Source organism: Artemia franciscana, unplaced genomic scaffold, assembly GCF_032884065.1.
Source record: "Artemia franciscana unplaced genomic scaffold, ASM3288406v1 Scaffold_284, whole genome shotgun sequence".
Classification (NCBI taxonomy): Eukaryota; Metazoa; Arthropoda; class Branchiopoda; order Anostraca; family Artemiidae; genus Artemia; species Artemia franciscana.
In genome coordinates, this window is record NW_027063596.1 from 243035 (window position 1) to 293799 (window position 50765).

At 35.7% G+C, this 50765-nt stretch overlaps 1 protein-coding gene across 5 annotated transcripts; it reads right to left on the minus strand.

Annotated features, from left to right (window-relative positions):
• Positions 1-9959: 9959 nt before the first annotated feature.
• On the minus strand, positions 9960-48285 carry LOC136043031 (zinc finger and SCAN domain-containing protein 2-like). 5 transcript variants are annotated; one of them, XM_065727928.1, is made up of 6 exons: positions 48165-48285; positions 31667-31806; positions 23142-23207; positions 16314-16481; positions 13199-13462; positions 9960-10848 (listed from the first exon to the last, which is right to left on the minus strand). In XM_065727928.1, the coding sequence occupies exons 2-6, from the start codon at positions 31704-31706 to the stop codon at positions 10088-10090; spliced, it is 1299 nt and encodes a 432-aa protein (XP_065584000.1). In that variant the 5' UTR covers positions 31707-31806; positions 48165-48285; the 3' UTR covers positions 9960-10087. The 5 variants fall into 5 exon arrangements, with proteins under 5 accessions (XP_065584000.1, XP_065584002.1, XP_065583998.1 ...); XM_065727930.1 differs by having other exon boundaries at positions 13199-13267; positions 31667-31863; positions 48165-48262; XM_065727926.1 differs by having other exon boundaries at positions 31667-31863; positions 48165-48262.
• Between the last annotated feature and the right edge of the window lie 2480 nt (positions 48286-50765).

The following is a 50765-nucleotide window of genomic DNA, read 5'->3' on the forward strand; positions in this document are numbered from 1 at the left end:
TCTGGATCTTTGTTCTAACATCCCAGACGGCACTCTCACGAAAAATAAAAAAAAAAATTTGGTAAGTGTAATACGAAACCACCGCATCGAATCTACATGAAGGATAGAAATTTTTTTAGAACTTGGAGGTTTAGGAGGGGATGGAAAATTGAAAGAAAGATACTCACATTTACCAACGTTAAGCGAAAGGCCGATTTTAGTAAGATGTAAACCATCTGCGACAGTCCGAGTTTAGACCGGCTAATTAGAAGAATATCGTTAGCATAAGCAAGGTATGAAATATCAGTTAACCCAACAAAACAAACAGAAGAAATATTCTTAAGAATACTAGAAATAGAAGATTTAAAAATACTTGCAGATAATACTCCGCCCTGTCGTACATCCCGATGAACAGGGACAATAAAAGAAGAAAGGGCACCTGATACCAAAACTTAAGAAGAAAAATAAGTGAAAGGTTAATGCCGTGACTATAAAGAGAATAATGAGCCTGACTCTGTAAAATACTATCGAAAGCCTTAGAAAAATCAAGGGCACAAATGTGAAGACCATAACCTCTAGCTGCAGCATCATTAAGAAGGTAAGCCAGAGCGCGGTGAGCGTGCTGGCAAAAGATGCCACATCAAAAACTGAGCTGGTTCTCCCAAAAATAAGCATCCAAATTGATAGAAGGAAGTAGGATATATTCAAAGATTTTACTAAGATTACAAGAAACCGTGATTGACCTGAAAGAAGAACAGTCCAATGGATTCTTACTTCGTTCAAGAACGGAAGTGACAAAAAGCAATCAGGAACGGGAGAACAACAAATACACATTTGGAAAAGCAACTGTAAATGGAAAAACAAAGACAGACAGTTTACTTTAAGATGATAAACACTAATTCCGTCCACATCAACAGAGCTTTATTTCAATTTCTTAACAGATGCAATTACAGCACCAACAGAAATGGGTAGAACTTGTGCCTGAGTCAAGGAAGACGGGAGAACCGAATCAAGCAATTTTGAGTAAAATGCGTGCACTGCATAATTCACTTTGGAAAATATACCTGAATAGTGGTCAGACCACGCAGCCGGTGAGACGGGGCAATTAAGATTTGCTGAATTATCTAATTTAGATGAATTAATCACTTTGTCCTTTTCATTCCTGTTGGTAGGACAATCTAACCCTTTATATCGGCTTGATCGGAGACGTTTTTTAAACAAAGGCTTAGATTTTTGTTTTGTTTCACAAACATTTGCGGATAGTCGTTGACCATTATTAATCCATATCCGCAGCCACAATTTGGCTTTATTTTTCTAGATTTTCAGTTCAGGGTCAAGCGACCATATTGGTTTTCTTTTACTTTTTCTCACTCGCTCCTTAGGGACGGCCACCTTCTCAGCCCGTTTAAAACACCACACAATTATGTTTTAGTACTAATTCAGTTCATAATTAGTTTTTGTAGAGCGAACACTTAGCTGGAGTAAATGAAAGGGTACATGTAAAGAACCAAAGAGCATAAACAGGGTTGAAATATATAGTTACATATTAGCATTTTTCCAGTTACTCCGAACAAATCACTTAGAGAAAGGGGAATTTGTCTGGTCTGTACTATTTGTCCTAATCAAAAAGTTCAATGACAGTAGAAGGTGATCAATATCCTTCTCATCTTAGTAGACGTGCACTGTTGAAAATACAATAAACGGGGAAGAAATTACATGGTCAATATCCGAAAGGCTACCAGTATTATGCCCGTTCGAAAAAGATAGATCCTTTACAATTATTCTATAATCAGGAAGACTATCAAGAAGGTTCATAGAACGCATAAAATCAAGCTTTCACCAATAATAACAAAATTTGCTACCTTCCTTGGTTATTTTATGGCGCAGAGTTTTAAAACTTGCAAATGCTTCGAAGAATTTGGAGAATTCTCCGAATTCTTGGAATTCATATTCCGAATATTCGGAGAAGTCATATTCTTCTCATCATGAGGAATATATGTATTAATTAAAAGTTTTTCCGAGCCTTATAGCTAGAAAATGCTAGCCAGAAAAATAACATGACGGGGACGAAAAGCTCAGCTTTTGTTTTATAGTGCATGGTAAGCCCCCAGAAGGCCTTCCAAAAGCGGAAATAGCATTTGTTGTGAAAGCAAAGTGATTAGCACTGCTGCGCAGGAAACTAACACTCGTTCCTGTCGAAAGATATTCCTGAAAGCATACAATGTCAAGCTTACAGTATAGTTCATCAATAGTAAGATCCTTGTTTTTTATCCCATAAATACTAAAAGACACAACTGATACTGATACAGACATTAATTACTTTTTGGCAAATTGTGACTTGCAATTGCTTTCAGTTTAGAACATGTAAAGCTAAACGAAGCATTATTGTCTCCACAGTTTACAAACTTAGATGACAAATTGCAAGGCGAGTCTCTTTCTAAGACATGAGGACCAGCACATTTTGCTGTTATACTGGAATAAGACGACTGGAGATGTTGAGGGGACCCGCAAATATTACAAAAACAGGGAATCGCCTTGAACTCGTAAACGAGTAGGTTTTCTTATCCTACTTTAAGACCGTATCTGAATGCTTAAGTTCTTGACATTGCATCAGAGAATTCAAGTTTTACCGCAGTGGATCTCCCTAGCCTAGAGGCATCATAACACCAGGGCAGGGTATCAAGTGAGATAATTTGAAATCGCTAGGAATTTCCTACAAAAGGCCGTAAAGCTTCTTAGTTTACACTTTCGCAGAAGAGCCTGTTATCGCTCCAGTTACTGACAAATAGAAATCTTCGGCAACTGACTTATCTATATTGATAATCAGTTTGTCATGTACAGGACGTATACTAGTGACTGGTTTATGACCATTTATCTGATCTATCACAACTATTCGTTTTATTGGTTCTGAGAGAGCAGGGGGAAGGTTCGACACAACAATAGTAGCATACGAGTCGGGAAATGCAGGCTTTTGCAGTTGAGGGTAATTCAATTCATAAGCATTCAGCTTTGTCGCAACGACCTTGAGTGGTTTTTCAACACCTTTGTAGAAAGCCTAAAGTAAGCCACAGCGGGCAGAATGGGAACCTTGGTTGGAGATTTGATAAATTAAATCGGAGCCAATACCTCCTTAGGGTCCAACTTTTTAATAAGGTTAAGAATATCTTTTACATTATTTGTAAGGTTTTCGCGCCAATGCGCCACGGACAAATATCATTAGGCGCAACCTTCACCCAAAATTCATTTTTGTATTAGGCAATAATACCGCATTAAAAAAAATCTATTACATGTTGAATAATAATATCGTCTTGAATTCCTTCTTCCCAGTTATTTTGCAAAACCTTCATTACAGGGCACTACACACATTCGCAATTATCCTTAGCTTGTTTTCAGTAAAGTGTAAATGGTCCAATAAGCTTATAAAGGTGTAATGGTGTATTTGCAATTGAAAGCAGGGTTGCCAACCTGACTCTATGGTTAGGCTTAAATTACCACTTACTTGAAACCAGTTTGAATTGCAATGAAATCAGAGTCCAGAGACGGTCAGTTCAGCGAGAAACTCGTATATTATCCAAATAGCAAGTTGATAGCTTGAATCTAGGCCAGGTAAATTTAATCCAAAACAAAATATTGCGAAATAACAGTCATTGAATTCTAGCAAGCTTCACAGGATTTAATGCAAAATAAAATATTGGGAAATAACATTCCTAAAATAAATTAAGTTCAAAGATGTTATCACTTTGAAGACTGAAGTGAGACTCCAATCACTGATAGTGAGTCATAGTGAGACTATGACTCACTGATTTTTTAGCATTTTCTTGCTTTGCTTGTTCCTAGTTGCTAGTCCCCGTTCTCCCATTCTTAGAAATGCTGGAAATAGGTAATATACAAAGTTTTGTTTTAAATGCAAGTGGTAATCCTTTTGCCAGTCACTAGCCATTAGTCGATCTTCGTAGCTGCTTTAAAAAATTTAAGCATGTTTTTAGTATGCTGGTAACTGGTGAATAGCCTTTCGCAACTCAAAAACAAAACAGAAACCAGGATACCAATGGCAAATAGTCACACATTAAAGGTAACTGGCAACTGGTTTTGAAACACAGCAACATATTTTGCTTTGTTTTAATGTCGTCATTTGCATGAGACTTAGATTTCATGTGGCTTTTTCTAACACATGGAGCATTCTCTCTTGACAAAACCTATCAATGTGAATGAGACTTTTTAAACAAGACATAGCAGTAATTATCACTGTAACAACGTGTGAATGAATGCTAAAAAGAAATCTGAATGTTTTTCTGATTCACATTTCTTCTCTTGCTGCTATGCTATTCCAGGTGAATATTTTGCTATGATACAGAAAATCAGTTGCCCCCCCTCAAACCCTTCCCCAGACAATCTTAAAACTAAAAAAGAGAGACTTAAAACTAAAAATTAAATAAAGGAAAATGCTACAACTACTACTAACCAGAGCAATAAGCTGCCTGAGGCCAGCACACCTATGCATGCATCTTATCAATCCTAACCTATTCCTCAAGATACTAAAAATTGATAAGGTTGGTAGAACATTCTTTTGATTTACCTCATAAAACTGAACTACATAGACAAGAGATTCAGTTGTCGTAAATGAAGGTAGAATAAACCGGGGTAAGCTGGTGGAGGTCGAATACTTTTGGTACGAGTCCCTCATCAAAAATTAAAAAAAAACTCGAATTCCTCCTAGTCCCCCCTCCACACAGAAATAAGTCATTTGAAAGATATTGCATTAAGTTCAATTTTAGTAGTACGGATACACAATTCTAACTCAACATCTCGAACTCTTCCTGACACCATATTTGTAGATGCTTATTGTAACTATATAACTAGGGTACCCACTTAATATAATAACTAAAAATGATCTTTATAAATTTATAATTCTAACTCAATGTCTCCAACTCTTCCAGATCCAGTTCTTTAGAAGATTATAGTAACTAGGGTAAACATGATTTTTTAGGGGGGTGGGTCTGCATTTTTATTTCCACAGGACTATATCCTAGTCTTACAGGAGATCTAAAGCAATATATTTAATTTCTTAATTTGTATTCTTACCCCATATTTAAATTTGGAAGTTTGTTTCTCTCTCTTTAGCAGTCTTTGAACGTTTCAAATGGATTTAGAACTTACATTTAACTTTCACCATGGATTCTTTGACCCCCTAACGAAGTTAAAACTGGTAGTGAATTTGAGTCCCACGTCCGATCCTATACAGTTCAGCTTTATACCCAGAGCTTTTCAAAAATAAATTCGCTAACCTCACATTGCTGAGTAAACTTTATTTTCTTATGTGCAAATCTCGAGGGATTAAGTTGAAACTTTCTGAGTGTCAAGGCTGGGGCTTATTTTAGAGTTTGTGGAAGAAATAAAATGGAGAAAAAATTCTTGACTTTCCTCATATCCTTGAAAGTTTTCCCTTTCAGACAAATTTCAGATACACGGCCCTCTTTTTGTTTGAAAATAAAAATCATTTTAGCTAAATAACATACATTTTTAACAATATTTGCCAAAAAAATGTATTCCATTTTATTAACAGAATATCTACTCCTTGATAAACTTTCCTTGGAGCCATATTCTAAAACTTATAAAACTTAGGAACCATTATTTTCCTTTCGATTGACAAAAAATTACAAACACCGGTGTTTCTATTAAACCGATAAAATATAACAACATATAAACGATAAATTATAATAACAAAAAGACAGATAAAGAGGATCAAAATTGAAGACATTCAATCAATTCACCGAGGATAAATAGTTCAACTGGTGAAAAACAAAGGAGAGTGAAGACTTATCAAACAGTTCGTGGTAACGAACTGTAGTAAGGAGCGACCCGGCTCAATAGTAACCAAAACTCTAAAAAATGGAATTTTGATGCCAATAGTTACATCAAAAGAATCGCACTTTAATGCTGATTTTAAATATAAAATTTTCATCAAGATTAGTCTTACCCGTCAAAAGTTACGAGCCTGAGAAAATTTGCCTCATTTTAGAAAATAGGGGGAAATACCCCCTAAAAGTCATGCGATCTTAACGAAAATCACACCATCAGATTCAGCGTATCAGAGAACCTTATTGTCGAAGTTTCAAGCCCTTATCGAAAAAATGTGGAATTTCGCATTTTTTGCCAGAAGACAAATCACGGATGCGTGTTTATTTGTTGTTTTTTTTTCCCAGGGGTGATCGTATCGACTCAGTGGTCCTAGAATGTCGCGAAAGGGCTCATTCTAACGGAAATTAAAAGTTCTAGTGTACTTTTTAAGTGACCAAAAAAATTGGAGGGCACCTGGGCCCCCTCCCACGCTCATTTTTCCCCAAAGTCACCGGATCAAAATTCTGAGATAGCCATTTTATTCAACATAGTCAAAAAACCTAATAACTATGTCTTTGGGGACAACTTACTCCCCCGCAGTCCCCGTGGGAGGGGCTGCAAGTTACAAACTTTGACCTGTGTTTACATACAGTAATGTTTACTGGGAAGTGTACAGACGTTTTCAGGGGGATTTTTTTGGTTTGGGGGGACAGTTGAGGGGGGGGGTTAAGTGGGAGGATCTTTCCATGGAGGAACTTCTCATGGGGGAAGAGACTTTCAATGGAGGGGGCGCAGGATTTTCTAGCATTATTTAAAAAAACTAATATGAAAAGTTTTTTCAACTGAAAGTGAGGAGCAGCATTAATACTTAAAACGAAGAGAAATTATTACGCATATGAGGGGTTTACCTCCTCATAATACCTCACTCTTTACGCTAAATTATTTTTAGTAATTTCAACTATTTATTCTACGGCCTATGTGATTCAGAGGTCATTCTTAAGGAATTGGGACAAAATTTAAGCTTTAGTGTAAAGAGCGAGGTATCGACGAAGGGTGAGCCCCCTCATATACGCAATAAAACATACGAATATAGAAGTTTGCTACGTAAGTTAATTCGTAAGTTACGTATATTTTTTACTCATTAAAACGTTAGTAAAAAATTAAAAGGTATAATTGCCTTTTTATGTAATCAAAAAATTGGAGGGCAGCTAAGCCTCCTCTCTCGCTCCTTTTTTCTCAAAATCTTCCAATTATAACTATGAAAAACCCATTTAGCCCAAAAAAATTAATATGCAAATTTCGTTTTAATTATTTACGCGCGGAGAGCCAATATACAAAAATGCATTAATTTAAAAACGTCCAGAAATTAAACAAAAAAAAAGTTTTTTTAAATGAAAGTAAGGAGCGACATTAAAACTTAAAACGAACAGAAATTACTCCGTATATGAAAGGGGCTTTTCGTCCTCAACGCCTCACTTTTTACGCTAAAGTTTTTTTAAATTTTTAAGAAGTCGAGTTAAGAGAAAGAGTCAAACTTTAGCGCAAAGAGCGAGGCGTTGAGGACGAAAATCCCCTTTCATATACGGAGTAATTTCTGTTCGTTTTAAGTTTTAATGTCGCTCCTTACTTTCATTTAAAAAAACTTATTTTTTTTGTTTAATATAAAACAAAAAGTGGACAAAAAAGTATCAAGAGGAGAGTTTTTTGAGGGGAAGCATTTTATAAGAACTACCGAAAACTACACGTTTATAGTAGCCTAGTTTTTTCAGCTGAAAGTAAGGAGCAATATCAAAACTTGAAACGAACAGTAATTAATTCGTACATGAGAGGGTCGTCCCCTCCTCAATACCTCACTCTTTACACTAATGCTATTTTAGGACTTAAAAATTTTATTTTTCTAATTAAACGACCCTTGTGTTTCAGGAGACTGTCTTAAAGAATTGGGACACAAAGCCAAACATTAGCGTTAGAAGCAAGGTATTGAAGACCGCAAACTCCCTCATCTATATAATAGTTTTCGTTTTAGTTTTGATATTGCTTCTTACTTTCGGTTGAAAAACCGGTTTTTATTAATATGAAATTTCTGAAAGCTTCAAATGATGCCGGGAAATCTCCACCCCCCTTCACGGGCAATTCTTCCCCCAAGGAAGATCCCTTAATGGAGTTATTTCCACATAAAATAACACCCATCCCCCTTCCACCAGGAAAATTCTTCCCAGAAAATTTCATTCTACCTTAAATTCTCCTCGGAAAATCTCTTGCGGACAATTCTGGCTGAGATTGTTTTTAAAATCACACCGAAAATCCCCCACTCAGTGGAAATTTTTTCCCGCAGCAACACCCCCACCTCCATTAGACAGCTGCTCACACAGAAAAATCCTTCTGGAGAATTCCTCCAATGGAAAATTTCCCCTTCTCTAAAAAATCCCAACCCGGTAAAAATTCCCCCCTGACAATTCCTCCTAACATCTTCACATGTAAAATTGAGTCGGCAAGGAAAAAGCAAGACAAATAAAAAGAATTTCGTAAAGAAATTCTGGCAATGTCTCACATTTTTAAATTTTTCTTTGAAAGTTTATCCCCTGCCCCTCCCCCCATCAAAAATTATCCTCATTGGAAATATCAAAAGCAAGAAATTCCCCCCCCCCAAAAAAAAATATTGTTTACTTCCCAAAAACAACAAGAGCTAAGAGCTCATATGGCACTTGTGACGAGGTAAGAAGAGCTAAGAACCAAGAGCTCATATGGTATGAGCTCTAACAAAATTCTAAGAATCAATAGATTGATTTAAAAGGAAAATCAGAGGCTTAATGCCGGTCAGGATTTAAAACAAGAGCTCTGAGTCACGATGTCCTTCTAAATATCAAAATTCATTAAGATCCAATCACCCACTCGTAAGTTACGAATACCTAATTTTTTCTAATTTTTCCTCTCCCTTTAGCCCCCCAGATAGTCGAATCTGGGAAAACGACTTTATCAAGTCAATTTGTGCAGATCCCTGACACGCCTACCAATTTTCATCGTCCTAGCACGTCCAGAAGCACCAAACTCACCAAATCACTGAACCCCTCTCCCCTACACCCCCAAAGAGAGCAAATCCAGTACGGTTACGTCAATCACTTATCAACGACATTTGCTTATTCTATACAGCAAGCTTCATCCCGATTCCTTCATTCCAAGAGTTTTCCAAGATTTCCCCCTCCAACTCCCCCCAATGTCAAAAGATCTGGTTGGGATTCGAAATAAGAGCTCTGACACAAGAATTCCTTCTAAAAATCAAATTTCATTAAGATTCAATCACCTAATCGTAAGATAAAAATACCTCAATTTTCACGGTTTCCAAGAATTCCGGTTTCCCCCTACAACTTCTTCCAATGTCACAGGATCTGGTCGAAATTCAAAATTTGAACTTTAAAGGACAAGATCCTTCTAAATATTAAATTTCATTAAGATCTGATCACCCTTTCGTAAGTTACAAATATCTCAATTTTCAAAATCCCCTCCCCCCCAACTCCTCCAGAGGGCAGATTTGGTCCGATTATGTCAGTCACATATCTTAGACAGGTTTTTATTCTTCCCATCCAGTTTCATCCTGATCTCTCCGCTTTGAATATTTTCTAAGAGTTCTGCCCCCCCCCCCAAACTACCCAAAAGAGAGCAGATCCGGTCCGGTTATGTCAGTCATGTATCTTAAATAGGTTTTTATTCTTCTCATCCAGTTTCATCCTGATCTCACCGCTTTAAGTATTTTCTAAGATTTCTGGTTCCCCCAAACTGCCTTCCCCCCAATTACGCTGGATCCGGTTGAGATTTAAAATAAGAGATCTGAGTTACGACGTCCTTCTAAATATCAAATTTCACTGAGATCCGATCAAACGTTTCTAAGTTAAAAATACCTCATTTTTTTAAATTTTTCAGATTTTTTTCTCAAGATACTAAAAATTGATAGGTTGGTTGAACACCCTTTTGATTTACCTCATAAAACTGAACCACATAGATAAGAGGTTCGACTGTCGTAAATGGAGGCAAAATAAACCAAGATAAGTTGGTCGAGGTCATACATTTTGGACAAGAACCCCTCACCCAAAATACAAAAAAAAAAATCGAAATCCTCCTAACTCCCCAAACACAGAAATGAGTCATTCGAAAGATATTGCATATATTCAATTTCAACAGTAAGGATACACAATTTTAACTCAATATCTCCAACTCTTCCTGAGAACATTTTTGTAGACGATTATTGTAACTAATGTAAGAAATTCATCTTTATTCACATGAAACGTTTCTCTCCATTATGAATTCTTTTTCTGTGTCTAGATAAACTAGAGCTAGAACTGAATTTCTTTTCACATATTTCACATTCAAATGACGGTTTTTCTCCAGCATGCATTCTTTGGTGCTTAAATAAACCGCTTCTAAAAGTAAAACTTTTTTCACATACCTGACACTCGAAAAGTTTTTCACCAGAATGCGTTGTTTGGTGTATTAATAAATTGCCTCTAAATTTGAAGCTCTTTCCACATACCTTACACGCGAATGGTTTCCCTCCAGTATGGATTCTACGGTGATGTGATTGACTATGCTCTAGGTTGAATGTTTTCGTACATACATCAGACTCGAATGGTTTCGCTCCAGTATGCAATCTTTGGTGCTTGGATAAACTGCCACTATCGGTGAAGCTTTCGTTACATACTTGACACAAGAAAGGTTTCTTTTCCGTATGAGTTCTTTGGTGCTCAGATAAAGCAGAACTAGAAATGAAGTTTGTTTCACATACTTGAGACTCGATTGCTTTTCCCCCAAGGTGTGTTCGTTTGTTCTGAGATATATTAAGTAAATTCAGGTTTTCTTGAGCACCGTTTTCATCAAAAAGGTCATAGTCATAGTTCAGTTGGAGGTCACTTTGTGCTTCATGTTCACAATTTGCATTTATTTCTTGTTTTAGATACAGAGATGTTAAAGAGGGCATACTAAAAATTCCATTTCCTTCTCTGGAAAGATTTTTGTTACACAATGATATCACAGCCGGATCTAGGATAAAAAAAATCTGATTTTGAAAGAGAAAGATGGGTTTATTAATATAAATAACAAAACAAAACATGCAAATGGCCCGAAGCAGAGCGTGCTTGGGGTTACAACCCCAATACACATACAAATATAAACAATACAAAAAAGGAGAAGAAAATAAAAAAGAAAAGAAAATGAAAAGAAAATGAAAAGAAAAAAGAAAAGAAAAAGAAAAAAATTCAATTACCCTGCATTTCAATCGATACGGGATTACACTTAAAAAAAAACATAACAAAAAGAAACTAAAACCACTTGACCAGTATCGCCTAAAGCAAAACCAACATCTTGGCTCCACTTGAGGTCTCAACTCAACTATCAAAAACATAAATATTAAGACAAATTAGCTTTAATTCCCACCGAAATTCACGAAAATTATCCATGTTTCTCAAAGTCGTAGGTAAACAATTCCGTGCATGGGGTCCTAGATGCCGCATAGAAAATTGAGATTTACGGGTAATAGCAAGCTGGCGACGAATTATGTTGGACCGACTTGTAAAATGTGTATATGAATATAACTTCCTAATTCAAACATACTTTTAAAACATATTGGTAAACAATTTTGAAAATATTTATATATAAACAGGCTTCGATAAAAAGTAAAAAGTCCTGCTAAAGGCAAGATTTTGCAATCTATATACCTCTTTTGTACTGAGTCTTTAAGACCTACACCGCATAACACTCGAAGCGCTTTATTCTGCAAAACTCGAGTATGATGGAGATGAAAAAGAAATGTACTACCCCAAAACATTACAACAATATAGCAGATAAGGATGAATTAAGGAATAATACAGTGTTCTTAAATTATCTCTTGGGAAAATGTACTTCAACTTTCTTAAAATGCCAACATTCCTAGCGAGTTTAAGACTAATATAATCTATATGTTCTCTAAAACTGAGGCATTCATCAATTAAAACTCCTAAGTTGTAAAAAATAAATATTTTGTGCAATTTATTCTTAAGATACTCCTATCAGCAAAATTAAGTCTGTCTATCCAAGGGTAATAATTTGAGCTCCTACCATACAATAAAAAGCAAGACTTACTATAATCCATATTTAACTTATTAGGCTTCATCCTTTTGTACAAACTCCAGACAAGAACTAATACTAATAGATTGAATTCCTGTTTTTGCAGCCACAGTTATATGAGTGTCATCCGCAAAGCTTGGGATAATTACTTTTTCCCCGTCACATCCAATGTCAAGTTACAATAAATACCAGAGGAGCAACTACCCCTAAACATGACTAGAAAAGTTTAGCTTTTTGGACAGGAATACTACGAGTGAAAAATAACTTAATAGAAGTGCTTTTTGAGATAAATTGCCATTATTAAAATTAGACTACATTGTGTTAACAACGTGATTTACAGAAGACTTTCTTAATTGTAAAGAATGACTGCTACGAACTACTTCAATTCCCATTTTGACATTCAAATTTAATATCCATAAAATAATTATTTGAGAACAATATTCATCACTGAAAAGAAGAGCCCCTAAAATATTTATTAATAGGATTCGGATTGAAATATAAATATTATTTAAAGGGTCATTATTTTTACGGTTTCAAAACAAACTCTTCGACATAACCTAGGTTATAGAGAGGTTGCCTATGGACGTCCGTATGGCAAAAACGATCCCGAGAAACAAGAAGACTAAAAATACGATATACAAATATTAAATGAGAATTTTTTTTTACTATTTAAACTTGCTGAAAACAAAGCTCCTGGTAGCAAGCGTGTTTTGTTGGCTTAATTACTTTTAATTAGTCCGGGTTGTTCTTTACTTAAATTCCGCTAGAACGAACGGTTTGATTAGTCTTTGATCTGGCCTGACCTAAAAAGAAAGGAATGTATCGTGTACCTTATATATTTTATATATTTATATATCTTCTATATTTATTCGTATTGCAAGAAAGTGTAAATAAGGGTTTTCAGCTTGACATAACATCTGCTTTTCGCACAAGGATTCATCTTTGAAGCACAATTTTATGACATTCAAGGTAAAAGCGCTATTTGACCTGTAGTAACAGAATCAGTAGAAAAAGTGCTAATACAAACAGTCTTATTATCACAAAACCCCAACCGAAAACCAATAAATGGTCAGAAGACAAAACCTATACACTTGTTCATACATGCCAATCCAATCAGAACCCAGATAACGATGTTCGTTTTCTTTGGTAAAGATAAAGGGAGAGCGTAATTAAAGATGAAAGGGGGCTCATGTGGTCATTTAATGTTATCCAAACTCTTAGAAATAAAATTTCCTGCTTTGGATGTGCAAATACACAAAAACAAACATCAGGATATTTAAAAACATACCTTTGTCCTTGCTAGTATCCAACTCTAGTTTGAGAGGGTCAAAATCAGGATCGAGCTTCGCAGATGTCTCTGGGGAAGAAAGTACATCATTGGAATTGCCAAAAACTCTATTCAAGAATCTCACAATCCCCTGGCTTGAACAAGCGCTTTCTTCAGATATCGTTGAAGAAAGAGTACAAGGGTTCCCTTCACGTTTAGACAATAAAATTGGTGGCGTACATCTATGAACATTTTCATTATCGCTTAGGGGTCTATCTTCGACTTCTGCAAAATTAAACTTATAGGGCATACTAGGCGGGTGTTGAACTAACTGACCGGCGCAGTAGTCTTCCTAGTCCTACTACTTCTCCAATAAGTATTTTTGGGACACATCAACACCGCATATTTCTTTATGACAAAGTTTTAGTGCATTGCAATGGGAGCATAGAAGACCTGATTTTTCGATGCTTTCTTCAAACAACTCAATTTGTTAACTGATAATTTATCTTTAATGAAGTAAAATAATAAAAATCCGTAAGGGAGAACTTCTTTTTCCTGTATAAAAATGAAAACTCATAAATGGGAACTTCTAAAACTTCTTCTTTCGTAAGGGAGTAGGGAAGTAAAGTAAATACTTTCTTCAGATGATTAAAAAGCATTTGTAGATTTATTAAATCATGCCAACTAACAATAATTAGATAAGTTAGTTAATTATATATTTATTATTAGACGGATATTTAGGAAATTAAAACTTAAAAAAAAAACTTTCAACTGCTAAGCACCAGGTCATCAATTACCAGCTATTTGCTTTCTTGTAAGCTGTCGGTTACAGAATTTTATCATAGTTCAAAGACACTTAGAAAAGAGTTTCAACGATTTGTTCCTTTCGGAAATCTAAACATTGAATAGGGAAATCGTGCTTTTCTGAAAGGAACCATGCTTGGCTAAGAAATCCAGATTCCCAACAGTTCTCGTGGAATTGTTCGACTGCCGTTTAATCTAGTTATCTGAAAAACTAATTCACTTGAAATGATGGAACTTCGAGCCAAGAAAACCCTCCAGGAAGAATTTTCGTAGGCGTTATTAAAAAAGTTGTACGTTTGATCAAAAAGAGTCAAACGATACGCTAAATTGCTCTTTGCATTCTGCCCAGTCCTGCTAGAGTTTTTTTTTAAGCACAAATATAACAACGTAAGCAGTTTCCTTCTTCATTGGCTTATATAGCCCTCCTCTTTTAGAGGCCCGTCGTCATCGGCTTCATTTCCAACGAAATTTACTTATACGGATGCCCAATTTAGAACGATGAAACCTACTTTTTCCATAGTTTTTTTTAATAATTAATTGAACAAAGGAGACTTTTTAACAATTAATTGAACAAAGGAGACTTTTTAACAATTAATTGAACAAAGGAGAGTGGAAGTCAACCCTCACGCAGATACCCCTTTGTTCCATAAGAATGAAGAAAGTCTTACAAAGCGCAAGTTTACATAGATTCGTAAAGTCCTTGGCTGTTGTTTTGTCGCACAATCTACACGAAACACCTTATTTTTCCACGAAACTGGTCAAGTCGTCCTAATTTAACCACCCAGTACAAACAAACTGAAAACCTCGTTTTGCGTGCTCTTTTGAAAGCTCCAGGATAAAAGAGACCGATAGCAGCCAACCTTCAACACAATGGATTCTAGAGTCCATACTTTTTCCTGTTTATTGATGAACAAAGTTCAGACTTGACAATGTTTTCATTGAACTTTGCAAGAATTTGAGGGACGTAATAGTTGAAGAAAGGGATCCTCTATGAATTTTCTTGCTAGAGTGGCCTAGGGAACATTGAAGGAAGAGAGCATCAATAACTTGCAAAAAAAAAATCAGCTGTTACAAGGATTTTGGCAGTAATTGGCCATTGCTGCAATTAATGCTTATTCCAGCAGAAACAGAATGACTTAAATTTTCCATAGTTATGCCAATGTCAAATTTATCCTAAAGTCTTACAAAGCGCAAGTTCATATAGATTCGTAAAGTACTTGGCTGTTGATTTGTCAAATAATCGACCCGAACGCCTGATCTTTCCGTAAAACCGGTCTAGGCCGTCCAAATTTAACCACAGAGTACAAACAAACTAAAAACTTCATGTTGTCAGCTCTTTTGAAAGCTCCAGGATAGCAGAGACTAATAGCAGCCAACCTTCAACACAATGAATTTTAGAGTCCATAGCTGGATTGATTGTGATGGAAAGATCTCGACCGAGATTAAACATAGAATCGGACAAGCTACAGGTGCCTTCAATAGATTGAAGCCTATTTGGAAAAGTAATAAATATTAAATGTGACTGAAGCTTCGACTCTTCAACAGCAATGTACTCTCAATTCTCCTTACGGAAGCCAGACGGTAGAAGAAAGAGAGGCCGCCCCAAAAACACATTGAGACGAACATATGACCGAGATCTGAGGACGGCCGGCACCTCACTAATACCTGAATGGGAAGACGTCATCGCTGCAGCACCAATGCGTGACGAACAGAGAAGCTTTGTCGACGCCTTATGCGCCACCGGCTCTGGAGGAACTAAGGTAAGGTAATTGTTCCTGTTTATTGATGAACAAAGTTTAGACTCGTCAATTTTTCATTGAGCTTAGCAAGAATTTGAAAGACGTAATAGTTGAAGAAAGGGGTCAATTTGAAAAAACAAAACTTGCTTTTAGTCCTCACTTTCGCTTTGACAATGATTTGAAGGGATTACCGATTTTTGATATTGAATTACACGCATAATAATATTCCCTATACCTAGATGCGCTGTTACTGTACAAGTCAAATTTCCCAAGCATTATCTTTCCGATTCTGCTCTGTCCGATAAAAAACCTAACGTTGTGCTCCTAAGAAATTTGTTTTCATTATTTTTCTTCCTGTTGCTTGACAACTATCAGCATCTTATTCATTAATAAAAAATTGAAAGATAAATTTATTTATAACTCTTTTTCTTCTGATCGTATGAAGCTATTTTCCCTCAAAATTTTCGATTTTCAAAAAGCAATCAGAAATACAGAGCAACTCGCAGGAATAAACAGTATCTTAATCTTTTTTTTCTTTTTGATTGTGGCATACTTTACAAGATGTTAAGGTTATATATAGAAATGAGTCTAACCATTCGTCAAAGCTTCTAGGAGTTCAGAGTTGTCATCATCTTTCGGTTGAATGATTCGGCAAACTTCTTGTAGAAGCTGCAGCCAACTGAAGGGGGTTTGTGGGTGTGATAGAAGTTGACGCGCCAACGCAATGAATTGGATTTGCATCATTTTGAAAGCACAATGATCTGAAAATGAATTTGCAAAACAGTCACTTTCCCAAACGTTATGAAACAGCGAATGTCGTTACTTGCCATTATAAATGGGCTAATAACGATTTGTCATTTATGGAATGAAGTTTGATCAGAAACGTGGCAATATAGATGATAATAATTATATATATATATATATATATATATATATATATATATATATATATATATATATATATATATATATATATATATATATATATTGGCCAGGACTAGTTGGAAACCCTATATAGGCCAGTGTATTCTCCTGATGAGCCCTTATGTTGAGTGTTGCCTCTGAATTATTTGTCTATATTATTTTTTCTATTGTTTGGTAAATGACGACTTATACTTATTGACGACATGACTGCCTGTCCATGGATTATTCTTTATGGTTGATTGTGTGTGGCTATGCTGTTTGACCTATGTGATTGTATGGATGAGTAGGGTTAAGGCCTCATTCAAGTGCTTGTCTATATTAATCACTAATTTAGGAAAACAGTCTTCCTTTTCTCCTTCTGTCTCTCTCTTTTTTTTGTGTGTTTGTGCTGTTGCATTGGTGATTTCTCTTCTAATGATAGATATATATATATATATATATATATATATATATATATATATATATATATATATATATATATATATATATATATATATATATATATATATATATATATATATATATATATATATATATATAATATATATATATATATATATATATATTTATATATATATATACTAGCGGTTGGGATGGCGCTTCGCACCACCCCAACACCTAGTTGGTGGGGGCGGTTCGCGCCCCCCCCCGCGCGCGTAAGTCGTTACGCGCCATATTAGTTACGCGCCATTGTAGTTGTGTCCCTATGTCCCACCTGTGAATATATATATATATATATATATATATATATATATATATATATATATATATATATATATATATATATATATATATATATATACATATGTTTTTAACTACGTAAAACTTGCAAATATACAACATTCTTTGCTGTCCCATTGTCTGTGCATATAAATAGATTGTCAGGTTTACCGACTCTTGAACATGCAACATATAATGGTCCATGGGAAAACAATCCGTATTCAGATCTATACCTCACGATTCTAATGATTGCCCTTGAGCTTTGCTGATGGTGATTGCTAATCGACCATTCCCTGTGTCGCCGTCGTCATTTATATATCCCCCTGTGCCCCCCGGCGTCCCCGTTGTAGTTGTGTCCCGTTGTGCCGGTGTCCCGGTCATCAGTTGTGTCCCGATGTCCCGGTCTGTAATTTCGTCAGTCGAAAACATGACGTCAGTAAACACACAAACATGACGTCACCCGACAGACCTACACACACACAGACAACTTATTTTTATATATATAGATATATATAGATATATATATAAATATATATATAAATATATATATATATATATATATATATATATATATATATATATATATATATATATATATATATATATATATATATATATATATATATATATATATATATATATATGTAAATTAAAATCATGTGTGTTGTAGGTTTGCCTTTAATTGCTTCTTTACTTTGATTGATGAAAAAATGTTCTTCCACAAAATAGGTTTTCAAAGAAGAGTAAAGAAGACAATTAAACCAAAAATGAGCAAATATACAATCGAATAATCATCCAAGCGTGAAACTACCACAAATCACCATCAATAAACGAAACTTAAACCGAATAGAAATTACAATAAATAAACCGATTCAAACTCAAAACGAGCAGAAACTAACATGAGTAGGGCTCGAAATCCATATCCCACCCCAAGCCCAGAACATATTTTGCACTTCACTGAAAAAAATACATATGAATGTGTATATTCAGTTTAATGTACATATGCTGATATTTATTCCTTAAAATATTAATAATATTTGACTTGTTAAAGTTATAAATATGAAAACATATAAATTTTTCCAGTAAAGTGCAAATTATGTTCCGGCCTTCGGAAGCCATAGGGGTTTTCAGCCCTACTGATGTTAGTTTTTGCTCTCTTAGAGTTTAACTCGGTTTTTACTAGTAATTTCTGTTCGTTTTCAGTTTCATTTATTTATCGATGCTTATTTGTGGTAGTTACGCTTGGTAGATTATTCAATTCTATTTTTCTGTTCGTTTTGAGTTCCATTTATTTATCGATGTTTATTTGTAGTAGTTACGCTTGCTAGATTATTCAATTCTATTTTTGCTCAATTTTGGTTTAATGGAGTTCTTTACATTACTTTGAAAACCTTTTTCGCGTAAAAAGTGTTTTTTTTTTATGAAATTCTGTTCGATTTATATTGACATAGTTTTTTACGGAAAAAAAGATAATAGTTTAAAATCCATTCAATTGGAGTTCCTTATTTGAGTTAGTTATACTTGGTAGATTATTCAATTCTACTTTTGTTCATTTTTGGTTTAATGGAGTTCTTTACTTTTCTTTGAAAACTTTTATCATAGAACAAGTATTTTTTTTTACGAAGTTCTATTCGTTTTATATTGACTTAGTCTTTTTCAGGGGAAAGAATATAATAGTTTAAATTCATTCGGTTGTTCTCTAAGAATTTTTAATTTGGTCTGCTGTTTGTATTTGAAGAAACTTGTTAAACAATTTTTAAGAACATTTTAAAAATTTGGACAAAAACATTAGTGTTTAATCTAGTTTTATACCTCCTGTAGTCGACCTGAACAAGAAAAAAACTAAATACCATTCGCAAAAAATTATAACTATGCTCTTCAACAGCTTAGATACACTTACAATGTTTAGATTTAGTTAAATTTTAAGAGCGGAAGTAGTAAATACAGTAGCCTCGAAAGTCTGAACATAATACACAGTTGTTCTTGGGATATTTTTGGTATTTCTTACTAACAACTAGCATGCAAACAATGCATTTCGACTATATCTTAGGGCAACATTTAGTTTTTAAAACATAGTAGGCAAACTGAATAACTGTGGGGGGTTGACCAACGCAATATCCCTAGAGATACAATTACAAGACCTTTCAGCCATGCTGAACATAATGGCTATCTTAAAATTTTGATTTGAAGTGTTTGGAAAATTATGAGCTAAAGAGGAGGGCAGATAGCCCTCCAATTACTTTTGACTCTTAAAAAGGGCACTAGAACTTTAAATTTCCAATAGAACTAGCTCCTTTAAAATATCAAAGATATTAATAGCAATGACAGAGCAGCGCTGCTTTCGCTTATGTGCACTTTTAATACTTGCATGACCATAGTTTTTTTTTCGTTTAATTGAAACTCCCCCTGAAAGTTTCAACTTAATGCCCTTATTGTCATTAGTTACAGTAACCGTAAAAGCATTATTAAAGTTATACAAATAGTATCTTTTGGCTAGTTCAAAATTTGCCACAACTTACCCTGAAAGGTCTAACTTATGTAACGTATGTAACTTAGGTCTAACTAATGCAAGCTGTTATTGTGACATTGCTTTTTTCACCCTTTCGACAATCTACATGATCATAGTTCGTTCTGATTCAGTTCAACATCTGCCTAAATATTCCTTGAAAGCTGCGCCTTAATATCCTTAACCTGTTTAGTAGCAGTAGTTGTAGTAGCAGTATGCACATAGCATGTTTTTTTTAATACCTCCTTAAACACAAGATTAAATGTTCTACTTAATACCATCAACAGTTTCTGAAGCATTTCTGATACCTCCTTTTAAAAACCTGTGTAGGCATAGTGTGTTACGATTTGGTTCAATTCAGTTTCAATATTGCTCAAAATTTTCACCTTAATACCCTTAGGTTTATTAGCAGTAGTAGTAGCATCAGTAGCTTTAGTAGTATCAGTGGAAAAAAAAGTTAAAGAGTAATTTAGTAGCAGTAGTAGTATTAGTAAAAGAAGCCACAGTGTTAGCGTCAGTAGCGATATGCGTACATTACCTTTTTGTCAATTAATCTTTCCTTTTGAGTATTTTATGAAAATTCCAACTTAATACCCGAATCCATTCTTGAGATAAGCCCTTTTGACAATCTGCATGCAAATGGTGTTTTGATTTAATTCAAATTCCCCCTCAATATTCTATAAAATTTTGATCTTCATACGTGCAGCTAAAATTGTACTAGTATCATGGTAGTAGTGGTAGTACTAGGTACAGTAGTAGCAGTAATAGTGTATTATTATTAGTAATAGCAGTAATAGCAACAGTATTAATAGCAGTAGTAGCAGGTAAGTTTTGTCTTTTCGTTAACTGAATATCCTGATGATGATACCCCTGAAGTTTCTTCTAAATACGATAAGCCGTTCCAAAAATACTGTTGATAAGCCCGTATCAGCAATATATACACATAGTATATTTTGATTTAGTTTCAATTTCCCCTCAATGTTTATTCAAAATCCTCAGCCTTAGTAGTACTTGCTACAAAATTAGTGGTTTTAGTGATAGAGCTAATAGTAGTTGTGGTAGCAGTAGAAACAGCAATCGTTGTAGCGTGCAAATATAGCCTTTCTCATCAACTGATCATCTCCCTTATCATATCCTGAAAGTTCTAAATTAATTTGCTCAGTCATTCATGAGTTACACCCTTTTGACGACCCATATACGCATAGCATATTTTGACTTAGTTCAACACTCTCCTCACCATTCCCAGATAGACTCATCTTAATGCCCTTTGTATTGTGGGAAAGTAAAAGTCAAACATGAATACCTGTTCTTGATAACATAAACTATATATAAACAATGATCAAATCGCCTAACTTTCAGCCTTTGTCCAGAGACCTCGGCGGGGAGGGGGATTGGTTGCTCTCAAATCGTTGACTCTTAAAAAGGGCACTATAACTTCCAATTTCAAATCAAATGAGACATCTGAATTTTATACGATTGCCCATTCCATAAAAACCTTATATACCCTCACAAAATGGACATTGCACAATTTCTATCGGACACTTTGGGCGAAAAGAGGGGTAGTGGGAGGGAGGGCTAGTTGACCTCTGTCACTATTCATTCTTAAAAAGGAGCAAGAACTTCCAATTTCAACCAAACGACCCACTTCTGAAGTAAAACAACCATCCCTTCAATAAGAACCTTAAATACCACAAGGACATAACTAGCAACCATCATCCCTACGCTCTGATGGCTTGTATCAACTTAAAAAGCCATGCTATATGATCTTTGAACTATTAAGAATAAAATGACTGCCTCAAAATTTCTATTGGATGCATCTCGGGAGAACATGACATGTCTACGCGGTTGTTGCGCTCTGATCACTTTGAGACTTAAAAATGGCACTAGAACTTCTGATTACCAATCCAACGAGTCCCCTCAAAAGCATATACGACCACTCTTTCTATAAATGCCTTATTTGCCCCCATGGCATAATTTACAACCTTTGTCCTGGCAGTTGTGGAGGGGGGGGGTGTATTGTCTTCCTCACATACATAATTAACAGAACGTTCAACTATGGTGAACAAAATTACCATCTCCAAGCTTTGATTGGAGGTGTTTGGGGAAACGATGGGCATGAGGGGTAGGCTGGTTGCTCTCAAATCACTCTTAACGCTTAAAAAGGGCACTATAACTTCCAGTTTTAAATCAAACGAGCCTAATCTGAGGTTCTACGACAACCTATTCCATAAAAACATGAAATGTCCCCAGGGTATAACTTACAACGCGCTGGGGGTTTTGTCAACCCTACAGGCACTGTTATATATTTTCTGGACTATTTAAAAAAAATAAGCCATTTATGAAGTTTATGCAACCTCTCATTCCACAAAAATCTTAATTGCCTCCATGGCATGACTTAAAACCCTATCAGGGCAGTAGGTGGTTTTGTCAACCCTAGAGGTATTGAAATATGTTCTTTGGACGTTTTGAACATAATTGCTATCTCACAGTTTTAATAGGATTCGTTTGGTGAAAAGAGGTGTAGTCAAGGGTGGCTAGTTGCCCTCAAAAACTTTAGACTTTTAAAAGGGAACTAAAACTTCCAACTGTCAACCAACTCAGCCTCTTATAAAGGACGATCTTTTTTATAAAGACTTTACACACCCCCAGGGCATAAATTAGAACCATTGCCCTGAAGACTGTGGGGGTTGTCCTCCTCAAAGTCGTAATATCCACATTTTTAAACTAAGTTGAACCAAAAGGCTATCTCAAAATTTGACTAGATGTCTATGGGGAAATGAAGAGCATGAGAGGGGTTTGGTTGTCCTTCGATCACTTTCGACTATTAAAAAGAACACTCGTCCTTTCAATTTCCAATCAAACGAGCTCTTTTTGAAGTTTTTACGACAATTTCTTCGATACGAAGTGCCCTGGTCTAAAATAAAAAAAAAATGAGTAAAAAAATAAAGAATTAATAATACATTGTGCCAAATTGGTTATTTACTGATTGTGATTTTATGCCACGAAGGAGTAATTTTTTAATTTAGCATAAAAAACTAACATTTCGCTCTATTTCTTTACTAAAATCCATTTCCTTTCTCAATTTAGCAATAATTCCTGCCCAGTTTGAAGGGGGGAACCGCAACTTCAAAAATAAAAAATTACTTGTTTTATGGGCTCGTTGCCCAAGAATAAAATGCTTCAAATCTTTTTTTTTTGGGTGGGGGAGACCTATCACCAAACCCCTTCTCTAGTGTCAGACTGATCCAGTCCAATTATTAAACTACACTACCTTCCGTTTTCCTTTGATCTTCATGTATGTTTGTTGTTCCACAAGCGGCATCCTCAACTCCAAGCTCTGTAATGAAATTAGAAAATTAACGCAATCAAGGAGGCACACTTGTGCCTCTGTAAAGAGGCGACACACGACAATGTTAAGCGATCTTCGGTTCCAGTGGTCGCAGAGGGATGGGGAGGGATGCATTTAGTAGCCCGAGCTCCAACTAAGAAACCTGCAAAATTTCATCCCCCTCCAACTTTTCCTTCATGGGGAAAATCTGGCCGAAAGTTTCGAACCGTCAACCCCAGCCCCCCTTTAACGTTGTCCGATCGGGCTGAAACTCACAAGTTAAGGTCCCCTAGGGCCCAGGAGCTTATCCGCGAAATTTTAGCTCGATCCGATAACTCCTTCCCTGTTTTCCAGAAACCACGCATAGCCACTTAAAATTCATTTTCTTTTTTTTTCTCGACGCCTACAGGTCACATCCGACATCGGATCTGGGTGTACGAAGACTCATTCGATGCGGAATTCTCCGAGTAAGTGCCCTTGAAAGTTTCGTATGAAAATCTTAACCCCCCGAAAGTTTCGACCCCCCAACCCCACCCCCCTTTTAACGTTGTCCGATCGGGCTGAAATTCACAAGTTAAGGTCCCCTACGGCCCAGGAGCTTATCCGCGAAATTTCAGCTCGATCCGATAACTCCTTCCCTGTTTTCCAGAAACCACGCATTAGCTACTTAATTAACGCATTTCTCTCCATAAGAGCCCATGTTAATTTGAAATTTTTAAAATTTATTGAGAAGTTATATTTACACACATGCAAGTGATTAGCTCAGTCGGTAGAGCGTGGGACTTTTAATCCTCTGGTCAAGGGTTCAAGTCCCTTACGGGCGGTTTTTTTTTCACGACATCAAAAAAATTTTGATAACACCTGGACAGCTTATCATTTGAGAGATAACAGAATATTAGCTTCTTATGAGCAAAAGAAACATTTCGGTCATTCTATCTATTTTTTTTTTCTATTTTATACAATGATTTAAAAGCGGGGGGGTTGGGGGGCGGCAGCCTACCAACTTCCTCTCCTAATTCCTCTACGAGGAGTACAGGAATTATTAAATTACATCCACCATGGATTGTAGAAAAACGTACAGAAATAATATGAAAAAAACTTCGTTTTCTTAAAGAGTTAAAGAGGCTGCGTCCCAAAGTCGAACCTTAAAACGCACAGGAATTAGAAGAGGCAGTTGGGGGGCTGCCGCCCCCCAAACCCCCCGCTTTTAAAGACTCTTTTGTACAGGTTTTTTGTTTTTTTGCTAACCCCCCGCTCTTGGCTTCGGAAAGGCCCTCTTTTAATTAACAAAAAATTGAAATGAATGAATAATGGAATAACTTCGAAAAATGTTAAACACAAAAGGACAGGAGAACCATTGCGCCGAAACTAGTAATTAGTAACAATGAAGTCCCCCCACAACAAAAAACCTGTACAAAAGGGTCTTTAAAAGCGGGGGGTTTGGGGGGCGGCAGCCCCCCAACTGCCTCTTCTAATTCCTGTGCGTTTTAAGGTTCGACTTTGGGACGCAGCCTCTTTAACTCTTTAAGAAAACGAAGTTTTTTTCATATTATACAAAATAAAGTGTTGAACCCACACGGAAAAGAAATCTCTATAGATTGTAATTTAAACATTATTTCTACACTTTTATTCAATCAAGCACCTAACTAATTTTTTTAAGTCTAACGACATGGACATAAAATGTTATCGTTCGAAGAATTACTGCAAAACAGAAAAATTTGCTCTTATTATTAACTGTTTAAACTTAAAATTCAGGAACAGCTTAAATTGCATAGCCAGATTAGAACGATCCTAAATAAATCCCAGATTAACCTTAATCCAATGAAATTAACCTTATTCTACCTCGATGTACCTTTATGTTTATGTTACAATGAATTAAGCTTACCTGTTTTGTCAAGTATGGGAGGAACAGCGTCTAGTTTGAGGCAAATTCTTCAACAAAATTTATTCTTAATTTCATGGAGTTGACAATGATTGGAATGTATATATATATATATATAACTATATATATATATATATATATATATATATATATATATATATATATATATATATATATATATATATATATATATATATATATATATATATATATAACTATATATATATATATATATATATATATATATATATATATATATATATATATATATACATTCCAATCATTGTCAACTATATATATATATATATATATATATATATATATATATATATATATATATATATATATATATATTCCAATCATTGTCAACATATATATATATATATATATATATATATATATATATATATATATATATATATATATATATATATATATATATATATATATATATATATATATATATATAGTTGTATATAGTCATATATATATATATATATATATATATATATATATATATATATATATATATATATATATATATATATATATATATATATATATATATATATATAGTTGTATATAGTCATATATATATATATATATATATATATATATATATATATATATATATATATATATATATATATATATATATATATATATATATATATATATATATCGACAACTGAATCAATTAAGTTCACAATTAAGAGGTTGGCCCTTTGCACTGCATTCAGCCATTCTATGAGCTTTGCAAAAAAATCTTCTTTTTGGACCAAGAATCAATAAAAACATACATTTTGCCACTCTTACCTCTTTCAGTAAACAAAAGTTTTTAGATCCCGTTTTCTCCATAATTTTTTTTTATGAACTCCCATTAATTATTCCCAAAATGCTAAAAATTAGTCGGGTAGTAGAACAGTTTTTGATTTACCTTATAAAATCAGTCTGAATATACAGGAAGTTTAGCTTTTTTAAAAACAGGCAAAATCAATGGGGGTAAGTTGGTCGCGGTCACATATTTTTGACAACAAACACTCATTCATCTCAGGTTTTGAAGGAACAGAAGCCTCGTACCCCCCCCCCCTCAAAAACAGATATTAGTCACTTGAAACATGTTGGAATCAATTTCAGTAGTATGGACACATAATTTTAACTAAATATCCAACCTTTCTCGAGACCATTTTTTAGACTATTATGGTAACTAGGGTAGCCACTCAATATTTTAACTAAAAATAATCTTAATGATTTCAAAATTTTAATTTAATATCAGTACGTTCGTAAGATTATTTTTCTCTCCTTCAACAGTCTTTAGGCGTTTTAAATTGATCATAGAACTTACATTGAAGTTTACCCATATCTTCCTTGATTCCCTAACGAAGTTAAAGCTGGAACGTCAATTTGGCTACCACACCCAATTCTAGAATTGTCAACTTGATACCCTGAGTTATTTCAAAAATAGTTCAAATAAGCAAATTTGCAAACCTCATACGGCTGAGTAAATTTTGCTTAGCCTTACTATATTAAGGGGAATGAATTATGTTTCTCCTAAGCAAATCTCGCGGGATTAAGTTGAAACTTTATTGAGTTTCAAGATGGGGGCTTATTTTTGTGCTTGTGGAACAGATGAGATGGACTAAAACAAAATCTTTACTGTCCTCATATCCTCGAAAATTTGTCCTTTCATGTAAATTCAAGTCGACGGCCCCCTCTCTGCGTGAAAATTAGATCTAATTTAGCGAACGAATATTAATTTTTAACATTATTTAATAAAAAATGAATCCCATTTCATCAAAAGAATATCTATTCCTTGGTATAATGTCCTTGTTATAGTCAATGTCCTTCTAATAGGTCAACAAAAAATTACAGATATCAGACAATTATATTTTCCTTTCTATTAATAAGAAATTTCATACGAAACTTCAACTAAACCGAAGAATTAAATTAACAAAAAGACAGATGAAAAAGATCAAAATTGAAGACATTCAACCAATTCGCAAAGGATAAATAGTTCGATCGGTGAAAATAAATCAAGACTAAAGATTTAAATTTTAACACAATCTACCAGTCCTACTCCTCGTATTACTCCTACTTTTAAGGCAAAGGCTATTAAATATGGAAATTGTAGGAATCTGAAATCTTGTACTAATTCAAAACACACTACGTGCAACCTGACAGTCAAAAGATTGTTTCAGCAGTATTTCAGGAACTGCTTAAAATATTTAGTTGAACCTATTAGGGGATGACGAGAGGGATGTTCAGCGAAACAAAGGTCAATACGTGAATACTATTAGTATTCCAAGTACTACTACTACTGGAACTGCGACTGGTTACAACTTCAACTGCCTACAAATGCTTGTAGCTGTAACTATTTTATACTGTGACAACTTGTAACATCAGCTGTTAACACTTGCGCCTTTGCAGCCTTAAGACAAAGTGAAAACTAGCAACTACAAGTGCAATTATTGACAACATTGTCTCCTTTAGATTGCAACTGATTGCGCTGGCGACTGCAATTAGTAGCATACCTTACTGTGACTGGTTGTTGCGACTACGACTATTTGTGATTGAAATTACTTGTGACTGCGAGAACATATAAAATTTGATATTTAGAAGGATCCTGGGCTTTAGAAATCCCGACCAGATCCGGTTAATTTGGGGAGAGTTGGAAGGTGAAACTGGAATTCTTGGAAAACGTGAAAATCAAGGTATCTTACGAATGGGTGATCGAATCTTAATGAAACTTGATATATAGAAGAATCTTATGCCTCAGATGCTCCATTTTTAATTCGAATCGGATTCGGGGACATAGAGGGTTGAAGGGAGAAAACAGAAATCTTGGATAACGCTTAGAGTGGAGAGATCGGGATGAAACTTGATGGGAAGAATCAGCACAAGTTATAGATACGTCACTGTCATAATTGTAATGGATCCGTTCTCCTTGGGGAGCTTGGGGTTGTTAATTTGGAAAAATTAGAAAAATTTAGGTATTTTTAACTTAAGAACGGGTGACCTGATCTTAATGAAATTTGATATTTAGAAGGAACCCATGTCTCAGAGCTCATGTCTTAGATGATTCGCTCTCTTTTGGGGGACTTAGGGGGTGGGGTTCAGTGCTTAGGCGAGTTTGGTGCTTCTGGACGTGCTAGGACGATGAAAATTGGTAGGCGTGTCAGGGAGCTGCACGGATTGACTTGATATAGTCGTTTCCTCGATTCGACCATCTGGGAGGCCGAAGGGAGAGGAAAATTAGAAAAATTGAGGTAATTTTAACTTACAAGTGGGTGATTGGATCTTAATGACTTTTGATATTTAGGAGGACCTCGTCACTTGGAACTCTAATTTTAAATCCTGATCGGCACTAAGCCTCTGATTTTCTTTTTAAATCTATCTATTGATTCTTAGACTTCTGCTAGATCTCATACCATATGAGCTCTTAGCTCTTGTTTTTGTTTCTACGACAACAAATGATAGTCTAAAAATTATTATCCGATGCACTTCGGGAAAATGCAAGGTGTGGTGGGGGGTATACACCCTCCGATCACTCTAAGTCTTAAGATGGGCACTAGAATTTTTGATTACAAATCCAATGATCCTCCTCCAAAATTTATACGATCACCCTTTCTATTTATACGCTAAATACCCCAGGACACAATTTACAACTCTTGGACTGAGGGCAATAGGAAGGGGGATGTTGGCGTCCTAAAACACATAATTTCGGGACCTTTCAATTACGTTGAACAAAATAGCTATCTCAAAATTTTTATTGGATATGTTTGGGAAAATATTGGGCGTGGGAGGGGGGTTGTTACCCCCAATCACTTTAGACAATTGAAAACAGCCATGACCCTTTCAATTTCCAATCGAATGAGCTGTTTTCGAAGTTTTTACAACAACAAATGGCCAACTAAAAATTTAAATCAGATGCATTTCGGGAAAATACGAAGTGTGGGGGTATCCACCCTCCGATCACTCTGAATCTTAATAAGAGCACTAGAATTTCTGATTACAAATCCAATGTGCTCCCTCTAAAGGTTAAAAGATCACCCTTTCTATATATAACTTATATGCCCGAGGGCATAACTTACAACCCTTGCCCTGAGGGTTATGGGGGGTTGTCATCCTCAAAGACATAATTTCCGGACCTTTCAATTACTTTGAACAAAATGGCTATCTAAAATTTGGATTGAATAGGCTTAGGGAAATGGTGAGCGTGGGAAGAGGTTAGTTGCCCTCCATTCACTTTCGACTATTAAAAAGGAACCAGCCCTGTCGATTTACAATCAAATCAGCTATTTTCTAAGATTCTAAGACAACAAATGACCATCTCAAAATTTCTATCAGAAGCATTTCGGAAAAATATGAGGTGTGGTGGAGGGGGTATCCAAACTCCGATCGCTCTGAATCTCCAAAGGCCGCTAGGACTTTTGATTACCAATCCCATGATGCCCTTGAAAGTTTATACTATCACTCTTTCAATATATACCTTATATACCTCCAGGGCACACACTTACAACCCTTCCCGTGAGGGCTGTAAGGGGGTGTCATCCCCAAAGACATAATTTCCGGACCTTTCAAAAACGTTGAGCAAAATGGTTATCTCAAAATTTCGATTGGATGTGTTTAAGGAAATGATGGGCGTGGGAGAGGGATTAGTAACCCTCAAATTACTTTCGAGTATCAAAAAGAGCACTAGTCCTTTCAATTTCCAATCAAAGGAGCTTATTTCAAAGTTTCTTAGGCAACAAATGGCAACGTCAAAATTTCTATCAGATGCATTTCAGGAACATATGAAGTGGGGGGGGGGGGGTATCCACCCTCTGACAACTGAATCTTAAAAGGACACTATTGCATCTGATTTCAAATCAAATGAGCCCATTCCAGGGTTTTTACGATCGCCCTTTCTATATATACCTTATATGGCCCCAGGGCATAGCTTATAATCATTGCCCTAAGGGCTGTGAGGACTGTCATCCTAAAAGACATAATTTCTGGACCTTCAATTACGTTGAACAAAATGGCTATCTCAAAATTTTGACTGAATGTGTTTGGGGGAATGGTTGGCATAGGAGAGGGATTAGTTGCCCTCCAATCACTTTTAAATATTAAAAAGGACACTCGCCCTTTCAATTTTCAATCGAATGAACTCTTTTCGAAGTTCCTGCGACAACAAATGGCCATCTCCAAATTTCTATCTGGTGCATGTCGGGAAAATACGAGGTGTGGGAGGGATTAATCCCCTCCAGAGATAATACAACCACCCCATTCATAATTTACCCCTTTCATGGGTAAATTTGGTAGGTTACAGCGGAAATTTACAATTTGCATAATTTTGAATTAAAATAACTTGGTGGAAGTGACGAAAAACTTGAGAGTTAGGGCTAACTAGAGTGAAGCCAAGACATCTGGTCTCTGTGAGAGACAAAGCTAACCTAACTTTTTAAAAAACTGTAAACAAAATTATTCATTTCAGTCGTTGATGGATAGTCTATTATTCATCCTAGCAGAGAACTAAGGTAGATACCCATTGAGCGATGATAATTCAAATAGTCTATCAATTTTGGAGCCATTTGAATTGGAGCCATTTGGTAGATAGCCCATTAAGTAATGATATTTCAAATAGTCTATCAGTTTTAGAGTCATTTGAACTGGAGCCATTTGGTAGATTGCCATTGAGTAATGATATTTCAAATAATCTATCAGTTTTAGAGCCATTTGGTAGATAGCCATTGAGTAATGATAATTTAATTAGTCTATCAGTTTTGGAGCCATTTGAACTGGAGCCATTTGGTAGATAGCCATTGAGTAATGATAATTCAAATAGTGTATCAGTTTTGGAGCCATCTGAACTGGAGCCATTTGGTAGATATCCATTGAGTAATGATAATTCGAATAGTCTACCAATTTTGGAGCCATTTGAGCTGGAGCCATTTGGAGACAACTGGATATAAAAACAAATGATTAAAAGATTTATGACTGGCCATGTCCATAGGACTTTCTTTACTATTGCCCTTTAGCTATGAGGCATTATAGCGTTGCCTCTGACAGTTGAAGCCTTATGTTGACTAATTGAGTCTCGAAGTAAAAATTTTTTTTTTTACAAAAACAACAAAATTTAAGAAAAGTAAGCAGCTACACTAAGCCAATGATAAGCAGAAATTGGTAAATACTAATTCCAGCAAAAGAAACAAAAATATCTATCAATAAATTAATGAAATCCAAAACTAATATATTTCCAATGAATAATGAAGTCAAAGGAATGCAAATTTGGGTTTAATCAAAAACAATGGGCGTTCTGAACGTTTTTTGATTTTATAACATAAAAAAATTTCAATTTGACAAGACCTTCTGGAACGAATACCAATGTATATTAAACTGCAATCTAAATTCACTAGTTCTTCTCAGTAATCATTATTTTTATGACAACAACGACAATCCTTATGGTTATGACAACATTCAGTAAAAGTAAATTACTTTCTAAACATTGATTTATTTTAAAATTCATTTGTTGACTACTTTCTTCAAGAAAAATTGGCATACATAAAAATAGGAATATCAGTGTGCATTGCAAGGAATCAATTACCTTCCTTAACCGCAGCATAACATAGTTTAATCTGGTCCATTATTCACCAATCAAGACAAATTCACAGCTAGCTTTCTAGATTAAGTTGCGTCTTCTGGTAAAATGAATTTTCAGATGAATAGACATTTCAAACAGCAGCTCTGGAAAGACAAGGTGTCCTTACTGTTTAGGAAAGCTCTAAAACCCTTGACAAGAATCTAAAATGAAAAAAAAAATTAAAAGCTTTGAATTGTGACAGTAAATGCATTGAAAGAGGGTGAATTGCTGAAGAAACAAACTGAGTATTTTGGCTATGTGCAAACGTCAGCATCAGCCATAAAACCAAATAAATAAATACTGTTCTGGCTTGGACCCATCAGTGTTGTGGTATGGCACCGCCAACGTGGTTACATGCCGTTGCCTTGGTAAATTGGACAGCTGCACCAGTGCCACTACTGATGATACTAGAACACGGTATCGGAATCAAGCAGTCTACAGTATCTCGTATTCTGCCCTAGTCATTTGTATATCTAATGAGCTGCTACGGTCAGTCTTGAGCCCAATAGTGGAAGTCCTCTAGCACAATGGCGCAACAATCCACTCTAACTCGCCACGGATTATATGCGTTCTGCCCTTGCTGATTTTAAATAATTAGAAAGGATACGATAAGTGTGCTTTCCATGACATGTGTGTGCCAAACTATTTGGCCCAAGTTGCCACAGTCATCAAGCCTAAAGATTGACTTCAGAAACTCACACTTTTCCCGCAGGGACAATACCACAAATAACACAATACTCTATCCCTGTACCAAACACTGCTCAACCAAATAACCCATTTCAACTCTAGACAAGTTGAAAAACAAGAAGTCAATAGAAGATTGAATAGCTTATTTTTCTTCAAGTCAAATCACATATAATGGCTAAGAAATAATTTTCTTTTCCAAAACGAAAATATAAACCACAAAAAGCATGAGTCATGGAGCAAAAACAATTTTAGCCCTCAAAGGGTGCACAATAGGGCCATGTAGAAACTACAACGAAAGAACTAATTCTCCCTTCTATCCAATAAATTTTCATAGACGTCTAACAATCAAAAATACATTTTGGTCTGAGATCCATTTTCCTAACAGCGCAATTAATATTCAAGCTAATAAGTCAGTCTGTGAGAAAAAATATTACCCTAAAGGGGAGAACTTATTATTATGAAGTAAAAAAGGGAAGTGGAGCTGAAACACAGAGTAAAAAATTGAAATAATTTAATTTAGCAAAAGAAACAGAAAGGACCTGAATCTGATAATCAGGCCCAAGGTTCCTAACATCTTCTTCCTAACACAAAACAGCCACTATCCCAGTAAACTGCCTGGAACCTCATAAACCATAAAAAAACATAGGATTCACAAAATCAACTTCACAATCACCAAATTCAGTTTACTTCCTTTTTTAGGGAATCACCACTGCAGCTCCAGCATGGCAACAGGTTCTAAGGCTCTATCATCCACTTGGCTTATGTTCCATTGCAATTCAGTTTCTCTGATAATGAAATCGAAGCGCTTGGCTCATGATACATTGCCATTCAGTTTCTCTGATAATGAAATCGAAGTGCTTGGCTCATGATCCATTGCCATTCAGTTTCTCTGATAATGAAATCGAAGCGCTCGGCTCATAATCCATTGCCATTCAGTTTCTCTGATAATAAAATCAAAGTTAAAGACTGTATGGCCATCTACATCAAGTTTCGGATTTTGAAGAAGAAAAATGCATGAGATTTGTGGAGCATAATCATAATAATATAATTCAATGCTTCTCAGTCATTATCTGAGAGAGTTCATATATTGACCAGCCAGTAACATGATGGAATAAATTAAAGAAATCACATAGGTTCCAATAGGTTTATTACATAAGTTAATCTGTAAGTTATGTATATTTATTACTAATAGAAACGTTTGTAAAAAAAAATACCAAGTTCTAGTCGCCTTTTTAAGTAACAAAAATTGGAGTGCAACTAGGCCTTCTCCCCCATACCCTGTTTTATCAAAATTGTCCAATCAAGACTATTAGAAAGCCATTCAGCCAAAAAAATTAATATGCAAATATTATTTTAATTATTCATGTGTGGTGAGCCAAAATAAAACATGCATTAATTAAAAAAGTTCAGAAACTAAATAAAAAAACAAGTTTTTTTACTGCAAGTATGGAGCAACATTAAAACTTAAAACGAACATATATTACTCCATTTATGAAAGGGGTTTTCTCCTCCTCAACGCCGTGCTCTATACGCTAAAGTTTTTTTTTTATTGTTTTAAAAAGTTGAGTTGTGAGAAAGAGTCAAATTTTTGTGTAAAGAGTGAGGCATTAAGGAGGGGACAACCCCTTTCATATACAGAATAATTTCTGTTTGCTTGAAGTTTTGATGTTACTCCTTACTTGCAGTTATAAAACTTGTATTTTTTTACTTAATTAACAACCTAAAAGCTGAATTAGGAAAGGTAAAACTGACGGTCAGTGAAGCTAAGAGCTCTTATATGACTTTTTCCTTCTTAAAGGTTGACAGCAACTCTTCTCTTATTTCTCTACTGTCAACAAAGAAAACTATTAAAATACTTGAAGTACTTTTTGGCAAAGATATAAGATGGAACTTGCATACAGACTATCTGACTAAAAAAAATGCATCACTTTTACATTCATTTTCTAACATGAAGAGATTTGCTATGCCAGCTGAGGTTTTTAAAGTCTGTATACTGCAGTTATGTTAGACCTTCACTTGAGTGTGCATGTCTGGCTTGGCATCCAGATCTGACAGAAAATCAATCAGATAGAATTGAGATGATAGAAAAAGAGCTGTAAAAATTATACTTGGACATAACTACTCAACATATGATGATGCACTAAAACAACCCAACCTGAATTCACTTCACAGTCATAGACATGAATTGACATATCAGTTTGGACTAATTTGTTTGAATTCGCTAGCTCATCATGGTCTACTACCTGACCTTAGGGGCCACCTACTGAAGGACCAGTCACTAGACTATGAAAAATAAAAAATAATTGCCCACAGCTAATGACTTACCCAGCCTCTAGTAACAAGAGATATGGCAAATCATTTATCCCTTATCCTACTTGGTATTTTAATAATATTACCTTAGCAAATACTTAATGTTTGATGCAGTTTATTTCACATATTTGCTTGAGTGTTTTTGAATGTACCAACCATTTATATATTTAATATTCTGATATATTCTGTACAAATGTTCACTATTTTAAGTCTGAAAATTGATTCTTGACTTATATTAATTCTATATTAATTTTTTATTGACTCATTTTAATTTATTGACCTTGAAGACTCTAATTTATTGACTAGCTGCTTTAATTTTTTGTTTTGCTATTCATTTGTTTTTTATTTTTCTGGTCCTCGTTTTGGTTCTTTTTTGTATCATGGCATGCTCAGGTTAGCTGATACTATTGTACTGAATAAAATATATTCTACATAATGAGGTGAGTTTTTGTTAAGTATTTGTACCAGATATTTTTTCAAGAGGAAAAGTTACCCAAAAAAGGCAAAGAGCAAGAACAATGTAAATCAAAACATGCTATTATTGCTTCCCAGGTTTTGAGTCAATTAATGGAGCTGCTTAGAATTAATGATGTAAATAGTTTGTGTTCCACTCCTGATAGTTATTTTGGCTTAGAAGTAAGCCTAATTAGTAAGCATGTACATTGTCTTGCTGCACACCTGCTGATCAGTAATGATGAAAAGGCAAAAGAAGTTTATATTTGTTGTAAAAGAACTTAAGAGAGCTTTTGACTCTGGAACACAGACACAGCTTCTATTTGTTGTGCATGGTGTTAGGGTCTTTGACTCTTGAATACACATGTAACTAATTTTAAGCACTTGTTAGCATAGTCTGTCTAGGTCTAGTGTTATAATGCTTAGAGATCTGTATTACAAGCTAAAAGTAGTGATCAATTTTCCTAAGTCATCTACTCCAACTAATAGGCCTGTAGCATTGATTCCCCTTTGTGAAGGCCCTCTGTTATACAATAATAGTGCTCTTGAGCCACAACAACTTGTACTTCAGAGTTGTGTGTTTTGTGGAATTAAAGCTATTGAAATATCTAGATGATATCCTGAGTCCCAGCATGTTATTTTCCTGAGTAGGGAAAAAATTTTCTTGGCTGGAAACTGCATATCATAAGAATGGTCTTTTGTTTAATGACAATAAAAGTAAAACACTTGTGTTTGACCTCAACCTAAACAGCCCTCTATCATTTCTCTTCAGCTCGGTAATCAGGTTTGTACCATTTCTAGCACTATTACTTATCTTGAACCTTTCAAGTATGTCAAAGCATAAATTAACTTGCCTGGCTCTTATTCAGAATTTTGCAGGAAAATTTTGCTTTACCTATACATTCCTTGTTGGTAGTAAATTATTCTTTAACTGTTTTTTACTTGCAAGCTTTTATAGTGTGTTTGTTATACTGCACTTTCTATTGTTATCTCCCTTTTGGCAAATTGTGTCAGAAGTAGATAAGAGAGCTTTCAATTCCTATCATTATAAATATTGTAAGCACCTCCTTAATTTCCCACCTTGGGCCAAAAATTCAAGAAAAAACTCAAAATATGGAGCTACAAGCCCCTTACTGCAAATATAAAAAGATGAAAGAAATTCTAAAACTCTTTTTATTCAAATCATGATTTTTATTTGTTAATTTCTTAAAGTGTAATATATCTGAAGTGTAATGTTATATATTGCATAAAAAATGAAATTGAAGTGTAATGTTGAAACAGCAAATTGAATTTAAATTGAAGTATTGTGTATCTGAAGTGTAATGTTATATATTGCATGCAAAATGTAATCAATATCTTTGTTTTAGTTGATCTGCTGGGTGATCCTCTTTTTTTGTTGTTATTTATACAATTCCATTTTCTATGTTATATTTGTATGTTATTTTCATTGCTATTTGTGTTGTGTTATTTTTTATACATTATGTTTCTGTGTTATGTTTTATTAAACTTTTTTTCATTTATAGTTACTCTCTTTTCAATTTGCTAGAAACAGGAAAAAAAATGTAATTTGCTTAATGTTATTTCAGTTTTTATTATGGTGTTAGGTCTGTTTAAAAAAAAAAATCGTTTAAATTATTTTGTAGTTTTGTTTACAAGACAATGGTCCAAATGCATATACCATTTGATTTCTTTGATATCAATAAATATTGGAACATGCACAAAGCTGATTTCATGATTACTTAACTATCACTAATTATTTCATCAAAATAATTCATTTTGATAGAAAAAAATTAGAAAATATATTTGCAGTCTGCACCATTTTTTCAATCATGTCAACAATATACTTGTGAACTTTAAGAATTATGAAGATGAGATAAAAATTTAAATATTCACCAGAGTCATTGGTGGTACACATTACATTGAATTGATGTTGCAGGTGCTGGGTCATTTTACATGGACAAAAAACAGGCCTGTTGCCTAAACTTATGTTGACTAACTTAGCTATGTATCAACTTAGCAAATGCATTGAATTTGTTATTGTGTTTTTTCCCAGGACTTGTCAACTCTGTTTTTGAAGATATTGATGTTTGGTGCTTGGATGGCATGTTCAGACAGGTTGTTCCATGTGTTGACTGCTTGCATTCAGAAAAAGTTTGCACAGGCATGTTTTCTGGCTTCTGGCTTGTACACCTTTTCTGAGTGGCCTCTGGTTTGGTTTATGGCTGTTTTTCTTAAGAAATTTTCAAATGGCAGATTTTTTATTTTGGCTTTCATCTTGAACATCTGGATGGCGTCTCCTTGCTTATGTCTGTATGACAGACTTGGCAGCTCAAGAGTTTTTAGGCGGTCTTTGTATGGCTTCTCTTATAGGCCTGGCATCATTCTGGTTGCTCTACATTGGACCTTTTCCATGGCTGTGCAGTCCCTGATGTAGGATACCCCCAGGCTATGTTTCCATACTCAATGATCAGCTGGACTAGAGTTTTTTACAGCTGGGTGAGCAAAGTAAAACAGTTCAAAATAGGGATGATACCTTTTTATTGACAGTGAAATATAAAATTATTTAACTGGATATTTCGAACACATATACAGTGTTCATCATCAGCAGTAAAACTAAAAGACATGAATAAAAATAAACAGAATTTATACCTAATAAACTAATTACATATAGTTTATTGCTCTTATTTTTTTCAATGCAACAGCCACAATGCATTATCATAAATTGAGTTCAATCCAAATTCACCTGTATCACTGTTTATGGAATTATTCTTGAATAGAATTTTTTTCTATTCAGAAAACAATCGAAATTAAAAAAAAATTCTATTCAAGAATAATTCCATAAACAGAGATACAGGTGAATTTGGATTGAACTCAATTTATGATAATTTACTGAGGTCAAATAAAGTAAATATCACTTGACCTAAGAGCTATGACCTCTGTCCACGTAATACGTCAGTTAAATCTAATGAACCGGAACCGAAAAGGTCAAGGAGATTTGCCTCGGCTGTTGCATTGAAAAAAAATAAGAGCAATAAACTATATGTAATTAGTTTATTAGGTATAAATTCTGTTTATTTTTATTCATGTCTTTTAGTTTTACTGCTGATGATGAACACTGTATATGTGTTTGAAATATCCAGTTAAATAATTTTATATTTCACTGTCAACAAAAAGGTATCATCCCTATTTTGAACTGTTTTACTTTCGTCATGGAAAGGCAGTGTGGTCTTCGAAGTTATCTGGGTGAGCATTTTCCTGCTGAAGTACTTGAAGAATCTGTGGATCAAGGACAGTACCCCATTAGCTTTGTTGGCTACTGCATTGGTTTGGAGGTGAAATTTGAGCTTATTGTCAATGATGATGCCAAGATCTTTTTCCTTATCTTTGACTGGCATAGTGTGTGTTTTTCCCAGCCTGTCTCAAACTGTTAGATGAGGGGGGCAGCTGTCTTTTGGTCTTATCCATATATATATATATATATATATCATGAAAAGAGAAATCACCAATGCAACAGCACAAACACACACAAAAAAAAGAAAAAAAAAAAGAGAGACAGAAGGATATATATATATATATATATATATATATATATATATATATATATATATATATATATATATATATATATATATATATATATGTATATATATAATAGATATACTATGCACTTCATGATGTTGAGTTTGAGGCTGAGATTTGAAAAGTTTGAAGTGAAAATGTTGATGTCTCTTTGCGGGTGTCTACATTGTCTTGGCTGTTGCATGTATGGTAGATTTTTGTGGGGGCTGCTTAGCCCTGTGGTGGCAGAGGTTATATGGAGTAGGAAAAGTGTGGGCCCAAGGGTACTGCCCTGGATGACACTGCTTTCTATGTGACTTTGCTTGGAGAAAATTCTATTGTTCTTGTTTGCTGGGATCTGCTTTTGAGGAAATCCTCTATCCAGGTGGTAATGGTGGGTGTCAGGTTGAAGATTTTGTTCTGGTTTAGTAATTCAGAGTGTGGGACTGAGTCAAAGACCTTTCCATATCAAAGAGTACTGCAAGAACAGACTTTCCACTTTCAATGGTTTCCACCCAGTCATTCAAGGCTTCAAGAAGTGCAGTTGTGGTGCCCTTTCTTGGTAGAAAGCCAATTTGGTTTGAGTTGATCAGCTTATTTTCCAGTACAGTATAATGATGTAATCTCTAAGGATTCCCTCTATGAGTTTACAGACCAGGCTTTTAACAAATTTTATTTTTCAGATTTTTTTCATAACAAATAGTCTTTCGTTCATAAGAATCACCATCTTGTAATGGTGTCCACTATGAAAATCATCTTACAGACTCCTCATAGATATAAGAGTATTTGCAAATGTCTGACAATTTTATGCAGTTACTTGCTACTTGTTGAAATTTATAGCTTCTCTAAAATCAAAATTTTAAAACCAGCAGTATTAGGCTCCCTATTTAAGGTCCCCCCCCACCCCAACATTGTCCTAAAAAAAGCCTTGGGATATATACAAAACTAGAAGAAAAACACTGAAATGCTTGCAACAAGATCCTTTCCAAAAAAACTCCTATTAATCAGATTATGTCCTGATGTAGTTGCCTAAATATTCCTACGAATCAGATTATGTCCTGCTTTAGTTGCTCATATTTAAAATCATTTAAAAAAGAGAAATTCCCAACAGTTTTTGGGTAGATAAAAGCTGGTCTGCTACAGTAAAAGACATCTCTTTAGGAAAGACCACTTTTCTTTAGAATTCCAGAAAAATAACAATGGGTTTTTGGGCTGCCCCTGTTTTCCTACAGCATGATGCAATGTGGGGGCAGTAACAAGAACCCTGTCTTCTAAGTCAAATTCTCACCCATAATTTGTCAGCATAAATTAACAAGAGCTCATATGGCACTTGTGACGAGGTAACAAGAGCTAAGAGCCAATAGATCATATGGTATGAGCTCTAACAAAATTCTATGAATCAATAGATTGATTTAAAAAGGAAAATAAGAGGCTTAATGCCGGTAATCACCCACTCGTAAGTTATAAATACCTAATTTTTCCTCTCCCTTTAGCCCCCCATATGGTCGAATCTGGGAAAACGACTTTATCAAGTAAAATTGTGCAGCTCCCTGACACGCCTATCAATTTTCATCGTCCTAGCACGTCCAGAAGCACCAAACTCGCCAAATCACTGAACCCCTCCCCCAAACTCCCCCAAAGAGAGCGAATCCAGGACGATTCTGTCAATCATGTATCAAGGACATTTGTTTATTCTATCCACCAAGCTTCATCCCAATTCCTACACTCCAAGTGTTTTTCCAAGATGTCCCCCTCCTACTACCCCAATGTCAAACGATCTGGTCGGGATTTGAAATAAGAGCTCTGAGACATGAATTCTTTCTATAAATCAAATTTCATTAAGATCCGATCATCTATTCGTAAGATAAAATACCCCAATTTTCACATTTTCCAAGAATTCCAGTTTCCCCCTCCAACTCCCCCCAACGTCACAGGATCTGGTCGGAATTTAAAATAAGAACTTTAAAACACAAGATCCTTCTAAATATAAAATTTCATTAAGATCTGGTCACCCTTTCGTAAGTTACAAATACCTCAATTTTCAAAATTAACCCCCCTCCCATTCCACCAAAGAGAGCAGATCCAGTCCGGTTATGTGAGTCACGTATCTTAGACAGGTTTTTATTCTTCCCATCCAGTTTCATCCTGATCTCACCGCTTTAAGTATTTTCTAAGATTTCCGCCCCCCCCCCGAATTACGCTTGATTCGGTTGAGATTTAAAATAAGAGATCTGATTTACGAGGTCCTTCTAAATATGAAGTTTCATGAAGATCCGATCACTCCTTCGTAAGTTAAAAATACGTCATTTTTTCTTATTTTTCAGAATTAACCCCCCCCCCCCCAATAGATCGGATCCGTTCGAATTATGTAAATCACGTATGTAAGACTTCTGCTTATTTTTTCCACCAAGCTTCATCCCGATCCCTCCAATTTAAGTGTTTTCCATGATTTTAGGTTCCCCCACCCCAAACTTCCCCCAACGTCACAAGATCCAGTCAGGATTTAAAATAAGAGCTTTGAGACACGATATCCTTCTAAATATCAAATTTCATTGAGATCCGATAACCTGTTTGTAAGTTAAAAATACCTCATTTTTTCTAATTTTTCAGAATTAACCCCTCCCCCAACTACCCCAAAGAGAGTGGATCCGTTCCAGTTATGTCAATCATGTATCTGGGACTCGTGATTATTTTTTCCACCCAGTTTCATCCCGATCCCTCCACTCTAAGTGTTTTTCAAGTTTTAGATTTCCCCCTCCCAACCCCCCCCCCCCCCCCAATGTTACCAGATCTGGTCGGGTTTAAAATAAGAGCTCTGAGCCACGATATCCTTCTAAATATCAAATTTCATTGAGATCCGATCATCTTTTCGTAAGTTAAAAATACCTCATTTTTTCTAATTTATCAGAAATAACCCCCCCCCCCAACTATCCCAAAGAGAGCGGATTCATTCCGTTTATGTCAATCATGTATCTAGTACTTGTGTTTATTTTTCCCACCAAGTTTCATTCCAATCCCTCCACTCTAAGTGTTTTCCGAGTTTTAGGTTTCCCCCTCCCAACTCCCCTTCCCAATATCACCAGATCCGGTCGGAATTTAAAATAAGAGCTCTAAGACACGATATCCTTCTAAACATCAAATTTCATTGAGATCCGATCACCCGTTCGTAAGTTAAAAATACCTCATTCTTTCTAATTTTTCAGGTTAATACCAAGTGCCATAAAAATGTGATCTCTGTTTTGCCAAATAATTGAAAAGAAAACACTAGGCCTATTTTTGATATTTGTGATATATAGAATAAATATTGCAGAAAAAGTTATATTTTTAGAATCAGAAGAAAATCAGCTTTCTATCAATATTTGAATAAAACTGAAAAACTAAAAGGATATACACGACAAAATAGGATTATAGGTATTTCCAAAAAAGGTCCTTGTATAGTCAATGAATTAATAATTTCAAAAGCTTATCTTAAATGATTTTAAAAATGATTATATTGATGTATAGCTTATATTTTTGGCTTTTCCCTGATATATACAATTCCTCTCAATTCTTATTTTGTAACAAGATGTGAGAGTTTAAGTTTTACATAATTTTGCTCAACTGGATACTGATTTTTTACCCTAATCCTTACTCTAATATTTACATCACTATATAATCTCTTATGTTCACAGTTTTGCTTATATTAGAAAACAAAGCTTTATCTTGGTCATGGTTCTAGGTTACACCTTCCCCCATGAAAAAGTCCCTCCAATGGTCCACTTTTCATAGAATACTGAAAATGATAGGGAAAAGGGAAGGGTGACAAATAAAAAAAAACATAAAGAAAAAGAAGTGATAGTGGAATATTCAACCTTTGTTCCAAAATGTAACCTGAATGTAGGCTGTACAACACATAGCCTAGTTTGTAAAAAAATACTGTATATAACATATCCGAATGACAGATACAGTAAACCTTGGTTAGACTTAATCTAATACTGTAGAAATTTCCGTCTCGTCAATTGTTAAGCAGTATATTAGAAACCCAGGTTACAACAATCTGCAAAGTAAAGCATAATACAAGCACAAGCGTAGCATATCAAAACATAAGCTAAAGCATATGCACAACATAGCAAGCAGGAGGATGTTACATCTCCTTTCTTCTGGACACTTTAACATGACAACAAAACTTAACCAAAATCTTCCATTTACGTGTATCCACCCTTTCTTCCCCAAAAAGGGAAAAGAAAGGAAATAAAAACAAAAAGAAACAAAAAAATAACAACAACGACAACTTATAAATTAAGCCTTTTTGGAGGTTTGATTATTCTCCCAAGACGTGTCATGGCGGGTGGCGGTACTTCGTCCTGAATGTGGCTACTGACTTTTGGGCTTGACCCTGGGGCTTGAATAAGGACAGTTGGGGGTGGGCTTTTTGACGGGGTTGAGAACGCGTTTGGAGATGATGTGGAACTCAACTGCGGTACCCCATTTGAGTTGGTATGCTGATATTGTTCTAGATCTGTGTCATCTGGGGACATTCTCAGGTATTTTCGGTTTTGACGATATGCTTTCATATCTTGAGTTTGTACGACGTACGATCTTGGCAGTTCGTGTTTGTGCAACATGACAGCTGGTTCCCAAGATTTTCCTTGGATCTGTGCTTCCACAGATTGAGTTGGTATGCTGATATTGTTCTAGATCTGTGTCATCTGGGGACATTCTCAGGTATTTTCGGTTTCGACGATATGCTTTCATATCTTGAGTTTGTACGACGTACGATCTTGGCAGTTCGTGTTTGTGCAACATGACAGCTGGTTCCCAAGATTTTCCTTGGATCTGTGCTTCCACAGATTGCCCTTGTTTCAGTTCTTGAAGGTCCTTTGAGTGATGATTGTAGTACTTTTGCTGCCTTAGTTGGCACTCCAGGCGACTTTCAACGAATTCACATTTGGGAACTATTTTGGGAGTGATATGCTCAAGGGTACAGGGTATTGTTGATTGCAAGTTCCTACTCATTAATAGCTGGGCAGGAGACGCCATTCCATCTACTGGGGTATTTCTGTACTCAAGAAGGGCATTGCTCATTCTGCTTCTGCAAAATCGGGTCTTCTTTATCATGTTTTTTGCTATCCCAACGGCTTTCTCTGCCAATCCGTTTGACTGGGCATGATAGGGACTCCACGTTCTGTGCTCAATGGACCACCTGTTGGTCAAGTCTTGAAATATAAGGGAGTTGAAATGTGGACCATTGTCTGAAGTAATGATGCGAGGGATCCCATGCCTTGCGAAATGGTCTTTTAGACAGGATATGACTTGATGGGATGAGGCAGCTGTCCCTATTCGATCAACTTCGAAAAATCGACTGTAACAGTCAACCGTAACGAGGAAGTGACTTTGTTCCAGATAGGACATGTCTATTCCAACATGTTCCCATGGGTGGTCAGGTATACCATGAGGCTTGAGAGAATCTTCCTGGTTGTTCCTTTGGTATGCTTGGCATGCTGGGCAACGTTTGATATATTCTTCAATACTTTCAGTCATCCCTGGCCAATAAACGATTGTTCTAGCCCTTTGCTTCGTTTTTTCAATACCGAGATGGGAAGCATGCATGCTGTGCAAGATATCAGGGTTGAGGATTTTAGGGATTACTAAGCGATCTCCTTTTAGAATGATTCCATCAATCACAGTGAGTTCATGCTTGGAACTGAAGTATTGTGTGATGAGGGAAGGTGTTTGAGCTTTTGTTGATGGCCATCCTGATTTGATTGTGTCTGCAAGACATGCTAGGATAGGGTCTAAGAGTGTTTCTTTCTTCAATTGCAATAGCCTTGCAGGACTGATGGGAATGAGGCTCATGATGGAGTGGACATATGATTCAATTTCTTTTTGTAGACTTTCATCCTGGCTTTGAAGGTATAGGCAGGACAGTGTGTCTGGGACTGGGATCTCTTTACCAGGCCGAAAAATGACTGTAAGATCATATGGCTGAATCTGGAGCAACATTCTTTGGAGACGAGGAGATGATTTTTGCATTCGTCAATTAATAAGAGTTTCAAGTGGTTTATGGTCAGTGACTACAACAAAGCTATGGCCATACAGGTACTGATGGAAGTGACGAATTCCAAAAACGATGGCGTAAAGTTCCTTTTCGATCTCAAGGCCTGATTTGGAAGCATCAACTTGTAGCTCTAGGTTACCAACTGAGGGATTAATAGGGGATATGGTGCTACATATTGATTTTTTGATGGTATTGAGCGCATTATCATGTACTTCTTCCCATACGAACTTCTGGTGCTTTGATAGAGTTCGTAGTGGTTTGTTCTGGGATGATGGATTTGGGATGTAATGGGACAGGTAGTTTAGCATCCCTAATAATGTCTGAAGTTCCTCGCGGTTGCATGGTTGGTGCATTTCCTTCAGTGCATTAACTTTGTTTGGATCAGGATGGATGCCATCCTTAGAGATCACATGACCAAAGTAAGGTATTGATTCGGACTTGAGTATGCAATTTGCTTTATTCAATTTTACGGTCTGTTCTCTGGCTCTGGTGAGTGCAGCTCGTGTGTTCACATCATGTTCAGTTTTGGATTTTCCTGAAATTATGATATCGTCGACTATGACTGAGAATCCGGGTACCCTCTCAAATGCTTCTTCCATTTGCCTCTGGAATTCATCTTGAGTGGAAATCAGGCCAAAGGGCATCCTCCTGAATTTAAATCTCCTGAATGGTGTCGCAAATGTTGTGAGCTCTGATGATTCTTCATCAAGAACTAGAGACCAGTACCCATGCCTTGCATCAAGTTTTGTGAAGAATTTTGCTCCTTCATGCTTTTGAATAGCCTCATCAAAGGTTGGCATAGAATGGTGTGGCCTTTTTATAGCTTTATTCAGGTCATGCAGGTCAATACAGATCCAAAGTGGCTTGTCTGGTTTCTCAACAATCACAACAGAATTAACCCAGTCTGTAGGGTGAGTGACCTTTTTGATGACACCTAGGCGTTCCATATGCTCTAGTTCTTCCTTAAACCTTGGTAGGACTGCAACAGGGATGCGTTTCATTGGTTGGACTGTTGGTTGTACTCCTGCTTTCAGAACAATCTTGCATTCACCTCTCAATTTCCCAATTCCATCAAAGAGATCTGCAAATTCAGTAAACAGGTCATCTGATGACTTGCTAAGAGTAAAGATGCATTTTATCAGCTGCAACTTACAACTAGCAATGAACCCCAAGATTGGTGTGGGTGCTTCTTCTACTATGAAAAAGGTAAGCAGCTCACTGTTACCATTGCTGTGGGAGCAAAAGAGCTGTCAAGTACCAAGCACTGGGATCTTCTGTACACAGAAACTGGTAAGGATTTGGTGGGTAGGGTGGATCTGTGGGTTATGCTTGGTGTTGTTCAGTAGATATTTTGTGAGGATGTTGGCTTGAGCCCCAGTATCTACCTTGAATCTGATGCTGATTTGTTGGTTGATGTGCAGAACTGAGTAGGGTTGGTCATCTGCATTTTCTATTGACACCTCGTGAATAAAGAGTTCATCATCAATCCACCTTACATCATTTGGGTCTGCTCTGTTTGACTCAATCGCGTTGATGGATTTCTTTCCACTTCTGCATACTTTTGCAAAATGGTTCATTTTGTTGCACTTGCTGCAAATTTTCCCTTTTGCTGGACATTTGTGCATGGGTGAATAATCCTCACCACACAAATAGCAATCTTGTCTTCTCGCCATGTTGGGTCTGGCAGGTCCTTTGGATTGTTTGTTATACTGGACGAAGTGGATTTCCTGCTTGATTTGTATTTTGTGGTTGGATGTCACTGCTGTTGACATCAACTTTAGTTGTGCCTGGGTTTCTGTGTGGGCTCGAGCAGTAGTGATTGCTTGGGGAAGAGTTAATGTTGGTCCCATCTGCAGTAGTTTTTCACGTATCTTTGGTGACTTAACTCCACAGATAAGTCTATCTTGTACCATTTCATCATGGATTGCAGCACTGTACTCACAATCATGAACCAAAAGTTTTAGATCTGTCACAAACTTTTCCACAGTTTCAATGTTGTTCTGATCCTGTTTGTGGAAAACATAACATGAGAAGATTGGATTTGCAGATGGACTAAAGTATTCATTGAACTTTTGCATATACACAGCAATACAGTTTTTTTCAGCCTTGGTGAGAGACCAGGTGCTGAAGAGACCAGATCCTTTCTCACCAACCCATATTAGTAAAAATGCACATTGAACAGTCTCTGTCTTTCCACTCAAGGGGCCTGTAAACATGAGCGTTGCATGGCTTTTGAATCTATTCCATGCTTCCTTGAGGTTGTCTGCTTCCCAATTGAGTTCAGGGTATGGGACAGTGGATTCCATTTTTCTGACACCATGTAGAAATTTCTGTCTTGTCAATTGTTAAGCAGTATATTAGAAACCCAGGTTACAACAATCTGCATAGTAAAGCATAATATAAGCACAAGCATAGCATATCAAAACATAAGCTAAAGCATATGCACAACATAGCAAGCAGGAGGATGTTACAATACAAGTTCTGTGAAAGAAAATAATTGTATTTAAATAAATTAGAAAAAGAGGTAACAGTAAAATTCTAGTTAATTAACTTCTTGCTATCTCAGAAAGGGTTTGAGTTAGGAAAATGAAACTTTCAGGGATGGGTTGACAGGCTAAAGCATGTCCCAGGAAGGTATTTTAAAGTATCCACCTCTACTCCTTCTCCCTCTAGAGGGCCCTGAAATTTGGCTACATGATAGGTCTATACCTATGGAAATTTTGACAAAACAACATTTTACCTTAATTTTCAGTTACTAGTTACTTTTCCTCTGCCTTTATTTCTGAAAATGCAATTCCTGTTATTTGAGTAGAATTTTGAGCCATATCAATGTTTTTTTTTCAAAATTTAGGAAATGTAGGCTATTTGCATGTCTTTAAAACCTTATAAAATAGAATTGAGCAAAGTTATGAAGCTGAAAAATTTTTTGTTGTACTTCAATTAAGCAGAAGATCTATTTTGCCAGGTTTCACTTTTATAAAACACATATTTTTAAAGGTCAGGGCCCTCTAGAGGGAGAATGAGTAGAGGTAGCTTCTTCAAAATACCTCCTGGGTTATACTTTAGTCTGTAGATTCATTCCTGAAAGTTTCATTTTCCTAACCTAAACCCTTTCTGAGAATGCAAGAAGTCAATTAACTAGAATTTTACTGAGGTAACTTTTGTATAAGTTCCAATTTTGAAACACCAGATATTTTCAAAGACTGTAGTCCCCAGACCCCAACTCAGCTATTCCCAACCACAAGCTGATCATAACTATCTAACTTTATATAACTAATAATCAAAATTAGGAGTCTGCCATCTAGGCTACGTTTAGGAAAAACTTAAAAAAAAAATTTCATGCTGACCCATTTGCATGCTAATTCCCTATTCTAAAGATGAGCTATCAACTAGCCTATCCCTATAGTCTGGTTATACCCCAAAGTTCGAACAATACGAAGCTTATATCCCAAAACTAGTAATGCTTGACTTCATATCATTCAAATTTTGAAATTTATTGCCATTTTCAACGTTTTACTTAAACGTATCCAAATAATAAACCTTATGGAGGGCTCGTAAAGTGGTTCAAAAAGTGTGTTTCCGTAAAGTTTTCACCGCTCACACGAGCCTTGTACTTTACGTGTGTTTTGAACAGCAAATTATTCGAATTTCTGAAGCATTTCATATTTCAGAGAAAAAGTCTTGAAGAAGTAAAGAGCTCAGGGTGTGAGTAAGTTTTAATGAGGCATAAGGGCTTGTTACATATTCTGTTTTCCTTAAGGATCAAGATTCCCTGTTTTTTCTGTGTTTCCTTGTGAAGTTGACAGTGGTGCCAAAAATCCTTTTAAGAATTCAATCCTATAGCACTATATCACTTCTTGGAAGGGGTAGGGGGGTTCAGGCCGAGGAGGGTCAGAAGCCAGCTTTGATATTTTTGGAGGAAGGATCAGGAAATATAGGCAAGGCCTGGGGTGAAATCCCGTGATTTATGGATTGAAATATCGTTAATAGTATGTTGTTTTCTATGGAGGGAGGAGTTTGGCCATGGAGAGGGCAAGGGGCTAACTCCCGTGATTTTCTTATTAAAAATTTCATTAAAAAGTTGTTTTTATTTGGGGCGGAACAGTCAGAGAGGACCAGGCGTCTGTTCCCATAATTTTTAGAATGAAATATCGCTAATAGGGTGTATTTTTGGAGGGAGGTCAGGCCGTTAAATGCGGGCCGTGGATCAGTTCCCATAGTGTTTGGAATGGAATAGTGTCAAATTGTCCATGTGGTCAGCTGCAAATATTTTTGGAAAAAAATATGGTAAATGTTTTGACAGGGGTATTTGGCCAAAAAATGAGTGCCATGGGCCAGTCCCATGATTTTTGATTAAAATATCGCTAATAAATTTTTTTTACTGGGTTAGGGGGGGGCTTGGTCCGAGAAAGAAGGGCAAGGAGTCAGCTTCCATCATTTTTGAATAAATTTCGTTAATAAGTTGTCTTTGGGAGAGGAGGGGGTTCTGGCAATCAATGGATGGCAAAGGATTAGCTCCAGTGATTTTTGGATTAAAATATTGGAAAAAAGTTATTTTTTTTGGGGGGGGGGCGGTAAAAAAGAGAGGACGAACAGTCAGCTCCTATGATTCTTAAAATGAAATATCGTTAATAAGCATTTTTGGGGGGGAGGGGGGGGGGGTCAAGCCATGAAGGGTCGGCTGGAGGTCAGTTTCCATAATTTTTGGAACAGAATATCGACAATAATTTTTTTAGAGGGAGTAAGGGCCACGGTCAGATATCATGACTTTCGTAACAAAATATCGTTAATAATTTTTTGGGGAGATCTGATCATTGAGGGAGGGCCAATGGTCAGTGCAATGATTTTTGGATTGATATATCACTAATAACCTGTTTTTTTTGGGGGGGTGAGGGGTTTCAGTCTATTGAGATATGGCAGGGGGCCAGCTGGCATTATTTTAGGATCAAAACATTTGTGGGGCAAGGGGTGAGCTCCAATGATCTTTTGAAGAAAACTAATAAAAAAAAACTTTAAGTAAAGAAGTTTTCTAAAGAAAAGTAAAGGTCAGTAAACTTGAGATCAGAAGATATAGAAACCTACAATAATTTAAACTTAAAACGACCAAAAATTATTGTGTTTGCCTTCTGCATACAAATATTCCACATCGATTTTTCCTACTCTCTGGGATACAAGCATATGTCTAAAAACATGCCCTTATGTCAAATCAAGAAAATAATAGGACCTGGATATTTACTGTACTGTTCAGTCCAAGTCAAATCGTTTTATTTTTTATGGAAGGGTAAATTGGTGGCAGGAAACAAGCCTGAATTCGGTTTTATGGGATGTTAAAGCCTGTCAATAACTTCACCAATGTCTTCTGCTATCATGGCTGGCTTCAAAAACAGCTTTTGCAGCCAAATAACGAGTGTACAGCTACTTTTAAGCAGGCAATGGATCCTTGTGTTGCTATTTTGGAGCTCACTATTTAATTTGTTGGTATGGGGGAGAACAAAAACAAAATAGATAATGCTATTTATTGGGTCTCTCTTGTAGGATAGGATCTAGGGGGCTTTTTCTTTCAATTAAAAATTACCGATGCTGTCTCTTTCGGCAAAATTAGTGAAAACACAAAATTAGAGCATTTTCTTTTTTTGCAGGAGGGGAAGATGTTAAAAGATCAGAAAAAACAACTTCTTTTGGAATCGTAAGATTTTTCTCATTAAAATTTGCACACAAATTTTGAATCGAATCACCTTTAAAGACCTGACTCTCGGGATTTAAGGTACATAAATTGTCATTTCGCATATAGCAAGCAGGTTATCATACTTGTTCATCAGTTAATTTGTCTTGGTCGTAACATCGATACAAACAGCATGGCTGACTAGCTCGAACCTGGAGAAAAACAAAACACTAAATAGGATAAATTCCTAAAAAGAAAGGCTACATTCTTACTATTTTCAAAAATAATTTAAAGCTCATTTGAAATTTCGAAGTCTGTAAGAACAACAAAAGAGGAATATCTTATAATATTATGTG

Coding starts and splice junctions, on each gene's coding strand:
- LOC136043031 (XM_065727928.1), bottom strand. CDS start 31,706: ATGGACCAGATTAAACTATGTTATGCTGCGGTTAAGGAAG. Junction 13,463..16,313: donor CCTAGAAGCTTTGACGAATG/GTTAGACTCATT, acceptor TTAATTTTGCAG/AAGTCGAAGATAGACCCCTA. Junction 10,849..13,198: donor GGATACTAGCAAGGACAAAG/GTATGTTTTTAA, acceptor TTTTTATCCTAG/ATCCGGCTGTGATATCATTG.